This window comes from Myotis daubentonii, chromosome X, assembly GCF_963259705.1.
Source record: "Myotis daubentonii chromosome X, mMyoDau2.1, whole genome shotgun sequence".
NCBI lineage: Eukaryota > Metazoa > Chordata > Mammalia > Chiroptera > Vespertilionidae > Myotis > Myotis daubentonii.
Window position 1 is genome coordinate 27,290,618 of NC_081861.1, and position 58,407 is coordinate 27,349,024.

Sequence of the window (58,407 nt, forward strand, 5' to 3'; positions counted from 1 at the left end):
CTGAGGGGGTATGCATGAGGTGGAGGGGGTTAATTGGGGGGAAAAATGAGGGATATCTGTGATACTTTCAACAATAAAGCTACATTTAAAATAAAAATAAAATAATTTACGATGCCCTGTCCAGTTTCCAGACCTTAGCCGATTTTCAAACCCAGTGTTCAGTTATAGAAGTGGCTGGGTCCCTAGGAGAAATGACACTGTAATTACACAAGTATACACTATAGTGATTCCCCTCTTTCCTTCTGCAAAGGGGCCTCTGGCTGTTTGTTTATGTACTTGTGCACTGGAGAAGGGGTACACACAGATATTTTGAGGACTATTGAATATAGGTTCTGAGTTAACATTGATACCTGGAGATGCAAAACTTCATCATAAGAATGGGAACATATGAGACCAGATAATTTAATGGAGTTCTGGCCAAGATACAGCTCATAGGAGGTTCATTGGATGCAAGAACTCTGTGGTCATCTCCTGAATACAAGTGTTCAGTTGGGTGGTTGACACAACCACTGCTTTGTGTCTTTGGCCAGTGAGATAAGAATTATCACAGTAGGGAAACAGTAAAGAAGGCCAAGTTAAAGCCTCTGATACAAAACCACCACCACCACTACCACCACCCCGGCCAAGATAGCATATCATTACATGGGGCAGGGGTAGAAGTAAGTACTGCCCTTAAGGATCTAAAGCAGTGGTTCTCAACCTTGCCTGCACATTAGAATCACCTGGGAATCTTTTTTTTTTTAATTAAATCTTTATTGTTCAGATTATTACATTTGTTCCTCTTTTTTCCCCCCATAACTCCCCTCCTCCCAGTTCCTGCCCCACCCTCCTCCCTCACTCCCCACCCACTGTCCTCATCCATAGGTGCATGATTTTTGTCCAGTCTCTTCCCGAATCTCCCACACCCCTTTCCCCCCCAAGAATAGTCAGTCCATTCCCTTTCTATGTCCCTGATTCTATTACGATCACCAGATTATTTATTCACTTGATTCTTAGATTCACTTATTGATAGATGCATGTTTGTTGTTCATAATTTGTATCTTTACCTTTTTCTTCTTCTTCCTCTTCTTAAAGGATACCTTTCAGCATTGCATATAATACTGCTTTGGTGGTGATGAACTCCTTTAGCTTTTCCTTACCTGTGAAGCTCTTTATCTGACCTTCAGTTCTGAATGATAGCTTTGCTGGATAAAGTAATCTTGGTTGTAGGTTCTTGGTATTCATCACTTTGAATATTTCTTGCCATTCCCTTCTGGCCTGCAAAGTTTCTGTTGAGAAATCAGCTGACAGTCGTATGGGTATTCCCTTGTAGGTAACTGAGTTTCTTTCTCTTGCTGCTTTTAAGATTCTCTCTTTGTCTTTTGCTCTTGGCATTTTAATTAAGATGTGTCTTGGTGTGGTCCTCTTTGGATTCCTTTTGTTTGGGGTTCTCTGCACTTCCTGGACTTGTAAGTCTATTTCTTTCACCAGGTGGGGGAAGTTTTCTGTCATTATTTCTTCAAATAGGTTTTCAATATCTTGCTCTCTCTCATCTTCTGGCACCCCTATAATTCTGATGTTGGTACGCTTGAAGCTGTCCCAGAGACTTCTTACACTATCTTTATATTTTCGGATTCTTTTTTCATTTTGCTTTTCCAGTTGGGTGTTTTTTGCTTCTTCGCATTTCAAATCTTTGCCTTGATTCTTGCGCTCCTCTGGTCTGCTGTTGGGAGTCTGTATAGTATTCGTTATTTCAGTCCGTGTATGCTTATTTTCTAGTTGGTTCTTTATCATAACATCGAGGGTCTCATTAGATTTCTTGAGGATCTCACTACATTTATCGGCGGCTTCTAGACAGTTCTTGAGAGACCTTAAAAGTGTGGTTCTGAACTCTATATCCTCCATGGACAATTCTGTCCTGTTTCTTTGTCTCCGCATTTTTTATGCTTTCTTGGTGCACCCCCTAGTGGTCTTTGTGCGCAGTCTTGTTGTAGTTAAGCTTTGATTGTTGTCGGCAATAGTGGGGGTGATTTGACCTCCAGGCTAACTGGCTATGAGAGTCTGCTGTGTCTGCAGTGGGAGAGCTTCTGTGCTGGATCTCTAGGGCGGTGCTAATCTAGCGTTTGCCTGAGGCTATTCGGCAAGTGGCTCTGCGCAGGGCTTGGGCGGGGCGGGTCCCCGGGGATCTACAGGGTGGGCCGGAGCGAGCAGTTATGGCTGCTCTCAGTTCCGTCCCTAGGGGCTCTGCCTCACAGAGTCCCAGCAATGGCTGCAAACCTCGGAGAGAGAGCTGCCTTCGAGTTCCGTCCGAAGCCAGACAGTCCTGCTTCTCCCGTTTGAGTCTGGGTCCCTAGAGACTCGCCCGGATCTGGAGCTCAGAGTCTGAAACTCCCTCCCGATTGAAAACAACAACCTCGCCCTCCGCCTCCAGCCCGCTCTGGGCGCACTTCGCACCTGAGTATTTCAATTCAGCACTGCGCCTCCTCTGAGTCTGGGTATGATATTCTCTTTCCTCCTAGTTGTAGAATTTCCACTCAGTCAGCCTTCCTGTGGTTCTGGATGATGTCCGTTCCATCTTTAGTTGTTTTTTGAAGTGGTTGTTCGAGGCAGCAATCTCTGGCGTTAACCTATGCCGCCATCTTTGTTTTTCTGGGAATCTTTTTAAAATCCTGATTTCTGGGCCTCATCCTCTCAGATTTAAAAAGATTCCCAGGTCATTCTATGTGCAGCCAAGGTTGAGAACCACTGATCTAAAGGATACAGGGTGGTGATTCTTATCATACCTCAATGTAATTTACCAGTCTGTGACAGATGGGAATGTCTATAGACTATACCACAAGTAGTAGCTTGAATCACAGCTGCTGTGCTAGAAGTGACAACTTTATGGGCGCAGATTAATATATCCTCAAATACATGTTTCTGGCCTTTGATTTGGCAAATACTTTATTTTCTATCCCAATCAAAAAAGAGAAACAGAAAGAACTGGCATTGAAATGAAATAGGAAATAGTATACATTTACAGTTTTGTCCCACGGTTATATTAGCTCCCCTACCCTCTGTCATAATTGAAGAGATCAGAGTCATCTGGACATCCTGCAGAACATCATATTAGCTTATTACATTGATGACATTTTATTGATCAGACCAGAGGAGCAAGAGGTAGTTAGTGTGCCACCTCTTGGTAAGACACATGCACTCCCGAGGGTGGGGGATAAAACCCCCCAAAAGATTCAGAGGCTTACCAGATCCATAAAATTTTTAGAGGTCCAGTGGTCAAGGGTATGCTGGGAAATTTCCTTTAAAATAAAAGACAACTTGTACATTGCACTTCTTGCTACAAAGAAGGAATCACAACACCTAGTGGGCTTTGTTGGTTTCCAGAGGAGTAGATCCCACACTTAGGGACTCTACACCATCCCTAATACCAGGTGACAGGGAAGGCTTCCAGCTATGACTGGGGCCCAGAGAAGTAAAGATCTCTTCAACAAGTTCATGCTGTCATACAAACTGCCTTGCCACCTGGCCCATACAATATGACAGATCATACGTAATGGAAGTGTCAGTGGTGGAAAAACATGCAGTTTGGGATCTGCGGCAAAATCCTGTAGCAGAATCACAATGCAGGCTCATGGAGGTCTAGAGCAAGGCCATGCTATATGCAGAAGAGAATCATATGCCTTTTGAAAAACAACTTGTGATAAGCTACTGAGCCATGGTTACCATGGGAAAACAAGTAACCATGCAACTAGAACTTCCTATCAGACCCATTAAATCATAAGGTCATGAGGACCCAGTAACAATCTATCAAAAGATGAAGTAGAGAGTATCCAGAAATGATTATGAACATGACTAAAGGGTACAACAAAATTTCAAGATCTGGTAGCTCAGATGCCCACAGCATGCACCACTGTTGTATAAAGGCACCTCTCTCAGTTCATGCCTACAGCTCTTTGGGGACCCTATCAGACCAGAAGCAGGAGGGAAATGCTTGGTTTATGGATGGGTTGGATCAATGTAAGGGTGAAAGCCAAAAATGGACAGTGGCTGAATTATAGCCTCACTTAGGAAATGGGGAACTTGAAAGACAGTGCCAAGTGAAAATTCTCCTAATGGGTAGAACTTTGGGTGATGCACTCGGTCACCCACCTTGGATGGAAAGAGAAATGGTCCAAGGTTGTTATTAGGAGTTTGGAACAAAAAAGACTGGATGATCTGAGGCAGAGGCATGTGAAATGGATATGTGAAAGTGGTCTTTTTTTTAAATCCTCACCTGAGGATATTTTCCCATTGATTTTTAGAGAGAGTGGAAGAGAAAGGGAAAAACAGAGAGAAATATAGATGTGAGAGAAGCACATCGATTGGTTGTCTCCTGCATGAGCCCTGACCTGGGCCTGGGCTGGGGAGGAACCTGCAACTGAGGTACGTGCCCTTGACTGGAATCGAACCTGGGACCCTTCAGTCCGCAGACCAACACTCTATTCACTGGGCCAAACCAGCTAGGGCTGAAAGTGGTATTTAAGCATGAAGATTTTCATCACATATTAACACACACCATAGAGCACATAGCTCAGAGTAGGCACTGAACAACTAAGTAGGCAAAATGACTTGGACAGTTGACATTGGCCAGTCTTTGTCATTGACCACCCCAATGATGACATAATGGACATAGTGGCAGAGATCAATACTATGCATGAACCCAACAAGATATACTGCCACTTACCAAGGCCAGTCTAGCTATTGCTCTTCAGAATATTCAACCTGGCAAGTACAGAGACCAACACAGAGCCCACAATATGGCACCATTCCTCAAGGAGACCAATTAGCAACTTGATGGCAAGTTCACAACATTATGCCCCTTTTATGGGCCAATGGTTCATTCTTATAGGAATAGACACATATTTCAAGTATGGGTTTGGCTTTTTTTACCTGAAGGGCCTCAGCCAGTACCTCTTTTTCAGGACTTAGGGAGTATTTGATCCACTAGCATGGGATCCACTGGTCATATTACATACCACATCATCCACAAATTGCTGGCCTGATAGAGGGTTGTGATAGGTAGCTGAAAGCAGAGAGAGAGAGAGAGAGAGAGAGAGAGAGAGAGAGAGAGAGAGAGAAGAGAAAAATACTTAAAGATATAACTATAACCAAGAAATAGGACTGTAAGACCCACACAGATCCAAGAAAATCAATGGACTCCAAATACAAGAAACATGAAGAAAACTATATTAAGGCACATCATAATCAAATTACTTAAAAGTAGCAACAACAGCTAGGAAAAACGTTATGTGTAAAGGAACATTGCACATGAGAAAACTGAAGTCATATCTTTAAAATGCGCAAAGGTGGAAAAATCAAGCACAAATTCTTTAATCAGCAAAAATATCATTCAAAAATTGAGGCAATAGGCAGTACTCTGTGAGAATGGAGTGCCATTTTCCAAGATGAAGTATATGCACCGAATCAAAGAATTGTACACAGCACTGTATACAATTCTTTGGAATCAGTTGGAAGAGTACATAGTATGGGAATCAAAAGGTGGAAGCAAGAGTGATTCCCATTAATCACTCTCAAAAACTCACTGAGGGACTGCAGTAGGTTTGTAATGTGACAATGTGCCTAGCCTGAACTACATTTCCCAGAATTCCTTTACCTGTGAGATGTTTTGCAGATTGGACAGGCCTTAATGAAGCAGGAGTCCTACGTATAGTTTCTACGTTGAAAATTCAGAGCAGGGGCACCAGGTATAGTTGCAACTCATATATATTGTCACTTATCTACTGGTTTACCTCACTAGTGTGGGACAACAACTGGGCCTGTGGCTGCTGCTACACCTTCCCCTAAACACTGCTTCAACTTCTGAAATTCCTAGACCAGGGCCAGGTGTGTGTACTTATAGACAAAGAACACCAGCTTCTCCTGCAGGATAGTCACATCATCAAAGTTGGAGATGAGAGACTGATACAGACTCCAGTTCATGCTTCTGGTTTTTAGTTTGTCCTTGTTGCCCCCAATTTTACATCTATTGCCCCCTGCAAGCTGCCCTGCAGACTTCAAGCTCCAGAATTAGATGTAAAGGTTACAGAGACTGTTTAACTAGCTCCCACAAATAAGGTGAAATCACTGATGTCTATGCTGATCAATTGATAGATAATAGATAGATGTAGATGATATATTAGTAGATATAAAAATAAAATCTCTTAATGGTTCTACTTCTCTCATTAAATCCTGACTGCATCAAATTACTTAAAACCAGTAACAACAGCTAAGAAAAACATTGTGTGTAAAGGAACATTGCACATGAGAAAACAGTGAGGCCACATCTTTAAAATGCTCAAAGGAACTTTGTGTTTACCATCCCTAAAACTACAGAATTAGAGGACCTGGTCTCCAAAGGGGGCACATTTTCTTGGGGACACAGCAAGAATCTCATTGAATTCTTAGCTACAGCTGCTGCCTGGGCACTTTGGGCTCCTTGTATCTAGGGACCAGCAGGCCAGAAGAGGGATCAATGACTTGGCAGGAGTAATTGACTTTATCAGGAGGAGGCAAATAAGCAATACTCTGTTACACAATGGGGTATGGAGAAACATGTGTGGAAATAGTATGTTGCCACTTGGACATACAGTCCCTTGTCCAATGGTGACTGTACAGAGACAGGTACAGCAACCCCAGCCTGAGAAGGGCATTATTATCAGGAGTTCAGTCTCTTCAGAGATGAGGGTTTAGTCAGGACATCCAGTAAGCCACTGAGGCCACCAGAGGGCAGTAGCAAAGGGTGAGAATGACCTAGAATGGATAGTGAAGGAAGGAGGCGCTTTCAATTGCAGGCCAAGACCAGCTGCAGAAGCAGGGACTGTAGGTTGTCCCACTAACAACACTCTTCTAAGTTTCTCCACTGGAAGAGAGGCCTGAAGGAATCCAGAAGGAGAGGTTCAAGGGATGGACAATGGTAGACACAAAGATGCACCACCCAGGTCTCCCTCAAGGAAGGACTTGCTGCCCAACAGAGAAAAGTACTAGTAAGGTCAGCAGAGTCTCCAACTATCAGTTCTTTCACAGTCTGCCTTATCTTCCCCAGATTATACCCTACCAGAGGCAACCCATGTCTGGTGACTGAGTAAGGCAGGGGTATAAAGACCCAGCAATTTCCACCCAATGTGGGTCACTGATAGACAGTACTCCGGAGCTCCTTGCCCAGTTGACAAAGCTTTGTCAGGTTTTCATGGCAACTTGACTTCTCTCTCTCTCTGCTCAATCCTACTTCCTCTCCTTTTCCTTCAGAGGTGCTAGTCCCTAATAAACTTCTTGCACCCCAAACTCCATCCCAATGTCTTCTACCAGTGAACCCAACTGGGCAAACTCCACATCTCACTTTTTCTAGTACACCATTCTGCCCTGGCAGAAACATCTGAACTGGAGCCTTTTGCTCTCAGCAGTTTACTTATAGACATAGCTTAATACATACCCAAAGGAAAAGTTTTCAGATAATTCATGTTTTAAGGGGTAAAACTCTTTATACTACATGCAAGTGCATTTTTATACTCATTAAAAACACATAAAAGTATTTTATGTACTTTAAAAGTTTGATTACCTCAAAACCAGAAATGCCCTGCAGGCTCTTTGTTGACATAACCTACATCTATGCATGCCAAAAGCAGCTCTCCAGATTTTCTTCAACCATATTATATGAAGGGGAGTTGTTATTTTGTAAAATCTTGAGTAAATTTGTAAATTTAAAGAAAACAATCTGTCCCATTAGTGAAGATACTTTCTTTCATAAAGATATCCTGGAGGGGAAGATGGCGGCAATATAGGCAGACGCGTCCCAGGTCGTGTCCCGGAGCAAATGGAGTGAGCAGCTGAAACTAGTAACACCCACACCGAATTGGCGAAATTGCTCAGCTGGTGAGACGGTTTGCAGCCGGGAAGAGCAGAACTCCCCTGGAAAGGTAAAAAAAAAAACACAGGAATTTGGGCAGGAAAGTTTGCCAGACCTCTGAGCCCAGAGAGTCGGAGGGAGACCGCGTGGCAGACAGCCGCGTCCCTTGGGACAGGCACAGCACCAGACTGGGGAAAGGAGATGCGCGGGATTCCTGGCGCCTTCGGGGGAGTTGAGAGCTGGGTTCTGTGATCACAGAGGACTGAGCCTAAAGGGGGCAGTCTGAAGAGCTGACCAGACCATGCAGTCCCCGTAAGAGAAGAAGCTTACAGAAAGCAAGCCTTCCCCATTTCCGTGGCCTGCGTTTGTTTGTTTGTTTTCACTGAATCCTGTTCATGGGACATTTCGGATACAGACACTCACCTGTGCTGAAGAGAGGGAGAGTGTGCGGAGGAGTGGAATCTGGGGAGAGACTGATGAGAGAGGGGGAGCCGGGAGAGGTGGCAGCGAATTGAGTGCTGAGACACCCCTGAGCCCAGGACTGGGGCAGCCATTCTCTCTGGAGAGTGAGACTCCTCCCCCCAATCCCCAGGCAAGGAGCACAGCCACACCCAGATTCCACCCTGTATGAGATCAAGGATTAAAATAACCTGATCAGTCCCTGGGAGTTAACAGGGTCTGGCCTATAGAGGGATTTTCAATCCCAGCAACAACACAGCGCCGGTAACTAACTATTACGCAGCCAGCTCTGGGCAGTGAACTTCCACTGGACAGAGAGGCCCCATAGCCTCAGAGGCCAACCCCAGAACACTGCCACCCAGAGGTTGACCCACAAACTGACTCTTTGCTAAACACAAAATAAGGCAGTCTGGGAAACAAATGCGGCCTGCTTTAAAATAAGGACTGTGGCTTACAACACAGAGGAACAGTGTATCGCAGGGAAACTCAACACTCTCCTGAATACCTTGCAGGTCTAAGGCGAGCCACACTGAAGAAGAGAAGAACTGAAGGACCTTCACTACTGCAATTTTTTTTTTCTTTTTTCACCTTTTAACTAAGAAACCAATTTTTTTTCTTTTTTTTCTTCTTCCTTATTTTTCTTTTCTTTTTTTTCCTTCTTTTTCCATCACCTGATTTTACCCTTTTAATTACTACCTTCTTATTTTTAACCAGTATTAATACTGCTACCATTTTACCATTTTTTAAAGTGCCATTTTATTTTCTCTTTATTTTATTTTGGGATTAGTGTTCTCCATTCTATTTTCATCGTTATATTATTGGTTGTTTCTAGTTTGCATTCATCTCCAGGGAGCTGTTGCTGGAATCTGTTGGGATTAATGACTTTTCTATAGGAGTATTCTCCTCATATAAAAAGTCTCTTCCCCTCTTCCACTTCATTCTCTCTTTTCGCTCTTTTCTTTTTCTTTTCTTTTCCTCGCTTTTATTTTCCCCCCTCCTTTTTCCCAATTTCATTTTTGCACTCTTTTTTTTTTGGTCCCTACTTTTCTTTTCTTTTTTCTCTTTTATCTTTTTCTCTTCCTTCTTCCTTGTCCCCTAATTTTCTTAATTCGGGTGGTCACCTTTATTTGGGGTTAGAAATATCGTGAATATATTTGTGTATAGTGCCTGGTACGTGGTGCCTTGTTGTGTTGTATTTTGTGCCTTTAAATCAATGCAGCAGATCCAAGCAATAGCAACCTCCTGAGTACCACACCCTCTGCTAAGGAACAGCAGCTGTACGTGAAACCTCGCCCAACCAGCCAGAAGAGCCACCACAGCTGTGAACAGCACCCACCAGAGGAGCTGCTGCCAACTGAAGAGCAGCTGCTACCGCAACCACCTGAAGAGCAACCACAGACCAAGGAGTCACTGCCACCAAGGGAGCAACCACTGAATGACTCAACGTCTAGATATGTCAGTGAGATCAAACATGGGTAGACAAAGAAACCCCCAAAGGAAAGAGAAGGAGGACTCTCCAAAAAAGCAGCTAAGTAATACAGAGGCATGCAACATGACAGATAAAGAATTCAGAATAAGGGTCCTAGAGTGCATAAACCGGATGGAGGAAAAAATCGACAACCTCTGCAAGAAGCAAGAAGAAACAGATGAAAAAATTGATAACATATGGAAGAAGCTATAAGAAACAGATGAAAAAATCAACAACTTAAGTAAGACCCAAGAAGAAATGAAGAGTGATATAGCTGCAATGAAAAACTCCATTGAAAGTATCAACAGTAGACTAGGAGAAGCGGAGGACCGAATTAGTGAATTAGAAGACAAGGAAGCAATACACACCCAAAATGTACTGCAATTGGAGAAAAAAATTAAAAGACAGGAGGAGAGCCTAAGGGAGCTTTGGGACAACATGAAACAAAACAACATACGAATAATAGGAGTACCAGAACAACAGAAGGGTGAACAAGGATTAGAAAACCTATTAGAAGAAATAATATCAGAAAACTTCCCTGAGGTGGGGAAGAAAAAAGTCACACAAGCCCAGAGAGTCCCAAACAAGGTGAACCTGAAAAGACCCACACCAAGACACATCATAATTACCATGGCAAATGTTCAGGACAAAGAGAGAATCTTACAGGCTGCAAGAGAGAGACGGAAAGTTACATACAAGGGATCTCCCATTAGATTGTCAAATGATTTCTCAACAGAAACACATAAGGCCAGAAAAGAATGGACTGAAATTTACAAAGTGATGCAAAGCAAAGGACTGAATCCAAGAATACTCTATCCAGCAAGGCTATCATTCAAACTTGAAGGGGAAATAAGAAGCTTCACAGACAAAAAAAGGCTAAGGGAGTTTGTCACCATCAAGCCAGCCATGCAAGGAATGCTAAAGGGACTGGTATAAAAATAAGAAATAAAAAGCTCAGAAAGAAAACAGCCACACAAAAAAAGAAATGGCTACAAACAAGTACCTTTCAATAATAACTTTAAACGTAAACGGACTAAATGCTCCAACCAAAAGACATCGAGTGGCTGAATGGATAAAAAAACATGACCCATACATCTGCTGTCTACAAGAAACCCACCTCATTAGAAGGGACTCACACAGACTGAAAGTGAAAGGATGGAAAAATATCTTTCAGGCAAATGGAAAGGAAAAGAAAGCTGGGGTAGCAATACTTATATCAGACAAAATAGACCTCAAAGTGAAGGCCATAACAAGAGATAAGGAAGGCCACTTCATAATACTAAAGGGATCAATACAACAAGAATATATAACCCTGGTAAACATATATGCACCCAATGCAGGAGCACCCAAATTCATAAAAAAACTCCTGGAAGATATAAAAGGAGAGATCGACAACAATACAATCATAGTAGGGGACTTTAATACACCACTGACAGCACTGGATAAGTCCTCTAGACAAACAATCAGCAAAGATACAGCAATCCTAAATGACTCACTAGATCAGATAGACTTAATAGACACCTTCAGAACACTTCACCCCAATGCAACGGAATATACATTCTAGTCAAATGCTCATAAGACATATTCAAAAATAGACCATATATTGGGTCACAAGCAAAGTATCCCCAAATTCAAGAAGATTGAAATCATAAAAAGCGTCCTTGCAGACCACGATGGCATAATATTAGAAATAAACTACAATAAAAACAACCCAAAATACTCAAACACCTGGAAGCTGAATAGCGTGCTATTAAATATTGATTGGGTTACCAATGAAATCAAAGAAGAAATTAAAAACATCCTGGAAACTAATGACAATGAAAACACAACAATCCAAAACCTATGGGACACAATGAAAGCAGTCCTGAGAGGGAAGTTTATAGCTCTACAGGCCTATCTCAAAAAAGAAGAAAAAATGGTAGTAAATCATCCAACTCGACAACTCAAAGAATTAGAAAGAGAGCAACAAGAAAACCCCAGAGTGAGCAGAAGGAAGGAGATAATAAAGATTAGAGCAGAAATAAATGACATAGAGACCAAAAAAACAATACAGAAAATCAATGAAACCAAGAGCTGGTTCTTTGAAAGGATAAACAAGATTGACAAACCTCTAGCCAGACTCACCAAGAAGCAAAGAGAGAGGACCCAAATAAACAAAATCAGAAATGATAGAGGCGAAATAACAACAGACCCCACAGAAATACAAATGATTGTTAAAAAATACTATGGACAGCTCTACTCCAACAAACTAGACAACCTGGAGGAAATGGACAAATTCCTAGAAAAATACAACATTCCAAAACTCAATCAGGAAGAATCTAAAAATCTCAACAGGCCAATAACTATGGAAGAAATTGAAGCAGTCAACAAAAAGCTTCCAGCAAACAAAAGCCCAGGACCAGACGGCTTCACAGGGGAGTTTTACCAAACATTCAAGGAAGAACTAAAACCTATCCTCCTCACACTACTACAAAAAATTCAAGAGGAAGGAACACTTCCAAGCTCATTCTATGAAGCCAGCATCACCCTAATACCAAAACCAGGTAAAGACAACACAATGAAAGGGAATTACAGGCCAATATCCCTCATGAACATAGATGCCAAAATCCTCAACAAAATCTTAGCAAATCGGATCCAGCAGTACATCAGAAAGATCATACACCATGACCAAGTAGGATTTATCCCAGGGATGCAAGGATGGTACAATATCCGCAAATCAATAAACGTGATACATCACATAAACAAATCGAAAGAAAAAAACCACATGGTCATATCAATTGATGCAGAAAAAGCATTTGACAAAATTCAACACCCATTTTTGATAAAAACTCTCAGCAAGGTGGGAGTAGAAGGATCATACCTCAACATAATAAAAGCCATATATGACAGGCCCACAGCCAACATCATACTCAATGGACAAAAACTAACACCATTTCCCCTAAGAACAGGAACAAGACAGGGATGCCCCCTCTCACCACTCCTGTTCAACATAGTACTGTTAGCCATTGCAATCCGGCAAGAAGAAGAAATAAAAGGCAACCAAATTGGAAAAGAGGAAGTAAAACTGTCCTTATTTGCAGACGACATGATATTATACATACAAAACCCTAGAGACTCCATCAAAAAGCTACTAGACTTCATACATGAATTTGGCAATGTAGCAGGATACAAAATTAACCCCAAGAAATCTGAGGCATTTCTATACACCAATAGTGAACTTTCAGAAAGAGAGATTATAAAAACAATCCCGTTTACCATTGCACCAAAATAATTAAGCTACCTAGGAATAAACTTAACTAAAGAGGTAAAAGACCTCTACTCAGAAAACTACAGGACGTTGAAAAAAGATATAGAGGAAGACATAAACAGATGGAAGAACATACCGTGTTCATGGATTGGTAGAATCAACATCATTAAAATGTCCATACTACCCAAAGCAATCTATAAATTCAACGCACTTCCCATTAAAGTACCAACAGCATACTTCAGAGATCTAGAACGAACTTTCCAAAAATTCATCTGGAATAAAAAAAGACCCCGAATAGCTGCAGCAATCCTGAAAAAGAACAAAGTAGGTGGGATCTCAATACCAGATATCAAGTTGTATTACAAAGCCACTGTTCTCAAAACTGCCTGGTACTGGCACAAGAATAGGCATATAGATCAATGGAATAGAATAGAGAGCCCAGAAATCGGCCCGAACCAATATGCTCAATTAATATTTGACAAAGGAGGCAAGAACATACAATGGAGCCAAGCTAGTCTCTTCAATAAATGGTGTTGGGAAAATTGGACAGATATATGCAAGAAAATGAAACTAGACCACCAACTTACACCATACACAAAAATAAACTCAAAATGGATAAAGGACTTAAATGTATGATGAGAAACCATAAAAATTCTAGAAGAATCCAAAGGCAACAAAATCTCAGACATATGCCGAAGCAATTTCTTCACTGATACAGCTCCTAGGGCACTTGAAACTAAAGAAAAAATGAACAAATGGGACTACATCAAAATAAAAAGCTTCTGCACAGCAAAAGAAACCATCAACAAAACAACGAGAAAACCCACTGTGTGGGAAAACATATTTGCCAATGTCATATCTGATAAGGGCCTAATCTCCAAAATTTACAGGGAACTCATACCACTTAACAAAAGGAAGATAAACAATCCAATCAAAAAATGGGCAAAGGACCTAAATAGACACCTTTCAAAAGAGGACATTCAGAAAGCCAAGAGACATATGAAAACATGCTCAAAGTCACTAATCATCTGAGAGATGCAAATCAAAACAACAATGAGGTACCATCTCACACCTGTCAGACTGGCTATCATCAACAAATCAACAAACGACAAGTGCTGGAGAGGATGTGGAGAAAAAGGAGCACTTGTGCACTGCTGGTGGGAATGCAGACTGGTTCAGCCACTAGGGAAGACAGTATGGAGTTTCCTTAAAAAACTGAAAATGGAACTCCCATTTGACCCTGTGATCCCACTTCTAGGAATATATCCCAAGAAACCAGAAACACCAGTCAGAAAGGATATATGCACCCCTATGTTCATAGCAGCACAATTCACCATAGCTAAGATCTGGAAACAGCCTAAGTGCCCATCAGTAGATGAATGGATTAGAAAACTGTGGTACATCTACACGATGGAATACTATGCTGCTGTAAAAAGGAAGGAACTCTTACCATTTGCAACGTCATGGATGGAACTGGAGAGCATTATGCTAAGTGAAATAAGCCAGTCAATAAAGGAAAAATACCACATGATCTCACTCATTCATGGACAATATAGACCATTATAAACTTTTGAACAATAATAGATACAGAGGCAGAGCTGCCTCAAAGAGCTTGTCAAATGGCAGCGGGAAGGCCAGGGAGGGTTGGGGGGCAGGAGGTAGGGGGGTAAGAGATCAACTAAAGGACTTGTATGCATGCATATAAGCATAACCAATGGACATAAGACACTGGGGGATAGGGGAGGCTAGGGGACTGTCTAGGGCGGGGGGATAAAATGGACACATATGTAATACCCTTTGTAATACTTTAAGCAATAATAAAAAAAAAAGATATCCTGAAATAGTTTTTCAAGAGTCCTTCCAGTTATGGGTGACAGAATATTATTCCTTTATTGTAACTTTGAATAAACTTACCAGGGTATCAAGGAAAGTACAAGAGTGAAATATACAGGGTGGGGCCAAAGTAGGTTTACAGTTGTGAATATGCAAAACAGAGTTTATTCTTTTTTTTATTGCTTAAAGTATTACAAAGGGTATTACATATGTATCCATTTTATCCCCCCGCCCTAGACAGTCCCCTAGCCTCCCCTATCCCCCAGTGTCTTATGTCCATTGGTTATGCTTATATGCATGCATACAAGTCCTTTAGTTGATCTCTTACCCCCCTACCTTCTGCCCCCCAACCCTCCCTGGCCTTCCCGCTGCCATTTGACAATCTGTTTGAGGCAGCTCTGCCTCTGTATATATTATTGTTCAAAAGTTTATAATGGTCTCTATTGTCCATGAATGAGTGAGATCATGTGATATTTATCTTTTTCTGACTGGCTTATTTCACTTAGCATAATGCTCTCCAGTTCCATCCATGACGTTGCAAATGGTAAGAGTTCCTTCCTTTTTACAGCAGCATAGTATTCCATCGTGTAGATGTACCACAGTTTTCTAATCCATTCATCTACTGATGGGCACTTAGGCTGTTTCCAGATCTTAGCTATGGTGAATTGTGCTGCTATGAACATAGGGGTGCATATATCCTTTCTGATTGGTGTTTCTGGTTTCTTGGGATATATTCCTAGAAGTGGGATCACAGGGTCAAATGGGAGTTCCATTTTCAGTTTTTTAAGGAAACTCCATTATTGTGTTATTTTCCATACACACAACTGTAAATCTACTTTTCCCCACCCTATGTACATATAATCATCAGGTATATTTAACACTTTTTATGCATCAAGGGGGTTCACAGCATTTTTTCTTAAAAAGTAGTCAGCTTTCAATGACAACATTTTAGGAGACAAAGATTCCAAGGGAAAATATTGTTTTAAATGTAATAAATAATTTTGAATTATATAAAAATAGATTCACAAAGTCACAATGAGTGTTGTTCAAAGAATCCTGGGTGTTTATTAACTTGATTCCATCAGTGCTGGAACTGGCTTTAGAGAGTTGTCAATTAGGCTTCATATTTCAATTGTTTTTGTTTAGGGTACTTTTATAGTCAAGTTTACTGTTATAGAAAGACTAGGGGCCCAGTGCACGAAATTCATGCACTGGGTGTGTGTGTGGGGGGGGGGGGAGTGTCCCTCAGCCCAGCCTGCCCCCTCTCACATACTGGGAGCCCTCAGGCATTGACCCCATCACCCTCCAATCGCAGGATCGGCCCCTTGCCCAGGCCTGACGCCTCTGACAGAGGCGTCAGGCCTGGGCAGGGGACCCTCATTTCCCCCCATCACTGGTTCTGCCCCCAGCCCAGGCCTGACGCCTCTGGCCCAGGCGTCAGGCCTGGGCAGGGGACCCCCAGACCCCTCCGATTGCTGGCTCCGCCCCTTGCCCAGGCCTGATGCCTCGGCCAGAAGCGTAGACCCCATCACCCTCCGATCACCTGATGGGCCCCTTGCCCAGGCCTGACGCCTCTGCCAGAGGTGTCAGGCTTGGACAGGGGACCCCCATCTCCCCCTGATCACTGGCTCTGACCCCCGCCCAGGCCTGAGGCCTCTGGCCCAGGAATCATGCCTGGGCAGGAGACCCCCATCTCCCTCTGATCGCTTGCTCCACCCCCCGCCCAAGCCTGACGCCTCTGACCCAGGCTTCAGGCCTGGGCAATGGGACCATCATATCTCCCCAATCCCCGGCTCCGCCCCCCACCCAGGCCTGATGCCTCGGCCAGAGGAGTTGATCCTCATCACCCTCCGATCACCAATCACCGGATCAGCCCCTTGACCAGGCCTGAGGCCTCCGGTTGCAGGCTCTGCCCCTGCCCAGGCCTGACGCCTCTGGCCGAGGCGTCCGGCCCGGGCAGCGGGGACCCGCAGCAGCAGCAGCGCCGCGATCTCCTGCTCTGCCCCTGCCCAGGCCTATCGCCTCTGGCCGAAGCAGTAGGCCTAGGCAGGGGACCCCCAGCTCCCCGCGGTTGCAGGCTCCGCCCCTGCCCAGGCCTAACGCCTCTGGCCTAGGCGTCCGACCCGGGCAGCGGGGACCCGCAGCTGCAGCGGCCCCGTGATCGCGGGCTCCGCTTTAGGCCCAGGCAAGGGACCCCTAGCTCCTGGGACTGCCAGCTTCAACCGTGCCCAGCTCCCATCGCTGGCTCCACCCCTACTTCCTGCTGTCACTGGCCAGGGCGGAAAAGGCACCTGATTCTCCGATCATGGCTGGAGGGCAGGGCAAAGACGTCCCCAGGTCCGCCTTTGCCCTGCCCCCCAGCTCTTAGCTCCCCCCTGGGTTTCCGATCACTGTCAGTGGCAGGGGGCTTCTTCCTGCTTTCCCTTTCGCCTCCCTGCATTGTGCCTACATATGCAAATTAACGGCCATATTGTTGGCAGTTAACTGCCAATCTTAGTTGGCAGTTAATTTGCATATAGCCCTGATTAGCCAATGAAAAGAGTAGCGTCGTACGCCAATTACCATTTTTCTCTTTTATTAGTGTAGATACTGTGTCCTTCACATAGACTTTACCCACCAACAGAAGACATGAACACTTTATGGTCTCTCTAATAATGAGATGAATCTTCACTGTTCATCTCAGCCATTTAAGAGATCACTTACTCAAGTTGAGTCCAGATTGCAGTAATAAACCAGTTTGTCTTTGATAAATTTAAATAACCTTCATGGTGATTGAACACTTGGTGCATCAATTTAAGCACAAAAGGTAGTCCGATGCCCTAACCGCTTTGGCTCAGTGGATAGAGCGTCAGCCTGTGGACTCAAGGGTCCCAGGTTCGATTCTGGTCAAGGGCATGTACCTTGGTTGCAGCACATCCCCAGTAGGGAGTGTGTAGGTGGCAGCTGATCAATGTTTCTCTCTCATCTATGTTTCTAACTCTCTATCCCTCTCTGTAAAAAATCAATAAAATATATATATTTTTTATAAAAGGTGGTCCAATATAATGGAACAAGCATCATATGTGGAATTGGACAGTCTGGGTTTGAATCCCAGATTCACCATTTACTAGCTGTGTGATATTGAATAAGTCCTTTAATATCTTTGAGCCTCAGTTTCATTTGATGAGGAAATACTTGTATTTTTATGCATATTACATAAAATGTCATACATGGAAGTGACACATAATAAAGTTTTATAACTAGCTTTTAACCAATAGTACAAATCCAGGCTAGGATACTAGTGATATAAGGGTCTCATGTATATCTCCTATAATGGTCTGGAATACAGTATATGACAATACCTATTGTGGAATCAACAGGAATGGGCTAGAAGGCAAAAGAAGTGCTTCAAGTATACCCCAGAACACACACTCAGAGAACCATTATGAATCCATTTCCCTGGGAAATGGCAACCTGAGCCCCCTGAAATGTAGCAAATATAAAAAAGTTGGGTATGATCAATGGTGAGAGAGGTGGCAGGGGAGAGATTCTGTGAAAAATAGTGGGTCCCCAGCTGCATGGCTCCCTGTGCCAAGGGGAAATAGAAAATACTATAATAGACTCTTTTATCTCTATTCCCTTTTCCTAGATGAGCTTTTTCCCACTGGAGTATTAGAGCAGGGCTTTTTACCCACTTCTGGTATTCTGCTGGCCAGGGGCCAACCTTACACCAATTTGATTGGAGAGGGGCTGGGTAGGCTGTGACCCAAGAAAATGCCCTTACAGGATCTGACTTGAGGCCAGAAACTCCATACGACAAATTCATTACTTTGGCGTAAGGCTTCATATACAAATAAAATAAAAATATGCTTTCTGCAACTTGTTCCACCATTTCAAACATATCACACATCACTGAAACACATGAGTGTAGTATATCCTCTCCAGAGGACACAATTTGAGAGACAATACAGGGTGTGGCAAAAGTAGGTTTATAGTTATGAGCATGCAAAACATAGTTTATTCTTGTATTATTATTATTAGTTATTGTATTATTTTCCATATGAACAAGTGTAAAACTACTTTTGCCCATCCTGTATATATAGAGTTTGGTAAGAGTAATTAATAGCTGGGAGGAGATAAATGGATTTGGTCTATTTCTCCTTGTCAGTTATGTAATATTAATGATGATGATGTTGACAACAATGGTGAAAATTATTGACTATATGTGATCTCACCTTATTTTCCTAACAAATACTATTTATTTTATTTTTTATATATTTTATTATTGATTTTTTACAGAGAGGAAGGGAGAGGGATAGAGAGTTAGAAACATCGATGAGAGAGAAACGTTGATCAGTTGCCTCCTGCACACCTCCCACTGGGGATGTGCCCACAACCAAGGTACATGCCCTTGACTGGAATCGAACCTGGGACCCTTCAGTCCGCAGGCTGACACTTTATCCACTGAGCCAAACCGGCCAGGGCCAAATACTATTTATTAACTCCATCCTACAAAATGATGGAACTCAGCTACTGAGAATTATGTAACTTGTTCAAGATCACATGGCTAGTATGTGGATAATTAAAGTTTGTGCACTTAATCTCTGTTATGCTGTGCTTTCTTGGAAAGAAAAGCAACTGTGGTATTTCTCTTTTATACATCTTTTTGAAACTAGACTGCTCACAGTGGACTTAGCTGGATATTATGACCGAAATCTCTTAGGTCTTTTTTTAAAAAAAATAAATCTTTATTATTCAGATTATTACAATTGTTCCACTTTTTTCCCCCCATAGCTTCCCTCCACCAGTTCCCACCTCACCCTCTGCCCTTATCCCCGCCCCCCACTGTCCTCATCCATAGGTGTACGATTTTTGTCCAGCCTCTTCCCACACCACCCAAACACCTTTCCCTCCCCCTCCCCCCCGGAGAATTGTCAGTCCACTCCCTTTCTATGCCCCTGATTCTATTATATTCACCAGTTTACTATGTTCATCAGATTTTTTATTCACTTGATTTTTAGATTCACTTGTTGATAGATATGTATTTGTTGTTCATAATTTTTTATCTTTACCTTTTTCTTCTTCTTCCACTGCTTAAAGGATACCCTGAAGCATTTCATATAATACTGGTTTGATGGTGATGAACTCCTTTAGCTTTTTCTTCTCTGTGAAGCTCTTTATCTGACCTTCAATTCTGAATGATAGCTTTGCTGGGTAAAATAATCTAGGTTGTAGGTTCTTGCTATTCATCACTTTGAATATTTCTTGCCACTCCCTTCTGGCCTGCATAGTTTCTGTTGAGAAATCAGCTGACAGTCGTATGGGTATTCCCTTGTAGGTAACTGACTTTCTTTCTCTTGCTGCTTTTAAGATTCTCTCTTTGTCTTTTGCCCTTGGCATTTTAATTATGATGTTTCTTGGTGTGGTCCTCTTTGGATTCCTTTTGTTTGGGGTTCTCTGCACGTCCTGGACTTGTAAGTCTATTTCTTTCACCAGGTAGGGGAGGTTTTCTGTCATTATTTCTTTAAATAGGTTTTCAATATTTTGCTCTCTCTCTTCTTCTGGCACCCCTATAATTCGGATGTTGGTACGCTTGAAGTTGTCCCAGAGGCTCTTTACACTATCTTCGTATTTTTGGATTCTTTTTTTCTTTTTGCTTTTCCAGTTGGGTGTTCTTTACTTCTTCGTATTTCAAATCTTTGACTTGATTCTTGTGATCCTCTTGTCTGCTGTTGGATCTCTGTATAATATTCTTTATTTCAGTCAGTGTATGCTTAATTTCTAGTTGGTCCTTTTTCATATCCTCGAGTCTCACTAAATTTATCAGCGGTTTCTAGAAAATTCTTGAAATACCTTATAACCGTGGTTTTGAACTCTATATCCAGTAGTTCGCTTTCCTCCATTTCTGTCATTTGTGATCTGTTTCTTTGTCTCTGCATTTTGGCTGCTTCCCTGTGTTGGTAGAGTGGTTTGTGTGTTAGGTGTCTTATAGGGCCCAGTGGCTCAGCCTCCCCAATTACCTGAGGTGGACACTCTTGGTGCAACCCTTTGTGGGCTGTGTGCACAGTCTTGTTGTAGTTAAGCCTTGATTGTTGTAGGTATCACTGGGAGGAATTGACCTCCAGGCCAATTGGCTGTGAGAATCAGCTGTGTCTGCAGTGGGAGAACTTCTGTGCTGGAGACACCCTTCTGGGGCAATACTTGCTTCAGTGGGGCTTGGGTGCTCACTGAGTCTGCCCCCTGAGTGTGTCCCTTATGGATCTGAGGAGTTGTAATCTGGATGGTCCCACTCTGACCACTGGGTACATGGGCTCTTGGATCTAAGGAGGTGCTAATTTAGCCTCTGCCTGAGACTACCCAGCAGGAGCTACAGAGGGATCTGCAGATTCCTCTTCCTTGTTTGGGGTTTGGAGGTGCCCAGATGAGGCCCAGCTGTGAAGCAATGCAAGCTGCTGTGGGGCCTTGGGCCTTCTTTTGGAAGTTCTGGGTCTCTCTGACCCAGCTGCAGTTTGTTACGTAATTTTAGATCTCAAAGGGCCAGGCCTTTCATATGCAAAAGCCTCTGCTAGCAGCTTGGGTGGGGCAGGGTCTCAGGGAATAAACAGGGAGGAGCAAACAGCTATGGCTTATCCTCAGCCCTGTCCTAAGAGGCTCCCGTGTCTCAGTCTCCCGTCTCAGTGTCCCGCGGTAATCGCTGCAAGCACTTCTGAGAGAAAGCCGCCCTCGAGTTCTGCCCGCTGCCAGACAGTCCAGTTTCTCCTGGTATGAGCCTGGGTCCCCAGAGACTCACCTGGAACTGGAGTTCAGAGCAGTCTGGAGCTTGTGACTCCCTCCTGATTGAAAAAGACACCAATGTGGCATCCTCTGTTGCCAGCCCTTGCCACGTGTGCCTCTGTACCTCTGCACTTTACTTACGCACCTCCTCTGAGTCTCAGTGTGCTTTTCTCTTTCCTTCTAGTTGTAGAATTTCTACTCAGCCAGCCTTCCTGTGGTTCTGGAAGATGTCTGTTTTGTCTTTAGTTATAGTTTTGAAGTGGTTGTGCGAGGCAGCAATTTCAGGTGTTTACCTATGCCGCCATCTTGGTTTTTCCCCTCTTAGGTCTTTTGTTTCCCAAACAAAAATGATGGCAGCCAAAGGTACAGTGGCACCCGTAAAAAATTTTTCCTGCATTATGTTGTCTGGAACCTGGTCTTTATGTCATGAGAACGTCATTCTCTAGTCTACATGCAAATGAGCAAAAAATTGGAATCACAGTAATTTTCAGAATAGAACTTTAAAAGTCAGCAAAATGCAACATCCCAGTGCTCTAATTCATTGCTGAAGCCAAGTAGACCTTCCACATTCACATGCCAGAAATGGCCCTGCCCCTGCCCCCATGCATGGCCTGGAAAAATGCTTCTTATCCGTCAAGGCTCAGCTCAAATGTCACCTCCTTTATGAAGTCCTTTCTAGCCCCACAGGCAGAATTAACTGATCTTCCTCTGTGCTCCCCCAGAACTTTGTATTAGCAATGCTAGTATAGTATTTACCATGTTCTTTCAGTTAGTCATATAAGTAAGGTCATGGAGGTTAGAGACCTGTCTTATTCATAAATTCTTTTATCTGCATGTCCCCAGCCTAGCATAGATCACATTTCATCAAATCTAAAATCCCATTGATTTTAAGATAGACCGTTATTTTATGAACCATTAGGAAAGAAAAAAATCTGACAATTATACTATGACATGCCAGTGATTTCAAGATGTGTCATAAATTCAGGTATTTTTAAGTGTGTCTTAGACGTTATTAATTATGGTAATAAGTGATCAGCTAATGTTTCTAGAACTGGATTGTAAACCCAAGGTACAGCAGATATTTCTATAGCCATGTGACAGACCATGATTCCTAGTAAGGAAGGAACTGGTATTTGGTGGGGATTGGTATGCAATTGCATTGCTGATTTCAAGAAAATCCCAACAGATTAAAGGGATGAGTAGCCTAATGTGCCATTCTTGTTAAAAATAAAAATGCCTCCACATCTCCAATTCGATATACTAAAAGGGACAGTGACAATATATTCTGATCAAAATTCGGAGCCACCTAATACAACAAGTGAGTGTGATTACAAAGACAATGGGACAGACTATTAGCATCTGCCTTGATTATGGTTCTTTAAGCCACCACAACCTACTGCTGTTCCCATCTACATAGCACAAGGAACAGCCTAGCTTTCTCCCAGCATATTGCAGCTCTGCTTTTGAAAATAAAAGCATCAAAACATATGAACCCCCAAGATCCAAACTGTTGGTTCTGTTACCTTGGCTTCCTTTTCTCTTTAGCTCTCTGGATTTGGTGATTGTCTATTATCTCCCTGGCTAGTATCTGGACCTAGGTTTCCACAGAGTGGGCTTTGCTGGGGTTCAATATCCCAGGCTGTCTCAACAAGAATCTATTTTCCATCTTGCTGCTGTGGCTCAGTTGGTTGAGCATCATACTATGAACCAGGAGGTCACGGTTTGATTCCAGGTCTTGGTGCATGCCTGGGTTTCAGATTTGATCCCCAGTAGGGGGGTCTGCAGGAGGCAGCTGATTAATGTTTCTTTTTTTAAAAAAAAATATTTTTATTGATTTTTTTTTTTTTTACAGAGAGGAAGGGAGAGGGATAGAGAGTTAGAAACATTGATGAGAGAGAAACATTGATCAGCCACCTCCTGCACACCCCCCACTGGGGATGTACCCACAACCAAGGTACATGCCCTTGATTGGAATTGAACCTAGGACCCTTCAGTCCGCAGGCCAACGCTCTATCCACTGAGCCAAACCGGTCAGGGCTAATGTTTCTTTTTTAAAAATATATATTTAAATTGATTTCAGAGAAGAAGGGAGAGGGAAAGAGATAGAAACATCAATGATGAGAGAGAATCATTGGTCGGCTGCCTCCTGCATGCTCCACAATGGGGATCAAGCCCGCAACCCGGGCATATGCCCTGACCGGGAATCGAACTGTGACCTCCTGGTTCATAGGAGCTCAACCACTGAGCAACACCAGATGGACACTGATTGATGTTTCTATCTCTCCCTCTCCCTTTAGCTCTCTGAAATCAATAGAAACATATATTTTTAAAAATAATCTATTTTCTAGTTCCTTCCTAGTAATACAACTCCTCTCATCCTGGAACTGGGCAAGCCATACACTTATCTTTTCTGGATCTCCCTCCACCACACTCTTTCCCCACTCCTCAAACACACATTAGCACATATACATACTCATGCAAGATAAACCAAGTTGTCACTTAAGACTTTAGATGGTGGTCAGTTGATAGAAATTCTCCTGGAATAAAAGTTCCTTTTTAAAAATTAAAATATACAAAGAGGACTGAGCCCAGTAGTTTATTTAATACAATTTGTGACATATTTTAACATGTAAGCAGCTCTGCACACTAGCAGTCAGAGACTGGGAGTCTTTTTGGGGCAAGGACAAAGGGACAACTTTAAGGGGGTGATGAGGAAGACAGTTGAATAGGGCAAAAGAGTTCCTAGTTTGCTTTTGTACCTAGCCTCTTGGTGAGAAGCCAGTGGCCACCGAAAACCTGAAAGTCATCTTTCCCTTTGAGTGGGCTGCCAGTACCTGGGTTATCAGGACTAACTCAGAAAGTGCCAAAAATGATTATCTTCCAATTTAGTTCAGTCTTCCCATGCTAGGCAATCCCTGCTCAGCATTAAGGTCAGCGTAGTTTGTCTCCATTCATTGACTTCCCCAACCTTAACAAGTAAAAATGAAACAAGATAAAGGAGAAGAAAGCAGCTCATTTACTCCCTCTCCTGATTTAGTAATGGCACAGTGTTTGGAAATGTTCAAACTATGAAGAACAGACTTTCTATGTTTCTTTGAAAGGGGGGGGGTGTCAGAAATGTAGGTTCCCCCAAAGTACTAGAACTGAGTGCATCCAATGCCATAGGAGTTTTATTTCTTCACAGGTACAGTAACACTTGAGAATAAAATCACAAAACATTAGAAGCAAAAAGAATCTGGATGACAGTACTACTCCCTCATTTTAAAGACGAGGACTTTTAGGACTTTAAAATCCCCAGTTTGGGGATTTCCCATATGGAAAGATACCTAAACCCTTACAATTGTATTCCACTCTCATAGTCTGTAATTACATTGGGTTCATTGGACTTAAAAATTACATACAAATAGAGCTCCAATTGCAAAAAAAATCATGATGGTTGATATAAACAAATACTACCCATTGTTTTCACCAAAGGATTGAGGCAGTACATATTTATTCTCTAAAAGTGTAAAATAAATTGTCATTGCTCAGGCCCCTTAGAGGGCTGGATTCCTGTATAAATCAAACCAGCTCACTAGCAGCTTACATAGCTAACACCCAGCACCTTTCACCCCAGCTGGTGATGTAAACTGGGCAGGAAGCTTATAAACCCCCACCCCCACCCTGGTAGAATGTTGGAACTGTGTAAACAACGCCCCTTGGTGGTCAACATAAGAAAATGCAAAAACCAATGCTGACAAATCAGGGCTCTAGCAAAGGTCACAGTCCTGTCTTAAAGTCATCTTCTAGTCTATGGGAACCTTTGCTGGGTCAAGGGAGAAAGCATGGGGAAAACAGCAGGGGAGAGGAAAATCTGCATTTTTTTTCTGGAGATGTTTATATGTGCCTAATTAAGGTTAGGTCTCAAAGAAAGCAGATACATTTTTGTATCCCATTGAGTCTGAACAGGCAGCTATAAGAGCCACAGACACATGTTATGCTTATATACATAAACATGATTTTTATTGTTAGCATCAATGAACACAGATTAAAAAGTATTCACATGCCAAGGACATAATGCTCACAACATCACAAAAGGGCTACTGATTTGTGTTCATATATGATCTGGTGAATCACTATAGGTCTGAGTGAAATAGTATTAGAAAGATTTCTGACACTTCATTTCCATTTGGACATCTGCAATAACTTCATTAGAAAAAGAAAGCAGATGCTTTGAAGTTGATATATATACTTTTTACAGATGTATGGATTCACCAAAAATGAAAATTACATCCCATTAAACACATTTTAAGAAATATACAAAGAAAGCACAAAAAACACGGATTTGGTTCAATGGCTTGCCTAATTAAAGGCTTTTTAATTTTTTAAGTTTTAACAACAATCCCCTGTAAAGCTGTCAGGGGTACTTGATAGTACAGAAGAAAGGTGTTTTCTAAGCAATTCTAGGGCTCTGTTATTTCTCGCTTGCATGGTCTTCTCAATTCTTAGTTCATTCTTGATGGCATCAAGCTCTCCATGGATCTTTTCCACTTCTAATTCATAATGCAATTTTATTTCTTCCTTTAGGAGTGCATTTCCAACTTTAGTTTGATGTTTTAACTTCCTAACAACTTCTTTCAAGTCTCTGTTCTCTAGGCTCAACTTGTGGATGACTTCTCTGGCTTGCTGGAGCTCTTCAGTTAAGTTTTTGACATTTGTTGCTTTTTCAGATAGGTCATTTCTTAAAGCTTGAAGTTCCCAGCCTTTCTTCAAAGTTTTTGCCCCTGTTTCTTGAAAATTTAGGGCTTTTGGGCAGACTTCCTTTTTGGCGTTCAAAAGTTCTTTTTCAGCATTTTCAAATTCCTCTTCTATTTTTCTGCATTTCATAGTGAGCGCTTCCAGGTCATTCAAAACATTCAGGCTAACATTTTGAGACTTTCCTTCAGTATATTTCTGCTTGTTGTTTTGTCGCCATCGAGATAGATCTTTTTTATTCCATATGTAGTAGTTTTCTGTGCTATTAAAGCTTTCTTCAGTTGTAACATCCAAATTAGAGGATTCACAGGAGAAAGAATTTGTGTCTGCTTCATTCTTTGAAACGTTCATCTTTCTCTCTCTCAAATTTGGTTCTTTTTCTTTTTCATTTGGTTGGGAAATAAATTCTTTCCTCTGAAATTTATTCTCTTCTTGAAACTTTCTACTAGACATGTTGTAAATTTCTCCCATTCTCTTGGCCTTCCCAAAAGTCATTTGTTCAGGAAGAAATTCAGGCTGTAAAACCTCATTTAGAACATCATGAGCACTAAAAGAAGGAGCAAACATGTTCTCTTTCCAGTGTTTTCTCCTACCGTCCACTTCTTCAAGCACCTCTTCCAATTCCTGGAAAATAATTTTAATCAAAGCACATTATTTACACTGGCAGCTACTGTAGTGAAAAGAACTAAGAATGCTGGCTCATGGCTGAAGGAACTTAAATATTTGAAGACTGGTTCTCCTTACAACTCACGAAGTGGCCTGGGCCTCAGTTCCCTCATTTGTAAACTGAAAGGGTGATATTAGCTAAGTTCTACAGATCCTTCCAGCTTTAAAATTCTCTGATGCTATGAAATATAACCAATAAATTGATACATTAGGTCATTAATTATAGAAAATAATTCTATAAAAGACAACCATACACATGAAAACAGATTGCTTCAAAAAGAGTAAAAGTGATTTAAAATCAATAGGCCTAATTTTAAAATAGGCTAATACCTGTGCTTCCAATTTCCCTGATTTTTCTTCAGTTCTTTTTGGTTGGACTACTGTTTATTCATTCTTTAAAGTGACTAAAACATCAGGGCTTAATGCAATGTGAGCTGCTTTTGGTAAAGTATACCATTCAAACTTCCTCATGACTAACTCTGCCAAATGCCCTTCTGTCTTGACCTGTAAATTCCTGCTATTCCAGTCTTGGGCTTTGCTTTTAGGCATGACTGCAAAGTGTACAGAATTCTATCCATTTTGACAGCAATTTCATGATGAGAACCGAATGTCAACAACTGAAAATAATACCACCAAATGTGTTTTTCTCAAGATATTGATTCCAAGTGTAGTTTTTAGGTGAAACCTTAGCATGCTAAATCATAATCAACTTTCTAAATGCATCAAAATTAGAGGATGTTTGTTTTGTTTCTTCAGTATTCAAAGGGAATCCTTAACATACAACTCTCTTAAAGCATGGAAGTATTTAATTGTTTACTACTTCTGAGAGAAGGGAGAAAGAAGGAACCAAGCAACACACTGAAGGGCCACTGGCATCTGAAGCCAACAAACTAATAATTTAGCTACTGCTAAGAGTCAAAAGAGGGAGGAAGGGGTAACTTCATTCATTTTATATATTAATCTTCTGTAATATATTTGTGGTATTACCAATGAGAAAGGTCAAATTATGCCTGCATCTATTTTTCCCATGCACACAAATGTAATTTTATCTTGGTAACAAAAAATGGCAACTGTTGTATTTATTTTTAAATTAATATTCTCTTTAATATTATTAAAGATTCGAAATGTTATAATAGTAAATTATTTAATGCATAATTTATATTTATATAATATTCATATTATGTAAAGATTATAATAGTAATATTTGTTATTTGTGGAATTTTGGAAAATACAGAAAAGGAATCCCCTCATAATCCCATGGCCTTGAGATAACCACTTTTTGATATATTATCTCTAATACTTTCTTTTTAGCAAGAATAGTTTAAATTTTAATAGATGTTCTTGCTACCAACAATGACACTTCATATCTACATGTACTGAACATGCCTGACCCTCAAGGGTACATCTCCACTGTCAACTCACTTGGCTTTGAGGAAAGGGAAAGGTGCAAATATTCAGTAAAGGTGTTAAAATGATGGGTTCAAAAGCTATAAGCCAAGCTTTAGTAAAGTTTAGTCAATCAGACTAGAAAAATAAGCTGCGACTTCAAATTTATGATATAGATTTGCCATTGGAAGCATCACCTCCTTTTTCTTGAAATAGTTCTGATTTTAATTATTCTACTAGTCACCATCCAGAAGTACCTATGACCTATCTGTTCTTAAAGAGGAAAGATAATCATATAATGCTGGTTTCTCTCCCCTCTAGTATTAAGGATTCAAATGAGTAGAGATTATTACAGCAATCATAAAGGAAAGAAACAGAAGAAAAAGATAAGATGGTGATGCTAATTGCCAGCCACATTTTACATTTTTTATGTTTTATCATTTATTTTTAAAAAAATATTTATATTGATTTCAGAGAGGAAGGGAGAGGGACAGAGAGATAGAAACATCAATAATGAGAGAGAAACACTGATCAGCTGCCTTCTGTAGGACCCCCCACTGGGGGAATCAAGCTTGCAACCAAGACATGTGCCCTGACCAGAATTGAACTTCTGACCTCCTGGTTCACAGGATGATGCTCAACCACTGAGCCATGCCTGCTGGGCTATTCTTTAATAGAATTTATTGGGGTGACATCCTATCTAATAAAGCAGTAATGTGCAAATTGACCATCACTCCAACACACAAGATGGCCGCTCCGATGTGGTCAAAGATGGCCGCCCCCATGTGGATACAAGATGGCTGCCACAAGAGGGCCGGCAGGGGAGGGCAATTAGGGGCAACCAGGCCACCAGGGGTGGACAGTTGGGGGGGACCAGGACTGCAAGGGAGAAAGGGCAGATGGGGGAAACCAGGCCTGCAGAGGAGGACAGTTGGGGGACCAAGTCTCCAGGGGAGGGCAGTTTGGGGGGACCAGGCCTGCAGGGGAGGGCAGTTTGGGAGGGACTAGGCCTGAGTGGAGGGCAGTTGGGGGGGACCAGGCCAGCAGGGGAGGCCAGTTTGGGGGGGATCAGGCCGGCAGAGGAGGGAAGGTGGAGGGAACCAGGCCTGAGTGGAGAGCAGTTGGGGGGGACCAGGCCTGCAGGGGAGTGCAGTTTGGGGGGGGACCAGGTCGGCAGGGGAAGGAAAGTGGGGGGAACCAGGCCTACAGGAGAGGGCATTTGGCATGGACAAGGCCTGCAAGTGAGGGCAGAGGGGGGGGACCAGGCCTTCAGGGGAGGGAAGTTGGGGGGACCAGGCCTGCATGGGAGGGCAGTTGGGGGGACCAGGCCTGCAGGGGAGGGAAGTTGGGGGAGACTAGGCCTGCAGGGGAGGGCAGTTGTGGGGACCAGGCCTGCAGGGGAGGGCAGTTGGGGGAACCAGGCCTGCAGGGGAGGGTAGTTGTGGGGGACCAGTATTGCAGGTGAGGGCAGTTGGGGGGGACCATGCCTGCAGGGGAAGGCAGTTGTGGGGGACCATGCCTGCAGGGGAGAGCAGTTGTGGGGGACCAGGCCTGCAGGGGAGGGCAGTTGTGGGGACCAGGCCTGCAGGGGAGGGCAGTTTGCGGGGGAAACAGGCCTGCAGGGGAGGGTAGTTGGTGGGACCAGGCATGCAGGGAAGGGCAGTTGGGGGGACAAAGCTTCAGGGGAGGGCAGTTGGAGAAGACAAGGCCTGCAGGTGAGGTCATTTGGGGGGACCAGGACTTCAAGGGTGGGTAAGAGGGGGGATCAGGCCTGCAGGGGAGGGCAGTTGGGGGAACAGTCCTGCAGGGGAGGGCAGTTGGGGAGGACCAGACCTGCAGGGGAGGGCAGTTGGGGGAACAGGCCTGCAGGGGAGGGCAGTTGGAAGGGACAAGCCCTGCAGTTGAGGGCCGTTGGGGGGACCAGGCCTGCAGGGGAGGGCAGTGTGGGGGATCATGCCGGCAGGGGAGGGGAGTTGGGGGAACCAGGCCTGCAGGGGAGGGCAGTTGGGGGAATCAGGCCTGCAGAGAGGACAGTTAGGGGCGAACAGCCCGGTTGAGGAGGGCAGTTGCGGGGGGGGGGGGGCAGGCCTGCAGGGGAGGGCACTTGGGGGGACAAAGCTTCAGGGGAGGGCAGTTGGAGCAGACCGGGCCTGCAGGGGAAGTCATTTAGGGGGACCAGGACCGCAAGGGTGGGTAAGAGGGGGACCAGGTCTGCAGAGGAGAGCAGTTGTGGGGGACGAGGCCTGCAGAGGAGGGTAGTGGGGGGGGGGGGGACGAGGCCTGCTGGGGAGGGCAGTGGGGGGAATCAGGCCTGTAGGGGAGGGCCGTTGGGGGAACAGGCCTGAGTGGAGAGTAGTTGGGGCGACCTAAACTTTTGGGGAGGGCAGTTGGGGGACCAGTTGTGCAGGGGAGGGCACTTGGGGGGACTAATACTACAGCGGAGGGCCATTGGGGGGACCAGGCCTGCAGGGGAGGGCAGTTGGGGGAATCAGGCCTTCTGAGGAGGGCATTTGGGGGGGAGGAAGCCTGCAGGGGAGGGAAGTTGGGGGGACCAGGCCTGTAGGTGAGGTCTGTGTGGGGGGGTAACCAGCCCTGGAGAGAGGGCAGTTGGGGGGACCAGTCCTGTAGGGGAGGGCCATTCGGGGGGACCAGGCCTGCAAGGGAGGACAGTTGGGGGGACCAGTCCTGGAGGGGAGGGCAGTTGGGGAGGACCAGACCTGCAGGGGATGGCCACTGAGGAGACAAGGCCTGCAGTGGAGGGCAGTTGGGGAGACCAGTCCTGCAGAGGAGGGCCATTGAGGGGACCAGGCCTGCAGGGGAGGGCAGTTAGGAGAGAACAGCCCCGTAGAGGAGGGCAGCTGCGGGGGGGACCAGGCCTGCAGGGGAGGGCAGTTGGGGGGACCAGGCCTGCAGGGGAGGGCAGTTGGGGGGACCAGGCCTGCAGGGGATTGCAGTGTGGGTGTACCAGGCCTGCAGGGGAGGGCAGTTGGGGGGACCAGGCCTGCAGGGGAGGGCAGTTGGGGGGACCAGGCCTGCAGGGGAGGGCATTTGGTGGAACCAGTCTTGCAGGGGATTGCAGTGTGGGTGTACCAGGCCTGCAGGGGAGGGCAGTTGGGGGGACCAGGCCTGCAGGGGAGGGCAGCTGGGGGGACAGGCCTGCAGGGGAGGGCAGTTGGGGGAACAGGCCTGCAGGGGAGGGCAGTTGGAAGGGACAAGCCCTACAGTTGAGGGCCGTTGGTGGGACCAGGCCAGCACGGGAGGGCAGTTGGGGGGATCAGGCCTGCAGGTGAAGGCAGTAGGGGGGACCAGGCCTACAGGGGTGGACAGTTGGGGAGGACCAGGCCTGCAGGGGAGGGCAGTTTGGCGGGGGCCAGTCCTGAGTGGAGGTCAGTTGGGGCGACCTGGCCTTTGGGGAGAGCAGTTGGGGGACCAGTCGTTCAGGGGAGGGCAGTTGTGGGGACTAGTCCTATAGGGGAGGGCCACTGGGAGGACCAGGCCTGCAGGGGAGGGCAGTTGGGGGGACCAGGCCTGCAGGGGAGGGCAGTTGGGGGATCAGGCTGGCAGGGGAGGGCAGTTGGGATGAACCAGCCCTGCAGGGGAGGGCAGTGGTGGGGACCAGGCCTGCAGGTGAAGGCAGTTGGGGGGACCAGTCCTGCAGGGGAGGGCCATTGGGGGGACCATGCCTGCAGGGAGGGCAGTTTGGTGAACCAGGCCTGCAGCGGAGGGTAGTTGGGGGGATCAGGGCTGCAGGGGTGGTCATTTGGGGGGACCAGGACTGCAAGGGACGGTAGTGGGGGGGACCAGGCCTGTAGGGGAGGGCAGTTGTGGGTACCAGGCCTGCAGGGGAGGGCAGTAATGGGGGACCAGGCCTGCAGGGGAGGGCAGTTGGGGCAACCTGGCCTTCTGGGGAGGGCAGTTGGGGGGACCTGGCCTACAGGTGAGGGCAGTTGGGGGGACCAGGCCTGCAGGGGAGGGAAGTTGGAGGGACCAGGCCTGCAGGGGAGGGCAGTTAGGAGAGAACAGCCCCGGAGAGGAGGGCAGTTGGGGGGACCAGGCCTGCAGGGGAGGGCAGTTGGGGAGGACCAGACCTTCAGGGGAGGGCCATTGGGGGGACTAGGCCTGCTGGGGAGGGCAGTTTGGGGAACCAGGCCTGCAGGGGAGGGCAGTTGGGGGGATCAGGGCTGCAGGGGAGGACAGTTGGGGGGACAAAGCCTCAGGGGAGGGCAGTGGAGAAGACCAGGCCTGCAGGGGTGGTCATTTGGGGGGACCAGGACTGCAACGGAGGGCAGTGGTGGGGACCAGGCTTACAGGGGAGGGCCGTTGGGGGGACCAGGCCTGCAGGGTTGGGCAGTTGGGGGGGGCCAGGCTTGCAGGGGAGGGCAGTTAGGAGAGAACAGCCCCGGAGAGGAGGGCAGTTGTGGGGGGACCATGCCTGCAGGGAGGGCAGTTTGGTGAACCAGGCCTGCAGGGGAGGGTAGTTGGGGGGACCAGGCCTACAGGGGAGGGCAGTTGGGGGTGACCAGGCCTGCAGGGGAGGGCAGTGTGGAGGACCAGGCCTGCAGGGGAGGGCAGTTGGGGGAACCAGGCCTGCAGGGGAGGGCAGTTGGGGGAACCAGGCCTGCAGGGGAGGGCAGTTTGGCGGTGACCAGACCTGAGTGGAGGGCAGTTGGGGCAACCTGGCCTTCTGGGGAGGGCAGTTGGGGGGACCTGGCCTGCAGAGGAGGGCAGTTGGGGGAACAAGCCTGCAGGGGAGGGCAGTTGGAAGGGACAAGCCCTGCAGTTGAGGGCCGTTGGGGTGACCAGTCCTGCAGGGGAGGGCCATTGAGGGGACCAGGTCTGCAGGGTAGGGCAGTTAGGAGAGAACAGCCCCGTAGAGGAGGGCAGCTGAGGGGGGACCAGGCCTGCACGGGAGGGCAGTTGGGGGGGGACCAGGCCTGCAGGGGAGGGCTGTTGGGAGGACCAGGCCTGCAGGGCAGGGCAGTTGGTGGAATCAAGCCTGCAGTGGAGGGTAGAGGAGGGGTACCAGGACTGCAGGTGAGGGCAGGGGGGCGATCCTGGCCGGCAGGGGGGGCATTTTGAGGGCACCAGGTCTTCAGGGGAGGGCAGTTTGGGGGACAAGGCCTCAGGGGAGGGCAGTGAGAGAAGACCAGGCCTGCAAGGGAGTTCATTTGGGGGGACCAGTACTGCAAGGGAGGGTAGTAGGGGGGACCAGGCCTGCAGGGAGGGCAGTTGCGGGGGACCAGTCTTGCAGGGGAGGGCAGTTGAGGTGGGACCAGGCCTGCAGGGGTAGGCAGTTGGGGGAATCAGGCCTGCAGGGGAGGGCTGTTGGGGGACCAGTCTTGCAGGGGAGGGCAGTTGTGGGGAACAGGCCTGCACGGGAGGGCAGTTTGGGGGACCAGTCCTGCAGGGGAGGGCAGTTAGTAAAGAACAGCCCCGTAGAGGAGGGCAGTTGCGGGGGGACCAGGCCTGCAGGGGAGGTCATTTGGGGGTCCAGGACTGCAAGGGAGGGTAGTGGCGGGGACCTGACCTGAGTGGAGGGCAGTTGGGGGCGACCTGGCCTTTTGGGGAGGGCAGTTGGGGGGACCAGGCCTGCAGGAGAGGGCAGTTTGGGGGGGACCAGGCCTGCAGGGGAGTGAAGTTGGGGGGGACCAGGCCTGCAGGGGAGGGCATTTGGCATGGACCAGGCCTGCAGGTAAGGTCAGTGGAGGGGGACCAGCCCTGGAGGGGGGCAGTTGAGTGGGGGACCAGGCCTGCAGGGGAGGGCAGTTGGGGGGACCAGGCCTGCAGGGGAGGGCAGTTGGGGTGACCAGGCCTGCAGGGGAGGGCAGTTGGGGGGACCAGTTCTACCGGGGAGGGAAGTTGGGGGCGACCAGGCCTGTAGGGAAGGGCAGTTTGTGGGACAAGGCCTCAGTGGAGGGCAGTTGGAGAAGACCAGGCCTGCAGGAGAGGGCCTTTGGGGGAACCAGGATTGCAGGGGAGGGAAGTTGGAAGGACCAGGCCTGCAGGGGAGGGCAGTTGGGAGGACCAGGCCTGCAGGGGAGGGCAGTTGAAGGACCCAGGCCTGCAGAGGAGGGCAGTTGGGGGACCAGGCCTGCACGGGAGGGCCGTTGGGGGGACCAGGCCTGCAGGAATGGGCTGTTGGGGTTGGACCAGGCCTGCAGGTGAGGGCAGTTTGGGAGACCAGGCCTGCTAGGGAGGGTAGTTGATGGGGACCCAGGCCTGTAAGGGAGGACAGTTTGGGGCAACTAGGCCTGCAGGGGAGGGCAGATGGGGTATCTGGCCTGCAGTGGAGGGCAGTTGGAAGGGACAAAACCTACAGGGAAGGGCCGTTGAGGGCACCAGGTCTGCACGGAGGGCAGTTGGGGGAATAGGCCTGCAGGGAAGGGCCGTTGGGGGGACCAGGCCTGCAGGGGAGGGCAGTTGGGGGGACAAGCCCTGCAGGGGAGGGCAGTTGGGGGACCAGTTCTGCAGGGGAGGGCAGCTGGGGGGACTAGTCCTGCAGGGCAGGGCAGTTGGGGGAACCAGGCCTGCAGGGGAGGGCAGTTGGAAGGGTCAAACCCTGCAGGGAAGGGCCGTTGTGGGGACCAGGCCTGCACGGGAGGGCAGTTGAGGGAATAGGCCTGCAGGGAAGGGCAGTGTGGGGGACCAGGCCTGCAGGGGAGGGCAGTTGGGGGACCAGTTCTGCAGGGGAGGGCAGTTGGGGGAACAGACCTGCAGGGGAGGGCAGTTGGAAGGGTCAAGCCCTGCAGGGGAGGGCAGTTGGGTGGACCAGGCCTGCAGGGAAGGACCGTTGGGGGGACCAGGCCTGCAGGGAAGGACCGTTGGGGGGACCAAGCCTGCAGGGAAGGGCCGTTGGGGGGAACAGGCCTGCAGGAAAGGGCAGTTGGGGAGGGGGATAAGCCTTGCAGGGGAGGGTGGTTGGGGGGACAAGCCCTGCAGGGGAGGGCAGTTGGGGGACCAGTTCTGCAGGGGAGGGCAGCTGGGGGGACTAGTCCTGCAGGGCAGGGCAGTTGGGGGAACCAGGCCTGCGGGGGAGGGCAGTTGGAAGGGTCAAACCCTGCAGGGAAGGGCCGTTGTGGGGACCAGGCCTGCACGGGAGGGCAGTTGAGGGAATAGGCCTGCAGGGAAGGGCAGTGTGGGGGACCAGGCCTGCAGGGGAGGGCAGTTGGGGGACCAGTTCTGCAGGGGAGGGCAGTTGGGGGAACAGACCTGCAGGGGAGGGCAGTTGGAAGGGTCAAGCCCTGCAGGGGAGGGCAGTTGGGCGGACCAGGCCTGCAGGGAAGGACCATTGGGGGGACCAAGCCTGCAGGGAAGGGCCATTGGGGGGAACAGGCCTGCAGGAAAGGGCAGTTGGGGAGGGGGATAAGCCTTGCAGGGGAGGGCAGTTGGGGGGACCAGGCCTGTAGGGGAGGGCAGTTGGGGCACTAGGCCTGCAGGGAGGGCAGTAGTTGCGACAAGGTCAGCAAGGGACTGCAGTTCGGGCGACTGTGCTGGCAGGGGAGGGCAGTTAGGAGTGACTAGGCCAGCAGAGTAGAGCAGTTGGGGGCAATCAGGCCTGCAGGGGAGCAGTTAGGTGTCGATCAGGCTGGCAGGGGAGTGGTTAGGGGTGATCAGGCTGGCAGGGGAGTGGTTAGGGGTGATCAGGCTGGCAGGCAGAAGTGGTTAGGGGCAATCAGGCAGGCAGGCAGGTGAGCAGTTGGGAGCCAGTAGTCCTGGATTGTGAGAGGAATGTCTGACTGCCCATATAGGCCCAATCCCACCGGGCAGTCGGACATCCTTCGAGGGGTCCCAGATTGGAGAGGGTGTTGGCTGGGCTGTGGGGACCGGGCCTCTAGTTTGTTAATAAAATTATATAGATTTCAGGTATGCCATTTTACAATACATCATCTGTAGCCAGTCACATTTTTGTAGCAGTCAAATTTTCACTAGACCATCCTGTAAAAGATAAAAATGCTTCCAATCAGGTAGTAATGGGAGAGAGAATACTATTCCTCCTAATGAATTCTGGATGAAAGGCATTGATGAGATTGATCTGAAAGGAGATATGCAGCAAGGCAAGTAAGCCAAGGCCACTTTATAACTGCAGATAGCAATAATGACAAAGAGATTTAGGTAGAGATAAAACTTAAACTAGAAAACTCTTTTTAGTCATTTGTACTTGAAAAAGTGACTTCTATCGCCAACCCTCTCAAAATACATAAATTTCACTACCTTTCTGAACTTCTGTACAATTTCCTGATATAGACAATGCTTTTCACAGAACTGGGGAGAATAGACTTATTTTATAACTAAGGCTCTGAGAAGTTAAATGACTTGATCAAGGCTACACAGACTGTAATGGTAAAACTGAAACCCTGTCTCCCAGGTCCGTACTTGTTCTAAAATTCCCCTTTATTATTCTGCTGGGTTTCATTCCACAAATTGAAAGAAAACAACCCAGTATTCAGAGCTTAGGTATTTTTTAAAGGGCCACAAAAGGACAGAGGAAAAATAAAGCGGGGGTGGTGGTGGTGGTGGTAAGGAGAATGGCATGTCACATATCAAAGGGCAGAAAGAGAAAGGTTTGAAATGCCTTTGGAATTCTCCTCACATGGCTTATACAGGGCAGGGTCAGGGGGTCTCTGAGCTCCTTTCTTTCTTTCTTTCTTTCTTTCTTTCTTTCTTTCTTTCTTTCTTTCTTTCTTTCTTTCTTTCTTTCCTCTTTCTATCTCTCTTTCTTTCTTTCTTTTTCTATTTCATTGGCAAGATATCCTTTAATGGCCTGTTCCCAAATATACCCAGAATATGGCAAAGCCCACACTGGGGTTAAAAGCTGCCAGTCTCATTTTCTCTTTGCAAATTGCACTGTTTATTTTTTTATGTGGAACAAGTATGACATAAGTGTTCTCTGGCAAGGAAAAGGAATAGGCATTGAAGCAATGACACTCCTCTACCCCTGAGTGGTAGCCATTTTGCTCACAAAAAACTTAATTAGGTAAATTTTTGCAGCATAAGGCAAATCAAACCAGAATCCTTATTGAAAGTACAAGAATGCCTTTTTAGTGCATCAATTATGAAAATTTATTATTACTCAACACTGTGTTGGATTCTGAAGGACTGAAGGGTAGGGGAAGGAGGTCCAAGAGAAATAAAAGATGTAAAGAAATAAGTCAGAACAAGGAAAATGATATAGTCACATGACAAATATAACATTAGTGATCCTCTAAGACAGTGATTCCCCAGAAATCCTTGGGATTAAACTGTCAATGCCAGGGTGTCCATAATATGGTATAGCTATTCATTTGTGTCTGGCATAAATTAATAATGGACTCTTGATGGTTCTAGTTAGTGTCTACCTGAAAACATCACCATTCATCCTCTAATGACTTTTACCCTCTGGCAAGATAGTAGGTCATTTTGGTGGAGTAAGGGATCTCTTAACTCATAAAAATAGTTTATATTTACCTAAAGAATTTGGGAAGCACTAATAATATAAATTGAAAATAATGTGATGTGATATAACATAATAATTGTTAAGAGCTAAGCAAGGAGTGGTCATTTATTATGGATCTTTGGGCAAACCATTCCATAAAAATCTTAGGTGAATGCATATATATCCTTAAATAGTTCCAGAAAATAATACACTGCTGTTGATTGTGAAAGGGAAATGCAAAAAACAACAACAATCTGTTTCATTTTCAAGGTATGGGTCCCTGAGGAATATACTCATATTAAGGTGGATAAGTGATCAAATATATACAAACTATTTTTTCTAAAATATTCATATTTTAAATCACATGCTTTAGAAAAATTTGATGACATAAAAATCAAATATAATTTTTTTCTGTTGCCTTATCTCATTTACATTAGAATTTGATTTCAAAATTTCAGGACCACCTCTTTTGCATAAGTCTAGATGTGTCTGCAAAAAGAGACTATTCTTCTAGGCAGGAGTATGCAGGGACTGAGAAATAGTTTTGGAAAACCTCCAGAAGCTTTTCCTCACATAACAAGAGTGCTTCATTACAAACTTTGTAAACTGGGAATGATGGCTGGAAAAGGTCCTCTCCAACTTGGGATGGGCAAACTTCTGTCACTGCCCTCAGTTCCTCAGCCCCAATCAACTAGATTAAAAGCCAGATTAAAAGCCCAGCTTTTAATCATAGTCCAGTGGCAGTAAGGGGAAGACAAAGGGCCCTTCTTAGCTCAAGGAACTTTTCCCCATTATTCTTGGAGGTTTTTGGTTCTCCCAACCCTTAGAAAAACTGCTTGGTGAAAATGGGGGAGGAGGTGGGTGGAGTCTGCTACAAAGAAAATCACTAGCCTTGCTTTTTTGCTCAATTGTCCAACCTGTTCTCACTTAAAAGCAGTAGTTCTCAACCTTTTATTCTTCTTCCACTGTCCCTAAGCACAAAGCACTGCCATCATTAGCCTCTCTCCTTATTCGAAAAGATTCTGACCTGCCCCAACTAGGGGAGATTAGCCATTCCCTCACTATTGAGAATTACTGGCTTGCAGAAAACCATTCAATACTAAAATTAGAACCCAAAGGAACTGTCTGAAGTCAGGGTGGGTGAACATGTTTTGCCATGCAGAATCATGGAGAAGAGAAAGGAAGATCTTGAGAAAGGAATTGAGTGTGGACTATGGTGGAAAAAATAAGATGAAGGAGTCAGTTATCTTGGCTCCCACACTTTAGATCTATGTGAAAACTTACCTCAATTTTTTTTTTTTAGCTGTAAAATAGGCACGATATACTGATTTCACAGGTGGTTAGAAGAAATTAATGAAAATGGAAGTAATTTTAAAGCATACTGTAAAAATGATTCTTATTCTGTTTTCAGGTTTTCCTTACCCTCCTTGAGAACATGAACCAGCCAGTTAAATAACTCAACCCTTTTCCAAAGATGTGTGCTTCAAAGTTGTCAGCCTGAGGTCATCAGACCTCAGAAAAAGCCAGTTTGAAAAAAATGTATAGGTAGTATTACGGCATGTAGAGGGGAACCTAAATTTAAATCTTACATTAATTTGACCTGCATCCTCAGGGAAGAATTAGATCTAAATCCTGCAAGTTGTTTTATGCCCCCAAATTCTGAAGCTAAATTATTTCTAAGCAGGAAAGTGGTAGTGTTTTTTACAAAGATATTTGTATTTTTTAATATATTTTTATTGATTTCAGAGAGGAAGGGAGAAGGATAGAAAGATAGAAACATCAATGATGAGAGAGAATCATTGATTGGCTGCCTCCTGCATGCCCTCTACTGGTGGGATTGAGCCCGCAACCCCAGCATGTGCCCTTGGCCAGAATTGAACCTGGAACCCTTTAGTCCACAGGCTGATGATGCTCTATCCACTGAGCCAAACCAGCTAGTGTGATATTTGTATTTTTATCAGCAGTTACTTTACCAAGAACTTTCCAAATGCTCCAGTGGTTTTCAGAGTCACCAATAAGTTCTTAAAATACTACAATTGGAGTATCAGTTTGAAGATCAGCAAGAATGATGCTGCACTATGAGCTTTTCCTGTGCTTCTACTGCATTTCATACAAACTTTTGTTTTACCAATATATTGTGATCTCCTGGTATCTTATTCATCTTTGTATCCCTACCTGTTACCTGACCCATAGTCGCCATCAATAAATATTTGTTGAATAGCCCTAGCCGGTTTGGCTTGGTGGATAGAGCGTCAGCCTGCAGACTGAAGGGTCCCAGGTTCGATTTCAGTCAAGGGCATGTACCTTGGTTTCGGGCACATCCCCAGTAGGGGGTGTGCAGGAGGCAGCTGATCGATGTTTCTCTCTCATCGATGTTTCTATCTCTCTCCCTTCCTCTCTGTAAAAAATCAATAAAATATATTTTTTTAAAAAAGAAACTGCCCTTCTTTCTCACTTAAAAAAAAATTTGTTGAATAATTGATCCTTAATACTTTTTTTCTGAAAATTCTATAATGCTTTGATTCTAATTGAGTTTTTGTCAATACTTATATAATTTCTTTTGTGACTTATGAAGTGTTTTGGATGACATTTTAGGGAAAGGATTTTTATTTTCCCATCAAAGTTTATTTGACTTAGCTAAAAATCTTCAGGACACTTTTCTTTTGTATTTTTATAAGGCTTTCTTGATAGTGTACTGATCATGCAGATTAATGATCTAGTTACAAGGTTGAAGCTCTGTGCTTCTAAACACTCATAACAAGATATGAGCCAGCACAACTGTACTTACACTTTCTGATGTACAGGATGTTCTACTTGATGCCATCATTCTCCTCCAGTTTGACCTGAAAAATAAAAACCCACCAGCATAATTAGAAAACATAATGAACCAGAACGCCAAAATCCCTGTTTATATCTGTTTGGCTCATCTAAAATGTGATGCCAGCCACTTTGAAGAAAGTTTTCTTAACGTTTAACCTACTTTCCCAACTATGAGGCACTGTCTTCCTTTCCCAAGTAATGCAAATACCAAATGGGACAAGAATGATGATGGCATTATAGTCAAACATAGTAGTATCTCCTCACCTTCAACACCTATTGAACAAATGAGTCACAGCTGGTGGCTGCAGTAGCAGCAGCATGCTTATTAATGAGCATGCCAAGAACCACATTAGCAAAGGGCGGGAGTGTAGGTCTTGCTTCCCTCCCTCAGGGCACAGTTAATTTGAAAAAAACATTTAAAAGGGCAGTTATCCTGATTTGTGCCTTAGTCTTTCAGAGTCTTAATATATGAGCCAAGTGTCCACTTCCCGGGACAAACTGTCTTCTCTATTGCTTGGCAATTATTGAGAACTAAGTGAAGTGCCATTTAAAAAGGGGCCTTGTGGACAATTCTTTGTCAGTAGTGTGAAATGATACCTTCTAGAAGAAACGAGTCCCCTTAATTCTGAAGGCTGAGTACTTTATTAGCATGGAAGTCACATTCTTGCTATAAAGCTATATCTAGGCATGCATAATTTGGGGGTTTTTCTCTGTAAATGGTCAACTGAAACTCCTGCCATCACTGCTTTCAGTGGAGAGAAGGTGGCTCAGGCAGGGCGCTGCCAGACCACAATCACAGGTGACACCATCCCTATAGTCTGGCTGACACGAAACGGGGGGGGGGGGGGCAGCTGGCAGGGCTCAACCCCACTCCTTCCATACCTCGACTCCGACGCCCTGTTCCCTTCCCTCCCAAACGCTCCCTAACTCCTGGCCTGAGGCTCTAAAGAGAGGAAACCTGTGGTGGGGGACAAGTGGGGAACGTCCTCTACAGAGAGGCGAGCCCAAGAAGAGGGACAAGCCAGGCTCCTCCCGGCTTTCCTGCGCGCGCAGACTTACCTGGTGGCGCGGAAGGGGTCCGGTGGTTCCGGTCCCCATTTCTCCGAAGCCGGCCACCACCCGCTGGTAGTACCACTTAGTTCAGAGCAGCTGGTCACCGAGCCCAGGCTGGGCCGGCGCCTGGCAGAGCCTCCGCAGTGCAGCTCCAGCGTGAGCCACGCAGTTGCCTAGCACCCGTCCAGCTTGATTTAAAAGGACCAGGGAACTGGCTGGTGCTCCCCGCCTGGCAGAGCACTGTTCATGCCCGGTGCGGTGGTTCTTCTATCGGCTTCTTCCAGCAGGAAACAGGAGCTCAAATCACAAGAGAGCCAGTCAGTCAGGGTGGGAAGGGGAGAGAAACTGAGAGGCTGCTCCACCCGCAGTGGGCTTATCACAAAGGCTCTTGATGACTCACAAAGGTCCCTGGACACAGTGGTTGTCAGGGAAACAGGGAGTGATGCAGGGCTAGCCCATAGGCCTGCAGGTCAGTAACGTGACGTTGAGGAGAGTTAGCTCTGGGAGATCGCTTAGATTTGGTTCAGGGTCCCTAACAATGTGGCAGTTGCTTACCACCCCACAACCCCACATACACCTCTAACCCTCAGCACAATGGTCTGGCCAGAATTTCTGCCTCTGGTCAAGGCTCCAAGGAAGAGTGTCATGAGAGCATTGCCCCCTGGTTGTGCCCCTATGGGAGGTTGAGCTTGTATCTCAGGTAGCCCATGGTTTCCTTATTTATGACTCAGAAATTTCTCTAAACTGCTCTTGCACCTGTTTGAATTTAACACCTACTGGGGGCAACTAGTTCTACACTACTGGCAGTGTAAAACAAGTTCCTTTTGTCAGTCCCAAAACTACTCTCTTTGAGCTTCAAAAGTTGCTCACAACTTCCAGAATTTGGTTGGGGAACAAATCCATGTTCTTCATTATGTTTTAGATTTTAATCGTGGTATTTTGTTGCTTAATTAATGATTAGGCTGGTTGCCCAATGCTAATTCTTCCATCACCAAATTGTTCACACTCTAGTTATAGTATGATTTGGACTCATCCAGGGCCTGAGCAAAAGATGGACCTGGCAAAGGTAGTGGGGCCTGAAATAGAGTGGAACTGGGGTGTTCAAAATAGTAATAATAGTGACTTTTAGGAAATTTAGTATTTTCTAGGAAGCATGAGGGTGAAAGTAAGCATTAGCACTAGAATCTCCAGTGAAAGAAGGTGGAAGTACATTTAAAAAGTGACAGTCTAGCCCTGGCTGGTTTTGCTCAGTGGGTAGAGCGTTGGTCTGCTGACTGAAAGGTCGTGGGTTTGATTCTGGTCAAGGGCACGTACCTAGGTTGCAGAATCAATCCCTGCCCTAGTCAGGGCACATTCAGGAGGCAACCAATCGATGTGTCTCTCTCATATCTCTGTTTCTCTCTTTGTCTCTCCCCCTTCCTTCCACTCTCTTTAAAAATCAATGAAAAAATATCCTTAGATGATGTTCAACAAAAAATCCTATATAATAAAGAGGTGATATGCAAATTGAATGTCACACCCTCACAAAAGATGGCCATCCCCATGTGGTCAAAGATGGCCACCACAAGATGGCCGGCAGGGGAGGGCAGATGTGGGCAATCAGGCCAGCAGCGGTGGGCAGTTAGGGGGGACAAGGCCTAAAGGGGAGGGCAGTTGGGGGCGACCAGGCTGGAAGGGGAGGGCAATTAGGGATGACCAGGAAAACAGGGAAGGGCAGTTGTGGGTGATCAGGCCAGCAAGGGAGGGCTGTTGGGGGTGACCGGGCCTGCAGGGGAGGGCAGTTAGGGGGGACCAGCCCTATAGGGGCGGGCAGTTGGGGGTGACTGTGCCTGAAGGAGAAGGCATTTGGGGGTGACGGGGCCTGCTGGGGAGAGCAGTTAAGGGTGATCAGAATTGCAGGGGAGGGCACTTAGGAGTGACCAGACCAGCAGAGGAGGGCAGTTAGGGGCAACCGGGCATGCAGTGGAGGGCAGTGGGGGGTGACCAGGTTTGCAGGGGAGGGCACATGGGGGGACAGGGCCTACAGGGGAGGGCAGTTAGGGGCGACTTGGCCTGCAAAGGAGGGCAATTATGGGTGACCAGGTCAATAGGGCAGGACAGTTGGGGCAACAGGGACAGCAGTTGAGGGCAGTTGAAGAGGACAGGGCTGGCAGGGGAGGGCAGGTAAGGGTAACCGGGCCTGCAGGAGAGGGCAGTGGGGGGCAACTGGGCCTGCAGGAGAAGGCAGTTGGGGCAGGCTGAGCCGGCAGGGGAGGGCAGTTGTGGTTGATCAGGCCAGCAAGGGAGGGCAGTTAGGGGTGACCAGGTCGGAAGAGGAGGGCAGTTGGGGGCAACCAGGTCTGCAGGGGCAGGCAGTTGGGGGCAATAGGGCCTGAAGGGAGAGCAGTTATGGGCTCCTGACCCGGCAGGGGAGAGCAGTTAGGGGTTACCAGGCCGGAAGTAGAGGGCAGTTGGGGGCAACTGGGCTGGCAGGGGTGGGAAGCTGCAGGGGACAGGGCCAGCAGGAGAGGGCAGTTAGGGGTGACCAGGCTGGCAGAGGAGTGCAGTTGTGGTGATCAGGCCTACAGGGGAAGGCAGTTAGGGGTGACCGGGCTTTCAGGGAAGGGCAGTTTGGGATGACAGTGCTGGCAGGAAAGGGCAGTTTGGGTGGACAGGGCCGGCGGGGGAGGGCAGTTAGGGTTGACCCAGCGTGCAGGGAAGGGCAGTTAGGGGTGACCGGGACAGCAGGCGAGAGCAGTTGGGGGGGACAGGGCTGGCAGAGGAGGACAGTTGTGGGCGATCAGTTAGGGTTGACCTGACCAGTAGGAGAGGGCAATTGAGGGTGACCGGGCCTTCAGGGGAGGGCAGTTGGGAGTGATCGGGCCTGCAGGGGAGGGCAGTTAGGGGCGACCAGGCAGGCATGGGAGGGCACTTGGGGGTGACCGGTCCTGCATTTAGGGGCTCCTGGGCCCGCAGGGGAAGGAAGTTAGAGGTTATCAGACCAGAAGTGGAGGGCAGTTGGGCACGACCGGGCCGGCAAGGGAGGGCAGCTGGGGGGACAGGGCCGGCATGGGAGGGCAGTTGGGGGTGACCAGGCCATTAGGGGAGGGTAGTCGGGGCAAACAGGGTCAGAAGGGGAGGATAATTGGGGGCTCCTGGGCCTGCAGGGGAGGGCAGTTAGGGTTGACCGGGCCTGCAGGGGAGGGCAGTTAGAGGCAACCGGGCTGGCAGAGGAGGGCAGTTGAGGCAACAGGGCCTGAGGGGAGGGTAGTTGAAGGGACAGGGCCGTCAGGGGAGGGCAGTTGGTGTGGACATGGCTGGCAGGGGAGGGCATTTGGGGGCGACCGGCCTGCAGGGAGGAGGGCAGTTGTGGGCAATCAGGCCTGCAGGGGAGGGCAGTTAGGGGTGACCAGGCTGGCAGAAGAGGGTAGTTGGGGGTGACTGGGCCTGTAGGGGTGGGCAACTGTGGGGGACAAGGCCAGCAGGGGAGGGCAGTTATGGGTGACAGGGCCTGCAGGAGAGGGCAGTTGGGGGTGACCAGGACGGCATGGGAAGGCAGTTGGGGGAGACAGGGTTGGCAGGGGAGGGCAGTTAGGGGCGACAGGGCCTGCAGGGGAGGGTAGTTGGGAGGGGGGGGACAGGGCCAGTAGGGGATGACAGGGTTGACTGGGCCTGCAGGGGATGGCAGTTGGGGGAGGTATGGCTAGTAGGGGAGGGCAGTTGGGGGGACTGGGCCTATAGGGAGGGCAGTTAGGGGCACCTGACCCTGCAGGGGAGAGCAGTTAGGGGTTACCAGGCCGGAAGTAGAGGGCAGTTGGGGGCAACTGGGCTGGCAGGGGTGGGAAGCTGCAGGGGACAGGGCCAGCAGGAGAGGGCAGTTAGGGGTGACCAGGCTGGCAGAGGAGTGCAGTTGTGGTGATCAGGCCTACAGGGGAAGGCAGTTAGGGGTGACCGGGCTTTCAGGGAAGGGCAGTTTGGGATGACAGTGCTGGCAGGAAAGGGCAGTTTGGGTGGACAGGGCCGGCGGGGGAGGGCAGTTAGGGTTGACCCAGCGTGCAGGGAAGGGCAGTTAGGGGTGACCAGGCTGGCAGGGGAGGGCAGTTAGGGGTGACCGGGACAGCAGGCGAGAGCAGTTGGGGGGGACAGGGCTGGCAGAGGAGGACAGTTGTGGGCAATCAGTTAGGGTTGACCTGACCAGTAGGAGAGGGCAATTGAGGGTGACCGGGCCTTCAGGGGAGGGCAGTTGGGAGTGATCGGGCCTGCAGGGGAGGGCAGTTAGGGATGACCTGGCCAGTAGGAAAGGGCAGTTTGGGGTGACCGGACTGTAGGGGAGTGAAATTAGGGGTGAGTGGGCCTGCAAGGGAAGGCAGTTAGGGTGACCAGGCTGGCAGGGAGAGCAGTTAGGGGTGACCGGGCCTGTAGAGAGGGCAGTTAGGGGCTCCTGGGCCTGCAGGGGAGGACAGTTAGGGGTTACCAGGCCAGAAGTCGGGGGCAGCTGGGGAAACAGGGCCTGCAGGGGTAGACAGCTGTGTGGACAGGGCCAGCAGGGGAGGGCAGTTGGGGGTGACCGGGCCTGTAGGGGAGGGAAGTTAGGGGCAACTGGGTCTGCAGGGGAGGGCAGTTAGGGGTGACCGGGCCTTCAGGGCAGGGCAGTTAGGAAAGGGCAGTTGAGGGGGACAGAGCTGCCAGGTGAGGGCAATTAGTGTTGACTGGGCCTGCAGGGGAGGGCAGTTAGGGGCAACTGGGCTAGCAGGAGAGGGCAGTTGAGGCGACAGGGCCTGAATGGGAGGGTAGTTGTGGGAGACAGGGCCGGCAAGGGAGGGCAATTGGGGTGGACATGACCGGCAGGCGAGGGCAGTTGTGAGGACCGGGCCTATAGGGAGGGCAGTTAGGGGCATCTGGGCCTGCAGGCGAGGGCAGTTGGGAGTGATTGGGCCTGCAGGGGAAGGCAGTTAGGGGTGATCGGTCCTGCAGGGAGGGCAGTTAGGGGTGACTGGGCTGGCAGGGAGGGCAGTTAGGGGTTACCTGGCTGGAAGGGGAATGTAGTTGGGGGGGACCAGACCGGCAGGGAGGGCAGTTAGGGGTTACCTGGCTGGAAGGGGAATGTAGTTGGGGGGGACCAGACCGGCAGGGGAGGGCAGTTAGGGGTGACCAGGCCGGCAAGGGAGGGTAGTTGTGGGCGGTCAGGCCAGCAGGGAAGGGCAGTTCAAGGCGACCAGGCCAGCAGGAAAGGGCAGTTAGGGATGACCAGGCATTTAGGAGATGGCAGTTGGGGGTGACCAGGTTGACAGGGGAGGACAGTTGCGGCTACAGGGATGGCAGGGGAGGGCAGTAGGGGGGGACAAGGCCAGCAGTGGAGGGCAGTTAAGGCTAACAGGGCCTGCAGTTGTAGGCGATCAGGCCAGCAAGGGAGGGCAGTTAGGGGTTACCAGGTTGGAAGAGGAGGGCAGTTGGGGGTGCCCGGGTCTGAAGGGGAGGGCAGCTGCGGGGGGGGGGGGAACTGGTCCAGCAGGGGAGGGCAGTTAGGGGCTCCTGGGCCTACAGGGGAGGGCAGTTAGGGGTTACCAGGTTGGAAGAGGAGGGCAGTTGTTGGTGCCCGGGTCTGAAGGGGAGGGCAGCTGCGGGGGGGGGGGGGGATCTGGTCCAGCAGGGGAGGGCAGTTAGGGGCTCCTGGGCCTACAGGAGAGGGCAGTTAGGGGTTAGCAGGCCAGAAGTGGAGGGCAGTTGTGGGTGACCAGGCCTGCACGGAGGGTAGTTAGGGGCAACCGGGCCAGCAGGTGAGGGCAGTTGAGGGTGACCTGACCTGTAGGGGAGGGCAGTTAGGGGTGAAAGGTTCTGCTGGGAAGGCAGTTGTGGGGGGACAAGGCTGGCAGGGGAAGGCAGTTAAGAGTAACCGTGTCTGCAGGGGAGGGCAGTTAGGGGCGACCAGGCAGGCATGGGAGGGCACTTGGGGGTGACCGGTCCTGCATTTAGGGGCTCCTGGGCCCGCAGGGGAGGGAAGTTAGAGGTTATCAGACCAGAAGTGGAGGGCAGTTGGGCGCGACCGGGCCGGCAAGGGAGGGCAGCTGGGGGGACAGGGCTGGCATAGGAGGGCAGTTGGGGGTGACCAGGCCATTAGGGGAGGGTAGTCGGGGCAAACAGGGTCAGAAGGGGAGGATAATTGGGGGCTCCTGGGCCTGCAGGGGAGGGCAGTTAGGGTTGACCGGGCCTGCAGGGGAGGGCAGTTAGAGGCAACCGGGCTGGCAGAGGAGGGCAGTTGAGGCAACAGGGCCTGAGGGGAGGGTAGTTGAAGGGACAGGGCCGTCAGGGGAGGGCAGTTGGTGCGGACATGGCTGGCAGGGGAGGGCATTTGGGGGCGACCGGCCTGCAGGGAGGAGGGCAGTTGTGGGCAATCAGGCCTGCAGGGGAGGGCAGTTAGGGGTGACCAGGTCGGAAGAGGAGGGCAGTTGGGGGCAACCAGGTCTGCAGGGGCAGGCAGTTGGGGGCAATAGGGCCTGTAGGGAGAGCAGTTAGGGGCTCCTGACCCTGCAGGGGAGAGCAGTTAGGGGTTACCAGGCCGGAAGTAGAGGGCAGTTGGGGGCAACTGGGCTGGCAGGGGTGGGAAGCTGCGGGGGACAGGGCCAGCAGGAGAGGGCAGTTAGGGGTGACCAGGCTGGCAGAGGAGTGCAGTTGTGGTGATCAGGCCTACAGGGGAAGGCAGTTAGGGGTGACCGGGCTTTCAGGGAAGGGCAGTTTGGGATGACAGTGCTGGCAGGAAAGGGCAGTTTGGGTGGACAGGGCCGGGGGGGGGAGGGCAGTTAGGGTTGACCCAGCGTGCAGGGAAGGGCAGTTAGGGGTGACCGGGACAGCAGGCGAGAGCAGTTGGGGGGGACCGGGCCAGCAGGCGAGAGCAGTTGGGGGGGACAGGGCTGGCAGAGGAGGACAGTTGTGGGCGATCAGTTAGGGTTGACCTGACCAGTAGGAGAGGGCAATTGAGGGTGACCGGGCCTTCAGGGGAGGGCAGTTGGGAGTGATCGGGCCTGCAGGGGAGGGCAGTTAGGGGCGACCAGGCAGGCATGGGAGGGCACTTGGGGGTGACCGGTCCTGCATTTAGGGGCTCCTGGGCCCGCAGGGGAAGGAAGTTAGAGGTTATCAGACCAGAAGTGGAGGGCAGTTGGGCACGACCGGGCCGGCAAGGGAGGGCAGCTGGGGGGACAGGGCCGGCATGGGAGGGCAGTTGGGGGTGACCAGGCCATTAGGGGAGGGTAGTCGGGGCAAACAGGGTCAGAAGGGGAGGATAATTGGGGGCTCCTGGGCCTGCAGGGGAGGGCAGTTAGGGTTGACCGGGCCTGCAGGGGAGGGCAGTTAGAGGCAACCGGGCTGGCAGAGGAGGGCAGTTGAGGCAACAGGGCCTGAGGGGAGGGTAGTTGAAGGGACAGGGCCGTCAGGGGAGGGCAGTTGGTGTGGACATGGCTGGCAGGGGAGGGCATTTGGGGGCGACCGGCCTGCAGGGAGGAGGGCAGTTGTGGGCAATCAGGCCTGCAGGGGAGGGCAGTTAGGGGTGACCAGGCTGGCAGAAGAGGGTAGTTGGGGGTGACTGGGCCTGTAGGGGTGGGCAACTGTGGGGGACAAGGCCAGCAGGGGAGGGCAGTTATGGGTGACAGGGCCTGCAGGAGAGGGCAGTTGGGGGTGACCAGGACGGCATGGGAAGGCAGTTGGGGGAGACAGGGTTGGCAGGGGAGGGCAGTTAGGGGCGACAGGGCCTGCAGGGGAGGGTAGTTGGGAGGGGGGGGACAGGGCCAGTAGGGGATGACAGGGTTGACTGGGCCTGCAGGGGATGGCAGTTGGGGGAGGTATGGCTAGTAGGGGAGGGCAGTTGGGGGGACTGGGCCTATAGGGAGGGCAGTTAGGGGCACCTGACCCTGCAGGGGAGAGCAGTTAGGGGTTACCAGGCCGGAAGTAGAGGGCAGTTGGGGGCAACTGGGCTGGCAGGGGTGGGAAGCTGCAGGGGACAGGGCCAGCAGGAGAGGGCAGTTAGGGGTGACCAGGCTGGCAGAGGAGTGCAGTTGTGGTGATCAGGCCTACAGGGGAAGGCAGTTAGGGGTGACCGGGCTTTCAGGGAAGGGCAGTTTGGGATGACAGTGCTGGCAGGAAAGGGCAGTTTGGGTGGACAGGGCCGGCGGGGGAGGGCAGTTAGGGTTGACCCAGCGTGCAGGGAAGGGCAGTTAGGGGTGACCAGGCTGGCAGGGGAGGGCAGTTAGGGGTGACCGGGACAGCAGGCGAGAGCAGTTGGGGGGGACAGGGCTGGCAGAGGAGGACAGTTGTGGGCAATCAGTTAGGGTTGACCTGACCAGTAGGAGAGGGCAATTGAGGGTGACCGGGCCTTCAGGGGAGGGCAGTTGGGAGTGATCGGGCCTGCAGGGGAGGGCAGTTAGGGATGACCTGGCCAGTAGGAAAGGGCAGTTTGGGGTGACCGGACTGTAGGGGAGTGAAATTAGGGGTGAGTGGGCCTGCAAGGGAAGGCAGTTAGGGTGACCAGGCTGGCAGGGAGAGCAGTTAGGGGTGACCGGGCCTGTAGAGAGGGCAGTTAGGGGCTCCTGGGCCTGCAGGGGAGGACAGTTAGGGGTTACCAGGCCAGAAGTCGGGGGCAGCTGGGGAAACAGGGCCTGCAGGGGTAGACAGCTGTGTGGACAGGGCCAGCAGGGGAGGGCAGTTGGGGGTGACCGGGCCTGTAGGGGAGGGAAGTTAGGGGCAACTGGGTCTGCAGGGGAGGGCAGTTAGGGGTGACCGGGCCTTCAGGGCAGGGCAGTTAGGAAAGGGCAGTTGAGGGGGACAGAGCTGCCAGGTGAGGGCAATTAGTGTTGACTGGGCCTGCAGGGGAGGGCAGTTAGGGGCAACTGGGCTAGCAGGAGAGGGCAGTTGAGGCGACAGGGCCTGAATGGGAGGGTAGTTGTGGGAGACAGGGCCGGCAAGGGAGGGCAATTGGGGTGGACATGACCGGCAGGCGAGGGCAGTTGTGAGGACCGGGCCTATAGGGAGGGCAGTTAGGGGCATCTGGGCCTGCAGGCGAGGGCAGTTGGGAGTGATTGGGCCTGCAGGGGAAGGCAGTTAGGGGTGATCGGTCCTGCAGGGAGGGCAGTTAGGGGTGACTGGGCTGGCAGGGAGGGCAGTTAGGGGTTACCTGGCTGGAAGGGGAATGTAGTTGGGGGGGACCAGACCGGCAGGGAGGGCAGTTAGGGGTTACCTGGCTGGAAGGGGAATGTAGTTGGGGGGGACCAGACCAGCAGGGGAGGGCAGTTAGGGGTGACCAGGCCGGCAAGGGAGGGTAGTTGTGGGCGGTCAGGCCAGCAGGGAAGGGCAGTTCAAGGCGACCAGGCCAGCAGGAAAGGGCAGTTAGGGATGACCAGGCATTTAGGAGATGGCAGTTGGGGGTGACCAGGTTGACAGGGGAGGACAGTTGCGGCTACAGGGATGGCAGGGGAGGGCAGTAGGGGGGGACAAGGCCAGCAGTGGAGGGCAGTTAAGGCTAACAGGGCCTGCAGTTGTAGGCGATCAGGCCAGCAAGGGAGGGCAGTTAGGGGTTACCAGGTTGGAAGAGGAGGGCAGTTGGGGGTGCCCGGGTCTGAAGGGGAGGGCAGCTGCGGGGGGGGGGGAACTGGTCCAGCAGGGGAGGGCAGTTAGGGGCTCCTGGGCCTACAGGGGAGGGCAGTTAGGGGTTACCAGGTTGGAAGAGGAGGGCAGTTGTTGGTGCCCGGGTCTGAAGGGGAGGGCAGCTGCGGGGGGGGGGGATCTGGTCCAGCAGGGGAGGGCAGTTAGGGGCTCCTGGGCCTACAGGAGAGGGCAGTTAGGGGTTACCAGGCCAGAAGTGGAGGGCAGTTGTGGGTGACCAGGCCTGCACGGAGGGTAGTTAGGGGCAACCGGGCCAGCAGGTGAGGGCAGTTGAGGGTGACCTGACCTGTAGGGGAGGGCAGTTAGGGGTGAAAGGTTCTGCTGGGAAGGCAGTTGTGGGGGGACAAGGCTGGCAGGGGAAGGCAGTTAAGAGTAACCGTGTCTGCAGGGGAGGGCAGTTAGGGGCGACCAGGCAGGCATGGGAGGGCACTTGGGGGTGACCGGTCCTGCATTTAGGGGCTCCTGGGCCCGCAGGGGAGGGAAGTTAGAGGTTATCAGACCAGAAGTGGAGGGCAGTTGGGCGCGACCGGGCCGGCAAGGGAGGGCAGCTGGGGGGACAGGGCTGGCATAGGAGGGCAGTTGGGGGTGACCAGGCCATTAGGGGAGGGTAGTCGGGGCAAACAGGGTCAGAAGGGGAGGATAATTGGGGGCTCCTGGGCCTGCAGGGGAGGGCAGTTAGGGTTGACCGGGCCTGCAGGGGAGGGCAGTTAGAGGCAACCGGGCTGGCAGAGGAGGGCAGTTGAGGCAACAGGGCCTGAGGGGAGGGTAGTTGAAGGGACAGGGCCGTCAGGGGAGGGCAGTTGGTGCGGACATGGCTGGCAGGGGAGGGCATTTGGGGGCGACCGGCCTGCAGGGAGGAGGGCAGTTGTGGGCAATCAGGCCTGCAGGGGAGGGCAGTTAGGGGTGACCAGGTCGGAAGAGGAGGGCAGTTGGGGGCAACCAGGTCTGCAGGGGCAGGCAGTTGGGGGCAATAGGGCCTGTAGGGAGAGCAGTTAGGGGCTCCTGACCCTGCAGGGGAGAGCAGTTAGGGGTTACCAGGCCGGAAGTAGAGGGCAGTTGGGGGCAACTGGGCTGGCAGGGGTGGGAAGCTGCGGGGGACAGGGCCAGCAGGAGAGGGCAGTTAGGGGTGACCAGGCTGGCAGAGGAGTGCAGTTGTGGTGATCAGGCCTACAGGGGAAGGCAGTTAGGGGTGACCGGGCTTTCAGGGAAGGGCAGTTTGGGATGACAGTGCTGGCAGGAAAGGGCAGTTTGGGTGGACAGGGCCGGGGGGGGGAGGGCAGTTAGGGTTGACCCAGCGTGCAGGGAAGGGCAGTTAGGGGTGACCGGGACAGCAGGCGAGAGCAGTTGGGGGGGACCGGGCTGGCAGAGGAGGACAGTTGTGGGCGATCAGTTAGGGTTGACCTGACCAGTAGGAGAGGGCAATTGAGGGTGACCGGGCCTTCAGGGGAGGGCAGTTGGGAGTGATCGGGCCTGCAGGGGAGGGCAGTTAGGGGCGACCAGGCAGGCATGGGAGGGCACTTGGGGGTGACCGGTCCTGCATTTAGGGGCTCCTGGGCCCGCAGGGGAAGGAAGTTAGAGGTTATCAGACCAGAAGTGGAGGGCAGTTGGGCACGACCGGGCCGGCAAGGGAGGGCAGCTGGGGGGACAGGGCCGGCATGGGAGGGCAGTTGGGGGTGACCAGGCCATTAGGGGAGGGTAGTCGGGGCAAACAGGGTCAGAAGGGGAGGATAATTGGGGGCTCCTGGGCCTGCAGGGGAGGGCAGTTAGGGTTGACCGGGCCTGCAGGGGAGGGCAGTTAGAGGCAACCGGGCTGGCAGAGGAGGGCAGTTGAGGCAACAGGGCCTGAGGGGAGGGTAGTTGAAGGGACAGGGCCGTCAGGGGAGGGCAGTTGGTGTGGACATGGCTGGCAGGGGAGGGCATTTGGGGGCGACCGGCCTGCAGGGAGGAGGGCAGTTGTGGGCAATCAGGCCTGCAGGGGAGGGCAGTTAGGGGTGACCAGGCTGGCAGAAGAGGGTAGTTGGGGGTGACTGGGCCTGTAGGGGTGGGCAACTGTGGGGGACAAGGCCAGCAGGGGAGGGCAGTTATGGGTGACAGGGCCTGCAGGAGAGGGCAGTTGGGGGTGACCAGGACGGCATGGGAAGGCAGTTGGGGGAGACAGGGTTGGCAGGGGAGGGCAGTTAGGGGCGACAGGGCCTGCAGGGGAGGGTAGTTGGGAGGGGGGGGACAGGGCCAGTAGGGGATGACAGGGTTGACTGGGCCTGCAGGGGATGGCAGTTGGGGGAGGTATGGCTAGTAGGGGAGGGCAGTTGGGGGGACTGGGCCTATAGGGAGGGCAGTTAGGGGCACCTGACCCTGCAGGGGAGAGCAGTTAGGGGTTACCAGGCCGGAAGTAGAGGGCAGTTGGGGGCAACTGGGCTGGCAGGGGTGGGAAGCTGCAGGGGACAGGGCCAGCAGGAGAGGGCAGTTAGGGGTGACCAGGCTGGCAGAGGAGTGCAGTTGTGGTGATCAGGCCTACAGGGGAAGGCAGTTAGGGGTGACCGGGCTTTCAGGGAAGGGCAGTTTGGGATGACAGTGCTGGCAGGAAAGGGCAGTTTGGGTGGACAGGGCCGGCGGGGGAGGGCAGTTAGGGTTGACCCAGCGTGCAGGGAAGGGCAGTTAGGGGTGACCAGGCTGGCAGGGGAGGGCAGTTAGGGGTGACCGGGACAGCAGGCGAGAGCAGTTGGGGGGGACAGGGCTGGCAGAGGAGGACAGTTGTGGGCAATCAGTTAGGGTTGACCTGACCAGTAGGAGAGGGCAATTGAGGGTGACCGGGCCTTCAGGGGAGGGCAGTTGGGAGTGATCGGGCCTGCAGGGGAGGGCAGTTAGGGATGACCTGGCCAGTAGGAAAGGGCAGTTTGGGGTGACCGGACTGTAGGGGAGTGAAATTAGGGGTGAGTGGGCCTGCAAGGGAAGGCAGTTAGGGTGACCAGGCTGGCAGGGAGAGCAGTTAGGGGTGACCGGGCCTGTAGAGAGGGCAGTTAGGGGCTCCTGGGCCTGCAGGGGAGGACAGTTAGGGGTTACCAGGCCAGAAGTCGGGGGCAGCTGGGGAAACAGGGCCTGCAGGGGTAGACAGCTGTGTGGACAGGGCCAGCAGGGGAGGGCAGTTGGGGGTGACCGGGCCTGTAGGGGAGGGAAGTTAGGGGCAACTGGGTCTGCAGGGGAGGGCAGTTAGGGGTGACCGGGCCTTCAGGGCAGGGCAGTTAGGAAAGGGCAGTTGAGGGGGACAGAGCTGCCAGGTGAGGGCAATTAGTGTTGACTGGGCCTGCAGGGGAGGGCAGTTAGGGGCAACTGGGCTAGCAGGAGAGGGCAGTTGAGGCGACAGGGCCTGAATGGGAGGGTAGTTGTGGGAGACAGGGCCAGCAAGGGAGGGCAATTGGGGTGGACATGACCGGCAGGCGAGGGCAGTTGTGAGGACCGGGCCTATAGGGAGGGCAGTTAGGGGCATCTGGGCCTGCAGGCGAGGGCAGTTGGGAGTGATTGGGCCTGCAGGGGAAGGCAGTTAGGGGTGATCGGTCCTGCAGGGAGGGCAGTTAGGGGTGACTGGGCTGGCAGGGAGGGCAGTTAGGGGTTACCTGGCTGGAAGGGGAATGTAGTTGGGGGGGACCAGACCGGCAGGGAGGGCAGTTAGGGGTTACCTGGCTGGAAGGGGAATGTAGTTGGGGGGGACCAGACCGGCAGGGGAGGGCAGTTAGGGGTGACCAGGCCGGCAAGGGAGGGTAGTTGTGGGCGGTCAGGCCAGCAGGGAAGGGCAGTTCAAGGCGACCAGGCCAGCAGGAAAGGGCAGTTAGGGATGACCAGGCATTTAGGAGATGGCAGTTGGGGGTGACCAGGTTGACAGGGGAGGACAGTTGCGGCTACAGGGATGGCAGGGGAGGGCAGTAGGGGGGGACAAGGCCAGCAGTGGAGGGCAGTTAAGGCTAACAGGGCCTGCAGTTGTAGGCGATCAGGCCAGCAAGGGAGGGCAGTTAGGGGTTACCAGGTTGGAAGAGGAGGGCAGTTGGGGGTGCCCGGGTCTGAAGGGGAGGGCAGCTGCGGGGGGGGGGGATCTGGTCCAGCAGGGGAGGGCAGTTAGGGGCTCCTGGGCCTACAGGGGAGGGCAGTTAGGGGTTACCAGGTTGGAAGAGGAGGGCAGTTGTTGGTGCCCGGGTCTGAAGGGGAGGGCAGCTGCGGGGGGGGGGGGGGGATCTGGTCCAGCAGGGGAGGGCAGTTAGGGGCTCCTGGGCCTACAGGAGAGGGCAGTTAGGGGTTACCAGGCCAGAAGTGGAGGGCAGTTGTGGGTGACCAGGCCTGCACGGAGGGTAGTTAGGGGCAACCGGGCCAGCAGGTGAGGGCAGTTGAGGGTGACCTGACCTGTAGGGGAGGGCAGTTAGGGGTGAAAGGTTCTGCTGGGAAGGCAGTTGTGGGGGGACAAGGCTGGCAGGGGAAGGCAGTTAAGAGTAACCGTGTCTGCAGGGGAGGGCAGTTAGGGGCGACCAGGCAGGCATGGGAGGGCACTTGGGGGTGACCGGTCCTGCATTTAGGGGCTCCTGGGCCCGCAGGGGAGGGAAGTTAGAGGTTATCAGACCAGAAGTGGAGGGCAGTTGGGCGCGACCGGGCCGGCAAGGGAGGGCAGCTGGGGGGACAGGGCTGGCATAGGAGGGCAGTTGGGGGTGACCAGGCCATTAGGGGAGGGTAGTCGGGGCAAACAGGGTCAGAAGGGGAGGATAATTGGGGGCTCCTGGGCCTGCAGGGGAGGGCAGTTAGGGTTGACCGGGCCTGCAGGGGAGGGCAGTTAGAGGCAACCGGGCTGGCAGAGGAGGGCAGTTGAGGCAACAGGGCCTGAGGGGAGGGTAGTTGAAGGGACAGGGCCGTCAGGGGAGGGCAGTTGGTGCGGACATGGCTGGCAGGGGAGGGCATTTGGGGGCGACCGGCCTGCAGGGAGGAGGGCAGTTGTGGGCAATCAGGCCTGCAGGGGAGGGCAGTTAGGGGTGACCAGGTCGGAAGAGGAGGGCAGTTGGGGGCAACCAGGTCTGCAGGGGCAGGCAGTTGGGGGCAATAGGGCCTGTAGGGAGAGCAGTTAGGGGCTCCTGACCCTGCAGGGGAGAGCAGTTAGGGGTTACCAGGCCGGAAGTAGAGGGCAGTTGGGGGCAACTGGGCTGGCAGGGGTGGGAAGCTGCGGGGGACAGGGCCAGCAGGAGAGGGCAGTTAGGGGTGACCAGGCTGGCAGAGGAGTGCAGTTGTGGTGATCAGGCCTACAGGGGAAGGCAGTTAGGGGTGACCGGGCTTTCAGGGAAGGGCAGTTTGGGATGACAGTGCTGGCAGGAAAGGGCAGTTTGGGTGGACAGGGCCGGCGGGGGAGGGCAGTTAGGGTTGACCCAGCGTGCAGGGAAGGGCAGTTAGGGGTGACCAGGCTGGCAGGGGAGGGCAGTTAGGGGTGACCGGGACAGCAGGCGAGAGCAGTTGGGGGGGACAGGGCTGGCAGAGGAGGACAGTTGTGGGCAATCAGTTAGGGTTGACCTGACCAGTAGGAGAGGGCAATTGAGGGTGACCGGGCCTTCAGGGGAGGGCAGTTGGGAGTGATCGGGCCTGCAGGGGAGGGCAGTTAGGGATGACCTGGCCAGTAGGAAAGGGCAGTTTGGGGTGACCGGACTGTAGGGGAGTGAAATTAGGGGTGAGTGGGCCTGCAAGGGAAGGCAGTTAGGGTGACCAGGCTGGCAGGGAGAGCAGTTAGGGGTGACCGGGCCTGTAGAGAGGGCAGTTAGGGGCTCCTGGGCCTGCAGGGGAGGACAGTTAGGGGTTACCAGGCCAGAAGTCGGGGGCAGCTGGGGAAACAGGGCCTGCAGGGGTAGACAGCTGTGTGGACAGGGCCAGCAGGGGAGGGCAGTTGGGGGTGACCGGGCCTGTAGGGGAGGGAAGTTAGGGGCAACTGGGTCTGCAGGGGAGGGCAGTTAGGGGTGACCGGGCCTTCAGGGCAGGGCAGTTAGGAAAGGGCAGTTGAGGGGGACAGAGCTGCCAGGTGAGGGCAATTAGTGTTGACTGGGCCTGCAGGGGAGGGCAGTTAGGGGCAACTGGGCTAGCAGGAGAGGGCAGTTGAGGCGACAGGGCCTGAATGGGAGGGTAGTTGTGGGAGACAGGGCCGGCAAGGGAGGGCAATTGGGGTGGACATGACCGGCAGGCGAGGGCAGTTGTGAGGACCGGGCCTATAGGGAGGGCAGTTAGGGGCATCTGGGCCTGCAGGCGAGGGCAGTTGGGAGTGATTGGGCCTGCAGGGGAAGGCAGTTAGGGGTGATCGGTCCTGCAGGGAGGGCAGTTAGGGGTGACTGGGCTGGCAGGGAGGGCAGTTAGGGGTTACCTGGCTGGAAGGGGAATGTAGTTGGGGGGGACCAGACCGGCAGGGAGGGCAGTTAGGGGTTACCTGGCTGGAAGGGGAATGTAGTTGGGGGGGACCAGACCAGCAGGGGAGGGCAGTTAGGGGTGACCAGGCCGGCAAGGGAGGGTAGTTGTGGGCGGTCAGGCCAGCAGGGAAGGGCAGTTCAAGGCGACCAGGCCAGCAGGAAAGGGCAGTTAGGGATGACCAGGCATTTAGGAGATGGCAGTTGGGGGTGACCAGGTTGACAGGGGAGGACAGTTGCGGCTACAGGGATGGCAGGGGAGGGCAGTAGGGGGGGACAAGGCCAGCAGTGGAGGGCAGTTAAGGCTAACAGGGCCTGCAGTTGTAGGCGATCAGGCCAGCAAGGGAGGGCAGTTAGGGGTTACCAGGTTGGAAGAGGAGGGCAGTTGGGGGTGCCCGGGTCTGAAGGGGAGGGCAGCTGCGGGGGGGGGGGAACTGGTCCAGCAGGGGAGGGCAGTTAGGGGCTCCTGGGCCTACAGGGGAGGGCAGTTAGGGGTTACCAGGTTGGAAGAGGAGGGCAGTTGTTGGTGCCCGGGTCTGAAGGGGAGGGCAGCTGCGGGGGGGGGGGGGGATCTGGTCCAGCAGGGGAGGGCAGTTAGGGGCTCCTGGGCCTACAGGGGAGGGCAGTTAGGGGTTACCAGGTTGGAAGAGGAGGGCAGTTGTTGGTGCCCGGGTCTGAAGG

At 50.7% G+C, this 58,407-nt stretch overlaps 1 protein-coding gene across 1 annotated transcript; it reads right to left on the bottom strand.

Annotated features, from left to right (window-relative positions):
- Positions 1-25,683: 25,683 nt before the first annotated feature.
- Positions 25,684-40,007, bottom strand: CCDC160 (coiled-coil domain containing 160). Its single transcript, XM_059678636.1, has 2 exons — positions 39,999-40,007; positions 25,684-26,976 (listed from the first exon to the last, which is right to left on the bottom strand). Exons 1-2 carry the CDS (start codon positions 40,005-40,007, stop codon positions 25,990-25,992), a joined length of 996 nt encoding a protein of 331 aa, XP_059534619.1. The 3' UTR covers positions 25,684-25,989.
- Between the last annotated feature and the right edge of the window lie 18,400 nt (positions 40,008-58,407).